Raw genomic sequence first — 72,089 nt, forward strand, 5'->3', positions numbered from 1 at the left:
CCAGAGTCTGAACCACTTGTAATATGCATTATGCCAAGTGAGTAATTTTTCTAACGCATCCTTTTGAAAAAATCTAGGTTCAGCTTTTGTACTATAGTGACTCCTAGTGACAATCAGACATGGCCGAAACAAGGCAGTTTTGAAAAATCCTCTGTAAGGAATATTTACTACAATGTGCTGGAATTGGTTTAGGAAAAAAAAAAAACATATCAGCTGTCTAATTTTAACATCTAGACATATCAGTTTCGCTGGCTTTAAATTAAAACATCAGTGCCATCCATTGCAATCCGTTACTTACCTACAGTAGTACTACAGTAGATAGTAGAGTAGAGTGTAGATTGCATTTTAACATGTCTTTGTCTTTGTAATTAAATATATGAGCAAAAAAGTATGTTTTTGTGTATTTGTGTAAACAAACGTCATCCATGCATCCATTTTCTGTAGTGTTTATCCTACACAGTGTCACAGGGAACATGGAGGCTATGCCAGGGGGCTCAGAGCACAAGACAAGGGACACCCTGGGCAGGGAACCAAGTGCACACACTTACACACTAAAGGCAATTTAGAGATGCCAGTCATCCTAAAATACATTTCTTTGGACTGGGGAAGAAACCAGAGTATCTGGAGCCACCATTTATACCAAAGGTATGTTCATAAGATGAAACTGATTATTAACATAATGCAAATTACAGCTTTAAGTATGATGCACATTTCTTTATCTAAATATGATGAGCTGAATTATTTCCAAAGATTTATTTTTGCTTGTCTGTTCTTTTTTTTAGCCAAGGGGTTTTATATGGGGTAAGAAATGGAGATGATTGCAGTACAGTTCATTGCTTATTGCTTTACTGTAACAGAGTGACTGCTGGTTTTATTCTTATGTTCCTTATCATAAGTGTGAAAGCATGATTAGAAATTTTACCAATCTATTACATTTTCCAATCAAACATTTACTAACACTGAGAAATCATTCCAACCAATGTCTTTTATAACGACACCACACGCAATTTGCACAATATTTTTTTTTATTAAAACATTTTATATAGTTTAAGACTGAATCATTTTTTTGTTAATATTTATTAGTATAGGAGCCCTTTTTTTTGGCTCCAACAACAAGACAATGCAATATTACAAATACTTGTTTGAGCAGTTTACCAATGCATTATTCTGCAGTCCCAAGCATAATAGATAGCTGAAATATGCAGTCAGCTTTTGTGATTTCTTAATTTCCAAATTCAATTTAATGATGCTGTATTTGACATATTAATATTGATAGCCAATTTATTGAGCTGTGGAGAATTTTAAATATCTTAAAACCACCACTCACACTAATGACTGAAAATATACTTCATGTATCCAAAATACAAAATTAGGTTTCAGACATTTTAATACCTCTTCAGGGATATGCCATGTAATGTAAAAGCATTCAGGGTGCAAATAAAATAAAAACACTTAAAAAATAATAATAATTAAAAAAAAAACAATAAATTGAAAAATAAATACCGGATTTATAATTGGCACAACAAAATCACAAAAGTACATCAATACAAGTTTAACAAAACAGATATTTATTGTATCCTTATTGGAAAATCCTTAATGAAGCTACAATAAAATTGACAGAATAAGTTCCAAGTTGAACTCCTTTCATAAGCAGTGAAATTTTAACCTCTATGAGTGCACAGGATGTTTTCCATTAAAATGTGTTGGGTGAATCACTGACATGTGTAATAATGCATTTAACCACCAGAAGAGGCTACAGAAGACCTAAGAAGCCATGCATTATTTTATTTTGTCTTTTCACATTGACACCTTTGTTACACAATTTTGCATTACAACATACAAATAGAAACAGAATATTGCCAACAGCGCATCTTAAAATCTTATAGAACATGAAAATTGAACCAGAAACCAAAATTTAGTGAACTTTGAGTGACAAATCATCTACTGTAAAAACATAATAAATAGCTTAGTTCTTAATATCAGCCTTGTTACTGTATGTACACTTTACCTTTTTACTCCTTTATTCTTTTGAAAAGTCCAGAGAACTGAAGACCTGAAGAGATGATGCAGACAAAACTTGAGAGAATTTGCCTCAGAAAAATAAACTCAGCGAACATATTGTCCGAGAAGTCCGTATCCTTAAATAAATAGCTTGAGGAAAAAAAAGAGTCTGCAAACCCATCCATAATCACCCAACGCTTCACTGGCACCCAGCTACCTGCACTGAGCACCTTCACCACAGCAAATGTCTGTGGAGAGCTCACAACACCATCAAGGACTCTTCACATCCCAGTCACAAACTGTTTAAACTCCTTCCATTGTGAAGGAGATACAGGAACATGTGCACCAGAACCAGCAGATTCGGGGACAGCTTTTTTCCATCCAAAACACTACACTACCGTTAGAACACTGTAAAAATACTGTATATAACTTCTGTACAATTATACATACAATGTACATATTACATATTGTATGTTTTTTATTACTCCTCATCCTCTACACATATTGTGCTTTACATGCACCATTTTATTTATGTGTATCTTAGAGCCTTTATATTTGTTTACTTTACATATGCCTATATCTATATCTATGTCTATCTATCTATCTATCTATCTATCTATCTATCTATCTATCTATCTATCTATCTATCTATCTATCTATCTATCTATCTATCTATCTATCTATCTATCTATCTATCAATCTATCTATCTATCTATCTATCTATAGACACATGTTTACACATATACCTATATATATGCCACATATTTATCTGCACTTATTTGCACAATTGCTTCTGTTTGCACTTCTGGTAGATGCCAAACTGCATTTGTTGCTGTGTATCTGTACTATGCAATGACAGTAAACTTCTCTCTCTCTCTCTCTCTCTCTCTCTCTCTCTCTCTCTCTCTCTCTCTCTCTCTCTTTTCCTCATAGGTTTGTGAAATAAATCTTATTTGGATAATTTTCTGATAAACTGTTACTAAGAAATACACCTTTATATAAAAAGTTTAAAAACAAACCAAACATAGAACTAGTCAGAACTACTCTCACGCGCTATTACGCACGACTTCCCTACGTGCGTGCGTGCACTCATACGCGCACTCGTTCGTGCACTCACTCATGCACGCACACTCACTCGTGCATGCACGCTCACTGGATGGCTACCGCACCCTCTTAAAGGGGCAGTACCAGTATAAAGAAACACTCAGAAAACCTAGTATTAAAACATATACACATTAAAAACTTAAAAAAATCCAGAAATTTTGCTTTTATGCGGCTTTGTGTGTCTAAAAAACTGATTTAGTATTACTGTTTTATGTCCACTATACATATTACATACAGGTATATTAGCTATTAATGCATCAAATTTCACCCAAGAACTTCACTGTGACAATAAAGGTGACTTGACTTGACTTGACAAATTCATTTATCCAAAACAAAGACACATTCTGTTGAATCTTTATCCACCTTTTCATGAATTTATTTATAAATCTTTGCTCTGAACATATTACCAAAAAAATCTAGATCCTTTTTATAGTGTTGTTCTATTTTGCACATATGCACAGATAAAAAAAATAAAAAATCTTATCATTTAACAGACCAGATTTAAGTAAGAATGTACTGTAATTCAATAAAACTATGAAAGTTAAAAACATGTCTATGGTCATCATATTGCTTCATTAATGCTTATACTGTATTATTTAACATTACTAGCTCTAGTTCTAGTTCAAGCTCTAGTTGTAGCCATCACCACATCAATATTTCTATGTTCAGATTTACTACAACAATATTGTTAAAAAACCGTGTGTAACCTTTCCATATAGTCCACAGCTGTCAAAGATTTAAATGTACTTAAGAATTCATATCTATCTATCTATCTATCTATCTATCTATCTATCTATCTATCTATCTATCTATCTATCTATCTATCTATCTATCTATCTATCTATCTGTTTGTTTAGCATTTTCTTATTTTCTTTATGTTAATCTTATCAGAGTTGCATAAAGTGCAACTCTGATAAGATTAACGACCTTATAATGACCTTAAATAAAAATGACCTTATTTAAGACAATACTAGTGCATTACTACTATTTTATAAGGCAGATTTTTCAGGATCTTAACTCTCATATAACAGTATGGACACAGGGGCGGTTCTAGACCTTTAGGGTGGCTTCAGCCCCCTGTCTGTGATCTCAGCCACCCTAAAACTATAAGTATAATTTTTACTTTCAAAAATAAACAATAAAAATGACGTTAAAATGCAGGACATGTCGTCGATGGGAAAATCATTTATCATTATTTATCAGTTTGATCCAAGAGCGATTTTTTTTACTTTCCTTTTACGCGCGTGCGTCGTAGTCTTTCAAAAGTGCTTGATCAGCTATCTGCCTTATTTGAACGGAGAAGCACAGGCACGCGCAGCGTGCACGCGCAGTCAGAGCTGGAGGCATTTATCTATAACGTTAATCCGCGGAAAGCCACAAAGACGGCAACCAAAAGCAGTGAAATTTCACTATTCTTATTACCAGAGTTGATAGCACAAACAAAATATTAATGCAAATAATCCATTCAATAAAAAAATAAAATAACATTAAATAAAAATAACATTTATTGATTTAAATTAAAGACCAATTGGTCTTTTTGTCTTGTGAATACTTTTTTTTATTAATGACTACATTCACTGGACACACTGTTTGTAGAGAATGCACACATACATGAACTGATTTGATTCAAGACTGGCATCATTACATCATGTATAAAATTTTGGTGTCCACTTTTGCCATTTTAATTATAACATAACATAACTACTGTGTAGTCATATAATAATATATAATATAAAACTCTTCTTGTTTTAAATTCTCACTGAGGGCTAAAACCCCCTAAAGATGAAATCCTAGAACCACCCTTGTATGGACACATTAAAGTCTTCTCAGTAAAAATGTGACTTTTCAAATTTTTTTGCTTTAGTCACTGTCGTGCTGCTGTTTCTGTAACAGCACTAAGTGGCATATTTTCAGCCCACAGAGATTTCTTCTGTTTTTTTGAAGCAGTTTTTATCTTTTTAAGTTTAATCCCCAGAATTAGGACGATCACAAACAGGAAGAAAAGCAGAACAATGAGGATGTACAGTGGTACTCCAGAAGACCATCCTGGATCATATATAGATGCTAGAAAACATTTAAGATATATGAGCATATTCAGTATATAAAAACAGATTATAAAAGATATTAGAATGTTTAAAGTTTACAAATTACCTTTAACAGGGACACTGACAGAAAGTTCTCCTGATTTGTCTTCAGCCACCTTCTTCCAGGTGTTAGCAGCTGTCTGTAGCCATTCTATAACCTGACACTGGTACTGGCCATTATCAGCGGGATCAACATTGGGTACAGTGAGTGTGTAGCGAGTGGTACTGGGCCGGTCATATACCAGAGTTCTGTCAAGGATCGTGCTGTGTAGAGTTCCATCTCGTCTTGCAGTGAAAATAATCAGAGACTGGTTGTCTCTCTGCCTCCTGGACCAGATCACTTCTAACACAGACTTCTCGCTAGAACGTGAGCTGATCTCACACTCCACCATGAAGCTGGTCTGAATATCAGTAACGTTGAGAAAGCGACTGGATTTGTGTACATGCAGCTTGCTCTCTGATGAATGAAAGTCAAATATTGCCCCTTATTTATCATATTTCCACTCACTTTCTACAGATATTATTACATATAAAAGCAGAAGGAAAGAACTTACCTATAGAATGTACAGTGACATTGGAAAACCCGGATTTGTCACTCACTTTCCTTTCCCATTTGCTTTTGCAATCATATTCATACTGATCTACTTCACAATAATAACTTCCACTGTCAGACAGGATAGAATTCAAGATGGAAAGATGAAAGACGCTAAAAGTGGGTCTGGAGAAATAAAGTCTATGTTGAAGATCTGGATCAGATACTTGGAACATAAGACGCCCATCATGGCTGTAGGTAAGTAGCTTAATTATGGAGGAACTCTGATCTTGTTGGAAGAACCAGCTCAGAGAGTAACGAAATGTGTGGTCAAGTACACCAGGCCCCAGTGAGCAGCTGAGTTTCACCTGTTCGCCTTCTGTGGCCTTCAGCTGAACATTAGATTTATCCATGCTAAAATCACTTTCTGAAGAATCAATGATAAAAGATTAACAGATGTCAATGCAAAGGATTTACAAAAAAGCCTACACAAATAATAAATAGCCACTCTGAACTGAACCAGGGAAGGTACCAGAGATCAATTAAACATCAATCCATCATCTATTTCTGCTGTTAATGCTAGGCAGTCCAGGACATCGTACACTTCACATACACACTGGTACTGGTACTGTTTTCTGTAAGAGTCATTTCATCAGATGTCCTTTAACATTGCTAAAAATGTGGCAGCTTGAAAAGATGCAGGTTTTGGCAACATATTTAACAGCAGAAGCCCATGCTGGCAATCACAAACTTGGCATAGCAAGTGGAAAATGACCATGACTATGAAAAGGATGTAAATTTAGGCAAGTTAAAAAAGAGAGAGAAGAGCTGTCAAAATGATAAATATTGAAATCAATATTTTAATTATACTATATTAAATTATATTCTAAATGAACAAGTTTAAATATGTCAATAAACAAGGTTTACAAAAAAGGAATCCTTAAGCAGTTAATGTATCTTATTCTTCTAATTACATAATCATTATCATAAATCAATTGTGTAATATGTGTACTCATTTTAATACAATTTCAGTATGAACATGTGAATTAACTTTATACCTTTGGCTAAAAATAGCACCAGGAATTTTTTTTTTTGCCAGCGACTGGACAAGCCATACATATTTTATGACATTTTATGGAAAACAAATCAACATTTAAAAAAGTCATGTAGCTCTCACTAGCTAAAAGTATTTTTGTCATGTAGTGATGCTGTAGGTAAATCCATTATACACTACATTTTAATTACAGCAATTATGTTTTTACATATTTAAAACACACTACATTGATGGTTTTTTTTTTATTTATAAAAACTTATTCAGCTACAACTGTGTTCTTGAAGGTTTACTTCTAACTTTTTATTTTTGACAAAAGTACACATATAAGTGGCAATAATATGCCTTTAGATCACAGGATTTGCACTGAAATGATGTTGTAATGCACCATAACACAAAAAATATGCACTTTTAGAAAATTCCTATAATTTTGTTAGGCGCTACAGGGACAGTTACAGGCCAACAGAAGGTGTTAGCAGGCATTTCTTCATAGCTGGCTTTCCATTTGTTATTCCCCATGAGTTGTATTTTGCACTTCCTATTTTCCTGCCTTCCCGCTATGTCACCTGTTCCTCAATTACCCTAATGTTTTTCCTTATATATACCTGTAACAGCCCTTTTGTATTTGTCTTTGTCAGTCATTGTTTTGTGTTTGCATGTTAGCGGATGATGGGTATTCAGGTTCCCTTGTTATGTTTTGTTATTAAAGTTGCATTTGTCCCCTGTTTGGTCTAAGTCTAATTGTGTTTTTTTATGTTCATTTAAGGCTGCACGTTGGTGATGATTCTCTGCATGTGGGTCATCGTGATTACCGCAAAGATCCGGGTACAATCCCTACTCCAGGTGGTGTCACGGAGAACATAACAAATTTATTATAGAGTTGAATAAATTCTACAGATTTACCATGACCATTGGTGAGATTTGCCAACTGACCAGCATATAAATGTATTTGGTTGAGTTTTCTATTGTATTGATCTGTGGTAGCATACGGCTTTGTAGTCTGTAGTGTAATCAAGTAAAAGTCCAGTAGGCAACATACCTTTTTCAAACACAACTAGTTCCACAGCGACAGATTTTGTGTCAAGACCATACCAGATGCCATCGGGATCTTGAATCCATTCCTGTACAGAACAGCGGTAGTGTCCGCTGTCTGTTGCCTTCACCTGTTGTATCCTCAGTTGGAAGGTCTTTCTATCAGTCCTTATTATGCTGATCCTTTCATCTGTTTCCAGAGTGACCACACCTTCTGGTTCCATTTTCAGCAATGTCTGGGTGCCACGTGTCCATGTTACCTCAAAACGAGAAGAATCAGAAGTTGCTGTGGACACCAAGCAATTAATCACTCCATCACTATTGGCTTGGATTTTCAGAGGAGACCCAAGGCTGGTGGAGACAGACAGCTTGCTATCTAAAATGCAAGCAAAAAAAGAACAGAATTTGATTTAGTTTATGTTATAAATCTTAAATTTTCTTGCAAACCAAAGTTTACAAGAGTAAACTCTGGTCCTTGAATTCCCCCTGCCCTGCATATGTTAGTGCTTTATGACAACTTTAATTCAGGAAGAGCTTTTAGCTGATTATATAAATCGAGTGTGTTAGAAAAAGAAAAGCACTAAAATTTGCAAAACAGGGGTCTCCAGGACTAGGGTTTGGAACCTGTGCTTTAGGACCCACTAGTGTCCTGAGTTGTGTGTACTCTTACCAGGTCTGTGTACAGTGATGGCCAGTAAATTAGACAGTTTCTTGGTCTTCTGAATATTTTTGTCATATGCATCAATCTGGCACCTGTACCGTCCCTCTTGTCGCTTACTTGCTCTCAACACCTTGAGAATAAAATCTGTGCCCGATTCTCGCACTTGCGTTTCTACCTGATAGTCCTGCTGCTGTCCTCCACAGGATATGCTTCCAGTATGATCCATACATATAACGTTTTTTTGAGCTGTTGAATTCTGTAGTTCAAACATCCAACTCACAGCTAAGGAAATTTTAGGTGCTTTTACCGAGCAAATCATTTTTATTGTAGAGTTCTCAGTTACAGATGTGTCACGACTTTTCAATACCACTTTTACAAGTGATTCTGTAAAAGGAAAGAAAAAGAAGTGAAAGATTAAAACAATGATCTATGTTTAAGTGACAAAGTTGGCAATATTGAATAAAGTGGTTTGTTATCCAACACACTAAATTAAAGATATTTATTAAACATTTTCTTAATCAAAGGAGAATCAAATATGTGAATTATATTGTCAGTGAATTTGCCCCAACAATTACAGAAAACTTTACATCCTTGTTTCTATATTGCACTAACTGCTCATATTATTATACAAACTGTCTATTTGCATTGCCAATGTAAACACTCGATAAGAGAAAGAGAAATGGCATTGATAATAAAGAACCTTGAACCTTGTTAACCCATTTTCTCCCTCCTATGCAAAACTAATTCATAAACAAGAATTTGACTTACCAATAGAATTAACTGAAATCTGGCTTAGCTGTGAATGGCTGTTCACTTTCTTCAGGTTGCCATTGCTCTCTATACTCCACTCAGACACAGTGCACATATATTCACCTCTGTCAGAAAGAAGAGCTCCACTTAACTCCAAAATGAAATCTGCAACATTAGGCCGAAATGTACGTACACCCCTGTGCTGATACTGAGCCCCTACATCTCCCATCACCCCCTCACGACTCAGGGTTATAACATCACTGAAAGAGCTGCCTGAGGATTTTTTGTGCTGCCATGACACAGACAGCAGGCCTTTGGTTCCAGAGACACTGCAGATGATTTGTAGTGTTTCCCCTTCAGTCACAGGAACCAGCTGCTTTGTCATGACCACAGCCAAACTACTCTCTAGAATCAAAATACAGGAGATTTACAGATTATTTGATGTACAATATATTTGCATAGGAACATATGGATTCTCTTATATAGGTATGTAGTATATAGAAAAATGTGATCCTTATGGTTTTTGCATTAGTTGTAAATAAATAGTTATCCAATTTGCATTGGTTCTTCATAAACTGATTTAATTCATCACTACTCAATATCGCTATTGAGTATTGATGAAAACCTAGGTCTTTAGAAAAGCTTTTGTATCCTTTTCCAGCATCTGTCTTCTAAAGCCCTGTGAAAGTTAATGGGATTGAGGCGTGGTTCATAGTAACCAGATTTTTTGTGTCTTTACTCGAAGGGCATATCTCCTGTACAATCCTCACTTCACACAACTATTGTGCTGCAATTAGCTTTTGACAAAGTTGGTGCTTCACTTACTTGTGAATGATTACTCAATATGCTCAAGAAAGACCTGAAAACTACTACAGTATGTGATTTAGATGACCAGGTGTACTTTATGCAAAACCCTGGTAATTCCAAAGTGTTCACAATATTTTTCTTACAATACTTTGTAATTCTTTCTGTGTACTTATTTAGGTTTGTTGTTTGTAATATTCATAAAAAATCAGTACATCCAGTTTTATGTTAGAATAATAATAAACAGTGTCTGACCTTTGGTTCTGATGTGTACAGTTTCATTATGTGATAGCTGGCTTTTTCTTTCGAACGGCCCAGTCCCTAGCTTCTCTACTTGTTCAGCTTTACACTGATAGATGCCTTGATCTTCTACCCTGACTGGTTGGATAGTAAGAATGAAGATTGTATTTTTCTTCTTCACAGTTCTCAGTTCACCATCTTTCTCTCTTTTCATGTAGGCATCATCTACAGTCTGCACACCATTGTGATCAATTTGAGCTACAATCATGTTGTTTCTCAGCCAAGTCATGGAGAACAAATATCCAGGTAGATTCTGAGCCTCTAATCTGCAGTGGATCTCCATCATGTCTCCTTCCTCAAGGGCCCCATTTAGAACCTGAATTTGAGTAACAAATGATCCCTCTTCATGAGCTGGAAAATATAGAAAGAATAGCCAAATAAAATCCCAATTTCTGATTTGCCATTTTACAGGATCATAGTTAGCATAATACAAGCACAGTAAAAGTACCACACAGTGTCAAGTTCACCCACACAGTGAAAATATCCAGTTCATATATTTTACCTAGAGTTTTGACCTCTATGTTTGAGCCTGTGGAATTCCTGTAGCAAATCCTCATCCAAGAGCGATCTGGGTCCTGGATCCACTCGTCAGCCTGGCAGTAGATCTCACCACTGTCAGACTGCTGTACCTGAGTTATCTTGAGTCTGTAAGTGGTGTCTTCTATCTTCTCCATAGTTATGAACCCAGAATTATATCTGTGCTCATACTCTGCTCCAGGCCTTACAGTTAAATCTCGATCCAAACTGATGATGGGTCGAGTGTCAGTGCTACCACGCAGATACCAGGTAACAGACAGATGAGTGTGTTGAAAGGTCTGACTGGAGACATGGCATTCAAGCTGAATGGATTCACCTACAAAGACGCTAAGAGATGCAGGTCCAGAGTATGATGCCACCAGAGTATCCTCAATCACTGTGGGACGTTAGAATTAATCGCACTTGGTTATACATATTATCTGACTAGTGTCGCACTAGGACAGAACACATGAGTCTTAACATGTTGTTTACACATGCAGAGAAAATATAAGACCATGAAACAATATCAGACACATTATCATTCATAACATTTACCCAAAAATGATCAAATTACAAATCACATGGAAGATTGAAAAGAGAACAATAAAGCTAGTTACCATTCACTGTTGTTTTTGCGTTGTAGGTTCCGAAATACACCCCATCTCTATTTGGAGTGTAACATTCATATTCTCCAGAATCGTCTGCTTCCAGAGACTTAATGTTGAAAATAACTGAAGTCTCTGACTGCCTTTCAATCATAATATTTTTCTCCCGCACTCTTTTAGAGTACATTGCATAAGCATAAGATTGGTCAAAAGTGCTAATAATTTGGATTTGAACCTCTGGCTTCTTTGACTGAAAGATTGAAAAAGCAAAATCTTGAGTTCTTGAATGTTTAAGGCCACTAACATGACAGGAGATAGACATTGGAAATCCTTTCACACGGAACAATGGACCCTCCTGCATCTCTACCAAATGCTGGCCGGCACAAACATCTGTATGAGAAAAACAAGCATTGTCTTATAAATTGTTCTGACTAAAACTATATTTAATTGTTTGAAATGAGTTATGTTTTTTTTTAAAGAATAGTTTTGTGTTCAGCTTTGGCCAGTTTGTATCCTCACCATCTGAACCTTGGCTGGAATTTGGAATTATTTCATATAGAAATTTTTGAATCCAAAATTATGTGGCTTTCTGAGAGCATGACTGTTCATGTCACCTGACCAGTTAATACATATTATGTTCTTTCACACTCGCTTACAGTGATTTCATGAATCACGGCTCAATCTTTTTAACTTAGTAACTAGCAGAATACTAACAATACCAACATATTGCTACAATTAACACTCATTAACTTAATTTTCTTTATACAAAGAGATGCAAATGTTTAGACCTGAGTGTCTAGGGAGATGTAAAACCTTATACAGAATACTTTCTTTTTTAATCACATACATTTTTATAAGTACAGGTTATCATTTTTATATAGAGACTCACTCAAATAACTGAATGTATAAAATTCCTGTGATTGAATGAGCCGGCATATGAGCTTTCATTTTGCATACACGTATAAAATCTTACTAACTGTTGTGTAAAGGTTAGCAATATAGACCAAAAACAGAGAAGCAGAAGAACTTTTTAGATAATGAGTAAGAGGTAGTGGTAGAGAAAAAGGAAGAGTTGAATAATTCTTAAATAGACAAACACATTTAAATTCAGTTCAGTTAACAATAGGTGACAATTGCATGCATATAATGCATATAAAATATTTTTAGATTTTAAATATCTTTGTAAAATATAAATGAAAGTTCTTTTGTTCATATATCTAATACAACGTTGTCCAATGTTTTTATTTTTTGTATTTTCAATTATAATAATTTATTAATTTATAATTGTTTATTGTAACTGCAACTATCATTCAATTACCTTTAATTTTGTGTGTACGCTGTTAAGAAATATATCTGTACAGCATGTGAATGCAGAGCAAAGTAGACCATGCATCTTAACTGAGTAAAAAACTCTGCAAGTTCACCTTTTCAGTCCATTATATTTGAACTAAACAGTTTTTTTTTTTTGCATTTTTCCCAAAATTTTCAAGTGTATTTGAACTATTCCTTGTTCTCTTTTTACATAAACATTGGTAACATTAGTTTGTTATAGATATGATCTCACCGGTCTGAAAGAGTCCTCCGAGGCTCATCATCAGGAGGAGGCGCCACAGCTGAGGCTGAAGAAAAACCATCTTAAACTGCACAAATTCAGGTTTTCAACCTAAGACTAATGTGTAGAATGTGCTCATAGTTTATCTAAACGAGTCCGACTGAAATCCTGAAATCTGTAGGCCAACAGGAAACGAGATAAGACGTGGGTTTTCTGTCATCTTATGAACAAATTATTAAAGATTAAAAATTATTAAAGAAAAAAAAAATTCAAATCCAGTGTGTAGTATCAAAACATTAAGTTTTATAGGAGACAGAACATTGAAAAATAAGCTACACCCATTTCATTGTGGTTGTATTCATCTGACTTGAGTTTAGAGTTTATTGTCATTCGGCCTTTCTACTTTATTTTTCTTTCCGTAATTCCACTTTAATCTTTTGCTTCACACCCTTAATGCAGAATATAAAAGCTCTTTTAAATTCACAGGTTTACAGATGGAGATGAATCTTTAAACAGTTATTAAGAAAATAAAAGCAGAAATTGGCAGCTACAACTTTAGCCATTGGTTGCAGCTCACAGAATAACTTGGAGCAACTTTTATACCAATTGATTTGTCAATATCACCATCTAGTGGTTCTTCACAGTGTGATAACAATGCATCAGGTCAGTGAGAACACTGAGATCAGGATCTGGAAACATAATTCACCACAAAGATCTCAGTCAGTTCAGATACGAGGCGTCTGCATGTCTGCAACTATTTAATCTAAGCAACAGGATCTCTTTTGGTAAAATAACACTGCCTAAAGCTGCACTACACATCTAAAAATACAGACGAATGTATTTTTACTCTACTGAATGCAAAGAACAGTATCTGCTTTTTTAAAACCATGCTAAAATTAGCCAAAATACATCTCGAGCATTCTCATTACTTTGCCAGTGCACAGAGAAGGATGATAGAAACAGAAATCTAAAACGTACTGATGCTCATTAGTGAGCCTTCCCACAAACAACATATGATTTTATATTCGTGGACTCAAGCTGTGTAAATTCTAAACCAAAAAAGATGCTGCATTACTATTGTATATACAGAGGTAAACAGAGACAGGGTGAAGAAAGAAGAGGACATTACAACAGTAACCTGCAGAACGCTTAGTTATAACCTTAGAGAACTAGTTATGAGCAATCAAATGTTCTCAATTTTTTAAAACTCTGAGTGAAACAGATAAATGAGAAGTGAGATGCCACACTGAGATTAACACTGTTGCACGCTGCTCACCCAAGTACAGATGGAGTGTTCAGGAACAAGCCACATGATTTACTCACATCAAACATTGTGGGGAATCACACCCTCTGTTTAGTAAGAGTGAAAGCTTTTCTCATGATTCAGGAAACAGATGTTTACTGTAAAAGAAATATTTGACAATATCACAGATAATCACCAAGTTGTTTACGAGTTGATTAGACTTTATATTCTAAATGTACATGACTTCTCATTTAAACTGAGTTTGAGTAAGAAGTATAAATAATGTTGAATCTGCCATTTAAATGAAACTAGGAAAAGCGAGTCTTAATAGTAATTAAAGTGTCTACATTTGTGTACGTTTCAAGATGTAACTGGTTTAGGTTGGTACAAATGTACAGGAACAAAAAGTTATATACCCGAGACTATAAAAGACACACCCCACCCTCTGGACACACACATGCACACAGACACATAAACACAATACAGTATAAGACTCACTATATGTTTCTTGCGAAGATAGTATCCATTCTAATCATCGGAGTGAAAATAAACATGACTTGCAAGGTACATGGCAAAAATCGAAAGGAAAAAAATGACCGCGATCTTAGCTCACATTTCAGGTTAGGTGAGTTTTTTTTATGATTCACCTCTCGTGCTAAATCATGCATGTGTGAGTTCATATATATGATCTTCGTAACATATTCGGCTATGAAACGACACAACATCTATATAATTTGTCTAAAAGCAAAAGAATACCAGACCAAATTTACATCTTTATAGGAACCCAAGGGAAAACAAGAGAACATTAAACAAATATAGGAGATACTCCTATATTAGGGTACAGAGAGTCTGAATGGACATTGTACAATTGTATAGGCTGAATGTAGCAGCAGCAAGAGGGCTGTTTATATCTGTCATGGTGGTAACCCTGGGACACATTAGTACATACCGGTTGTGAGAGAAGTTGTCAATCTGAAGAAAGAGACCTTTCAACAAATGCTAACAGAAGACTCTCCTGATTCAGTTGAGCGGTCTAGGAGAGCCAGAAGTTCTTCAGTAGTAGAGGGAAAACGTGGGCATGTAAGGACAAGATTATGGTTAAAAACAATCAAGTTTTTACCTGCTTTGTGACTCAGGATGAAGAGACATTCAGCAAGTGCAGGATGTGTTGAAATCTACCAGTATAACTGAATGGTGAAAGGAAAAATGTGATTCAGTGGACATATGCAATCCTTTCAGAGGAAGTGCTTGGAACGTCTGGTGCTTTGAATGGATCTCTGAGGATACTAGATGAAATTCTGTGGGAGATCATGAACCCAGTTGACAATGTGCGCACTTAAAGTTTGGACTGGACTGTCAAATGGTAGTAATTTTTTCTTTTTTTTGGGTTAAGGTCTCTATTTATTGGAATACAGTAAATATATATATATATGCTAGCAATAAATTCCCACAGTTCCCACAGCAAATGTGTTTAAATGTGAATTTGTAATGCAAGTAAACTTTTTTATGGACTCATTTTAATGTTAAGTTTATGAGTTTGTTTATATTATGGTTTGTAAAGCATACATGTTTCCTATAACAACTCTACATAGAAAAAGAGATTAAACAAAATGGACAAAGGCGGCTATATACAGACAACAGCAATACCTGCTAATTTATGCAATCAGGTCATGTTGCAGCAGCATAATATCAAGTAGTACATGATAAGTGTTTCAGTTAATGTTCAAATCAAAAACAAGATAGGGTTTAAAAAAAAAACCTCTGTGGCTTTAACCATAGCATAAACGTCGGTGACAAACATGCTGGTTTGATGCCATTTGATGCAACCCTGCCATTTTCAGAAACTGTTGATCTCCTCTAAATGATGTAAAAAAAAAAAATAAATAAAAAAAAAAATACTGCAATCTGAAACCCCTTGTTCATGATGGAGATCAGATAGGAATGACCTGGCTGGTCTGATCTGACAGGAAGGATACTTTCTTGAGTATCTAGGATAGTTTGGTTACTCTAATTACATCCAATCCAAAGCCCTAGATCATGCAATCCTGCCATTTTATCCAAGAAAGCACAGGATCCTGCTGCTTGACCACCATAGAACAGTTGGTATATATGAAGTAGAATGTAGTAAAATGGAAGAAGTTTCCTAAACCAAAAATGTCTCACATAAATGAAATGTTTTTAAAATATAAAACAACAAAACATTTATTAAAATCAAACAAATGTAGGTGCTGAGGAGAGAGAGAAAAAGTAAAAAAAAAAAAAACACCACACACACACACACACATCAATCCACCTTGTGGTTATCAAAAACCTTTATTATGTTATAAATTTGAGGAGTTATTTCCTTTTCCATGTACTAATCAGTGTTCAAAAAACCATTTAAACAAAAAGACAGGAAAGCACAAAACTGCACTCAGTCAAGCATCAATTTGAAATTTAAAAAACTCCCCCGAATACTACTTCAAACAGCAATAAAACAACACTCCTAAAAGTGATTTAAAAAGTCCCACCATGCAGCAATATAGTGCAGATTATTTGCGTTTTCTGGGTCAGCTTCATCCTAGGGTGCTCTTTAGCAACAAATACATAATCTTACTTTAAATTGATACACCAAAGCTCATATTGTACATGGTTTCTGAGTCACATAATGGATGACTGCAAGCCAACAGCTGCTGTTTTCAAGAGCCCGAGCTTGTAATGGGACAAGAGATCAGTGGAGAGCAGTTTGAGGGCAATGACAGTGCAGCTGTTCTATTTTTTTTTTTTGAAGAAGAAGAAAAAAAAAATTATGCATTTGAAAATTAGTACGTGATTGCATCAATGTGTGTGTGCATTATGTGAAGGAAGGGAGCATTTGCAAGCATGAAGTGGAAGATCATTTAGCTGGGCTTTTGCAAGGCCAGTGTGCTATACACCAGCATGGCACACTTTCTCCTGCAAAGTCCCCAGCTCTAGTAACTGATAGTCATTAGGACAATGGACTCTAGCTTGTAGCCAAGCATGCCCTAATAGATTGCAGTGAGTGCACGACGCAGGGGTGCATTGGGGGAGCAGATCAGGAAGCCATGCCCCCGGCCATTAGTGACGGTCAGCTGGAATACTAAACAACACTATACTGAACAGCAGGACTCTGCACTGACTGACAGGCAGGCTGCTTAGATGCAGGATATGCATGGCTGATGTCGTCAAGTGACAGGGGCTGAATCTGGAGTGAGACTAGGGGAATGAATGCAGACTAAAATTTGCTTCACTGGTCGTTCAACACGTCTTGTGCTTCCGCAGCTCTTTCACAAGAGTTCTTCATCCAGGAATAAAAATCTACACATCATTATGTAGCTCTGAGAGATGCACTGCAATGCAGTTCTTTGCCTGTAGGGGGTGCAAAATTTAATTCCTGATGAAGTGCTTCCAAAAACGCTGAAACCCTGGACAGGTTCTGAGAACAGTTATTAATGTGGATGGGGCCACCTTCGGAAGGTTAATCCTGAGATACAGCAAGCGTGTCTCACTGGAGTGAACACATTGTCCTGAGAACACGCGAGTAGTAGATTCTCCTTTTCTCCCTTTAAACAGTGCACTCACACATATATGAATACTTGTGGCTCAATACAATTTCTATTACATTAGCAGCCATGCTATCTTGAAGTGGGTTAAAGTAAATTGAGGTCACATTAGCAGGAGGAAGATTTTCATCTCAATGTTTGGGTCACATGGCTCAGTCCATTTCCAGATCCATGAGCTTGCTACGGGGTGTGTGCATCGGGTTTCTGGAGAAGCAGCAGCGTGAAGTGATGAGACCAAGAACAATGGACAGTAGGCCAACAAGCAGTGCTGCTGCAAGACCATACAACACTGGGTTTTTCATGGAGTCCCACACTAAAAAGACACAAAAACAAAGTTTTTAAAACAAAACATGAATGCAAAAGATGTCACACGTCTGCAAAAATCATACCATATCATTCGCAGTATCTTTTGAAATTATATATGGAAAATCCTTACATGGCAAGTTGATGGAGAGATAGACTGGGCCAGAGGTGATTTTCTGCCCCTCTCTCCAAAGTCGAGTGTCTGGGGAGAAATGCCAGAGCTTGACTGTGCAATAGTACTCTCCGATGTCCCTGTCCTGAACATGGTAAAGATGGAGCACAAACGTGTCCCTGTCGGTGCGTTGTATACTACACTGTTCGCTCTCATTTCCTCTGCTCTTCTTTACTACTCCCCAGTGGTCCATGCTGATCAGGGGCACAGCACCGTTCTCCAAAGCATGTGCTGGACTCTGGAACCAATCGACGTCATATGCCACCTCACCTGAGGGATAGGGGAGAACAGAATTGGACAGCTGTACACAAAGGGGAGACTTTAAAAGTTTTTATGAACCACAGTGTTTGACGTGCTGCATGAGGAGGAGCAAAACTTAAAAGTAAAACCTCTTTTCAATGCATTAAACTTTTCTTTTTTTAAACAGAAGAGTGCTAAATTCCTATAGTATCCAAAAACTGAGACTCAGCGAGGCAAGCCCCTGCATGTATGCCCTCTGCTATGTGAGGAATCTCCACAAAGGACATGAGGTAATAATAAGCATTGAGCTGCCACACCCCAGTGTGCTTCTTTCAGAGCTAAGACATTTTATCCCTACATAGAAATACTAAATAAATGCATTTACATCAAGATTTGCAACAAAGATGAGCCACAAAAGTTTTATACAAATATGACCCATCTACCAAAGTGATGGAAAAGCCCTTGTGTGGTGGAAGAAAGAATCTGCTTGTCATCCAAAACATACTACCTCCATCATACTTAACCCATGGGCTTGTGTCACGGCTATGTCATGGCGGCTTTTGAAACAGACTCTGTAAACTTTACTAATGTAACCCATGATGATAGCAGCAGAATTAATTCAGAAGTCTACAGAAACATTGTCTGCCAGTTTACAGAGAAATGTATGCAGTCTAATTGAAACTTGATCATGGAGCAGGACAATGACCCAAAAACACAGCCAGCACAACATATGACTCCCTTCAGACTAAAGGCAGAAACCTCTGAAAGCAAACAACTTCTAGAATCTGTGGTACAAACCTGGGAAATCATTACAAAAGGAGAAACCAACAATTTGGTAATGATGTGTCGGAGGCATGATGCAACAAAATACATGTCATTTACTTTAAGGTACCAAAGGTACCATTTTTTAAAGTTGTCTAACACATCTAGATGTAAATACTAAAATGAAAGCTGGCATTCAGATCTTTCCAGCGTTTGATCTTTGTACCAAACCCACATCCTACAGTGTATAACAAAGCCGTGTTGTTCTGATACTTTTGGAGGGGTTCTGTGGGTAAGTTCATATATGTGTAGTTAAGATCATGGGTGCTGATCAAGTAATCATGATGCTGTTGGTGAAGATAAGGACACACTTCTCCCATCTGTATTTAAAACAAAGCCAAAACAGACATCCTTCATCGTTACCTCAAATTACACTAAAAGACTTTCAAACCAATAGATATGGATCACATCTTATCCAAACCACTTGCTGCTTATCTGTTCTCTAGGAATGTTGTTAGCAAAACAGTAAGTAACATTTTGCTTTGGTTTCTATACAGAAGGGCTTCCTTTCCTTTTCTTGACTGACCAAGCCAAAAAAAAAAAAGTGTCTGTCTAATTTAATACAAAATTTAGTCATAAATTATTGACCAACCATAAAGCACAGAATACGATTTTCCATCACGGGTGGCTTAAAGCATTTCACATTACTGTGCAATTTGCTCTTTATGAAGTGGTGAGCTCACATGATTCCATTACAATGTACAATCCTAGTAGCAGAGTGGGAGTGAGAGCAGAGACGACAACAGGAGCAGGGCACTCAGACAGGAATAGCAGGTGCTTTCTATGAACCAAAGATAATTTCAGGGCCTTAGGGGAGAACAATGGCCCTTATTCTCAATCTATGAATAACAACTAGGCCAATATTAGCCTTGAAGTAAGTGTGCCATTCTCTATAGTGTACATGAAACAAGATATTATATATATATGAAACTTGCCATTACATACTGGCATTTCTTTTTTAAACATGTACTGTAACATGTACATAGTCCAACTACTACTTGGACTATGTACTAGATATGAGAAATATGAATTTTGCAGGCTTTTCAATTGACAATGACAATTCAGATCTGAATTAATGCATTATACCCGAGAGCAGGCATCTACAGTTTTACAAGTAAATAACTAAACAATGCAAATTTAATATGCTTTGAAATCATGTGTTAGAGCCACATAGTGCTGGGAGGTTTCTATTGCCTGAGTGCCAATGTCATCATTTTCTTCCAGAAAAACTGCACCATGTACAAAAAAGCAGTTATAGTTAGAGGTCAATACCGCAGGCACAAAACCGCACCATTATGTAAATGCAACTTGATTAACTTTTAGCCAAAGTATATTGACAGAATATTCAAACATAGCATTAAAAATCCAAAAACATATACAACCAACCAATGAAAAAAAAGAAGTAACGTTAATAATTAAATGGTAGCGCTATAATAAAGGCAATCTTTCGATAATTTAAAAGTCTGAATAACTTGTACAGTATGGCACAATAATGATAGAGAAAATAGATTAATGGAATTGTTTCAAGCAGAAATTATTTCATAAATGAAAACAAATTTATACAAACACCATTCATTTCTGTCCAAAGAAATAAAAAAGATAGGAAGTCTTGGAAGTGAGTTTACACAACCGCCATCATAAAGACTGAAACCAGGATGGAACATTGCATTGTAATTACTTGGCAACGTAATACCCTACAACAATGAACCCTCGTGCAAACACATTTTAACAGCAGGCAACTCAAACAGAGCCTGGAACCGCAGTCTTCCATATTACTCCATGCTTCTGAGCTTTAGAACTGCTTCATTTTATACTACAAATGTAAGGTTATACAAATTACACTGGGAGAACCAAGCCTAGTGAGAGTGTTCATGCCAAGAGCTCTTTCATGCAAAAGATTGATAACTGTATTTATTACATTTTTTTGCTATTCTTTACATATTGCAGGTTTGGTGTAGGGTCTCAGAATCACACTTCTTTATTCAGAGTGAACATTTAACAGCCTGTACCTGTTTTCTGAACAATGCAATATATGCAGAAACAACCCTTTCTGCATGTTCTTTGAAACATGTTATTTGTTTCCACATGGGCTGTGGCCATGTTTACTACAATACAAATGACTGAATACTTGCCTGTGTTGGATGTAGCTCCATATACAGACATAATGCACTCCATTTTGACTGTGTCCCCAGGCGTAATCTGACTGCTTTCTGAGAAAATGGACACATTGAATACAGGACCTATGGGGGAAAGAGAGAGACATAGGATTTAAGGCCATATGCTTTCTAATGGACTCCCCCTAATGAAATGAGACAGTAAAACCAGTGCTACAGTAAAGAAAACTCTAAGCTTGGTATGTCTAAGCCTTTCGATGTGTAAGGACATCTTCTGATAAGGTATGTGTGTCATTCTGTTCCTTACACCACATTAATTAGAAGGTAAACACATACTGCTAGGCTGGAAACCTTAGTGGCTTTCAGTTTTGCCAATAAGAGACTCAAACGCCAACACACACACACACTGGGAGATAGAGAGACACACACAGAGAGAAATGAATGAAGGGATCAATGAATAGCAGCAGATATTTACCCTGTGGGAGTTCCTATCTAGAGCTAATCGGGGCAATGCAACAGACAATGAACTGTACTGCATGTATAAATAAAAATAACACTCAGGCAGCCTCTTAACTGGGCTAAATATAAATCAGATTTTCAGGGTATTACCTGTGTCAGTAAAGTTGAGCTGTATTTTGTTTGATTTTGCACTGACTCCACTCTTCCATGTGTTGCTCTGATCACGTGTCCAAGCAGTTACATCACAGAAGTAGAAGCCTCGGTCAGACACTTGAGCGCTGTTCAGACGGAAGCGGTACTCTAGTGGGCCGGTCTTCTCTAGAGCCACACCATCAGCACGGCTGGGAACCACTCCTTCCTCCAGCTGCAGTACGGAGTCTGCACTCAGTGACAGAACTTTACGCGTCTTTCCACCTGCCATCTCTTCATAGCGGATGAGCACTGAATAGCTGGGATTTTGTATGTTCTGGGAAGACATCTGGCAGCTCATCTCAAATGGGGAGCCGCTTGTCGAGGCCTCTCTTACTTTCTCAGCTGCCACACTGAGCAAAGGTGCTGAAAGCAAAGATTAAAATCATTTCTTTTTTTCTACATTGAAATACAGTTGAAAATCAAACCTACTTAACACCATGCCATCAAGCCAGCAGTAGAGCAAATTAAACCCCTACTACAAATTATTAACACTGTGTTACTCCATGTCAGTGGAATTTCAGGGTTAGTGGAATGAAAAGTGGAAATTGTCCACAATCTAACAAAGATCTGTGTGTCTCCAAACTGCTGTAAGGGACATCAAATTAGTTCCACAATTAAGCCACTTATTCTCATTCATAATGAAACAGAAGTCACATGCATGGCACATTCAAGCAGCATCTACTGTAATGTCCATTACTGTGTGACGTAGGGAATTTAAAAGAATTCGCTGCAATAAGTACCCATAATTGAAAATGATTAAGACAAAGACCTTTACGATGATTCAATGAGAACTGTACAGATGAGAGAAAACTTGTGCTTACTCTTAGATGACCACTGTACTTTGACAGAATTGGACTTAATCTCTTTGGCCTTGTTCCATTCTCCTTGGCGGCCACGGGTCCAGGCAGCCACACTGCAGTAGTACAAACCCATGTCCTTGTCCTGAGTTTGCAGCAGTTGTAGCTTAAATGTGGTCAGTCCACTGCGAGTCACTGCTATATTTCCATTACCCAGCTGCTGCTGATACGTCACTCCTGGTACCAGTACCCCAAGTTGATCTATGGAAGCGATGGTGGTTATGTCCTTTGATGCATCTTCTGGCATGTTGGCGTAGGACCAAGTCACTCCCAGACTACCATCTGGCATGTTCACTAGATCGGTCACCACACAGAGCAGCTCAGTGGGGTCATCTGTGAATTCGGGGATCTTAGGGGCTGAGAGACCCACCTTAAAATCTGGTTCTGTGATACAGAGAAGTGAGAATAAAACATTCACTGAATGTCATTAAAATCCTTAATCTGCAACTTTGTCTATATAGGAAAGGTAGGTAGTGCAGTAGAGTCATTTGATCAAACAGACTTCTGTTGAAGGAATATAAAGGATTTACATTCTTTTTCATACATGCATGCAAACATTTCTTTCATACTCGCATCACGCAAGCAAACAAACACCACTGAAAATGGCGGGGTGGAGATTTACACACCTAAGCCATTTATTATATCTAACTGTTTAATGATTATTATTATTATTATTATTAATAATATAATTTAATTGTTAATAAACAAAAACAAACAAACAAACAAACAATCAAATAAATAAATAAATAAAATTTTGGATGCAGCACAGTGCAAATATATATTATATGGTGTTCACATGAAACATAAGAATGGGGAAAGTTTGAACTCTGACATAAACAGTGGTATAGGCGTTGGTTCTAGATGAGCTGGTTTGAGTATTTCAAAAACTGCTGATTGAGAATTCTCACACACACACACGCACACACACACACACAAACACACACAAACACACACAAACACACACAAACACACACAAACAATTCTCTGGGTGGAAAAACCTTGTTGAGAGAATACCAGATGATAATAGCAAGATTTCTTTGAGCTGCCATGAAGCCTATAGAAATATCCTATATATATAGATACAAATCTCTTTACATTCATGATGAGCAGAAAAGCATTTTAACATGAACAAAACAGTTAAACTTCAGGTGGAATGAATACAACAACAAAAGAACACAGTGGGTTCTACTTCTGGCTGTCAAAAACAAAAACATGGCACATGGTTTAAGAACAGCACCAAGCAGGACACGTGAAGGTTGGAGGAATCACCTGGTCTTTTCCCAGTCTTTAGCTGTCCTGTTTTTGCAAGTTTGTGACCCTGATAGCTTCAGATTCCTGCTCTTGGCACATGCTTTCTGAGATGCTTATTTGTGTTACTATATATTTATAGGCAGTTCAGACCAGCCTTGTCACTCTCCACTCATCTTTCTCACCAATAACATGTTTTATTCTGCAAGCCCTCTGCACACAATGATTTTTCACCTTTCTGCATAAACTCTAGAGGAGACGGTTGTCTGTAAAAATACCAGGAAATCAGCAGTTTATTCAAACCTGCTCATCTGGTACCAGTGACTAAAATCACACTTTTTCTGCATTATGATATATGATGTGAACATTACTGAAGTTCTTGACCGACAACTGCATAATTTATGCATTGTGCTGCTGCTAAATGATTAGCTGATTAGATAACTCCTTAAATAAGCAGGTATACAGGTGTTATCATTAAATTAGATTAAAGATTTCAGCACAAAAGATATATTCACAGAGCATTTAGCGATTAGGATTGATAGGGAACCTACAAAATAAAGCTTGTAACAGCAGAGAACTTCCTTCTGTACACGGAAAGAGGAACTAATCCAATAATACAGTAGTACCGTTTCTCCTTCTAAACTTCACCGCAGGCATGTGTACAAGAGAAAAAAAGGGAATCGCAGTTACAGTAAACAAAGTCCCATTAGGACTGGGATCAGGTGCAGAAACAGTGGCTCGGTGTACAACAAGAACTTGCAATAAAACGTGGAAAAGATGATGTGATTGTGATATGATATTTAAACAGTGCTATCACATTACTTTGTTTTCTGGCTACCTTCAGAGCCAGGGATAGAGATAGCACTATATCAAAACCAAACAGCACAAATAAACAAACAAAAAAAGGTATGTTTAAAGGCCTACCAAAATTACTAGAAGTATTTACATATTTGTGTTTTGAGGAAATGAACATTTCTATTTACGAAAGAAATTTGTATGAAACCGATAATTTATATCCATATCCCATAGTATTTCAGAATATATCTTCAATAGCTAGACTAAAGATTACAACGTATTGAATTTAAACTTGAATTCTTTCAAGAGCACAGATGCAAGGAGTCTGCTAACCATTTCACAAAAAGAATATATAACAATGAATGCTTCATTAGGCAATCACTACAACAGTTGATCAGAAGAAAATGAAAGAAACATCTTGGTAAAACTTTGGGCTTTCTGCAGCCTGGTGATGTAAGGGGTGAAAACAGCATAGCTAGTGTTTTAAGATGTTTAAACAGACAACAAGGTATGCATGATATTCTCTCCATACTACAGGGGATCCAAAAAATATACAGTAACAACGGATATTAAATTTTTTACACAAATGATCGTTTTGACCAAAACAATTGGTTGGACACTTTCTACCAACTTCACACAATGCTGGTGTTTGTGGATGAATGCAACAGTCAAACCAACACTGCTTAAGAAAGAGTAAGAATTCTACTTACCAAGTTGCGTTACCAGAACTTGGATAGGATCAGAGGTTTTCTCAGCAGCCTGATACCATCCTCCACTGCCCTGCGGTAACCAGCCCTTTATCTGGCAAGAGTACAGGCCGGAGTCTGAGGGCTGCACTTTGGGGATTAGAAGCCTGTAGAAGCCTGGCTGAACCCTGCTCATGGCCACAAGCTCAGAGCCACTCAGAACTTGACCGTCACGGCCAACATGGAGCAGCACCCGCTGGCTGTCAGAGCTGCTAATTCCCTTGACCAGCCATATCACCTCCATGCCCAAAGAAAGCAGGCCATTAGCAGCTACTGAGCAGGTCAGATTCAGAGTGTCCTCTACACTAAGTGTAACATTCTTCTCCAGAGAAACCACCAGAGAACGGGCTAAAAAAAAAAACCAGAGAACAACAACTGCAGAGTAAAATTTTGTTTCGATGAGCGATAATGCCAGAATTTAATTTATTAAATCAAGGCAATATCTGAGAATACTGAATATTTTCTCAACAATGGTGGCACTGTACTTTATGGAATGCCTATGAATGCAGGTATATTTTAATAAAAATGTATGAAAAGATCATGTAGCAGTTCACTGTTTATAGTGCTTCATAATAAAATAGAAGATTTACAAAAGAGCTCTTGGCTGAAATTAAGACGTCATACTAGATTTTTTTTTTTTATTATAAGAAGTTGGGTACCAATACTTTAACACAGCTGCTAAACAAATGAAATGAAATTTGCAATAACCAGAATGTGTAATGTTTCTTTTACTAAAACTGTTTTTTTTTTCCTTCAACTAATGACTCAGCTTCAGCAGTTAAACACATCATTTCAATGTGACCTGTTCTCTTTTGTCACTCCATACAGTGAAACAACTGTGTTACTCACCTAAGGGTGTGACTTGAACATTCCCCATTTCCTCACTCCTTTCTAGAATATTCTGCCAGCCCTTCCCGCCTCCAGGCTGCCTCGTCCACTCTCTGCCTGTGCATACATACACACCCTGATCCTTTGGTTTCACTCCCTTCAGGATCAAGCCGTAACTGCCACCACCAGAGAGCCGCACAATAAGTTCTCCATCTGCATAACGCTGGGCAAAGGCTTGTCCCACCTTCATCACATCTTCTGGTCCAAATGTCAAGAGCTCTTCCAATGTGGCAGAGCCTTTTCTAATAGCCCAAGTGACAGACAGGGAAGTGTGTGCTGTGTAGGCCCGACTGATGTTGCACTGTAGGTTCAGTGACTCGCCTTCTGACACCGTTTTCTGAGAAATGGCTGAAGTCACGTTTAGAGAGTCACCGATAACTGTACAAAAAGAATTAGATTTCAGTTATAGCTTCGAATTGATTCATTGTTCATTACAATTGACAAAATTCAGACATTTTTCCAAAAACATTACCAATTACTTTAGAGAAGTAACAATACATTTGCTGTTTAAATAACTTTTTTTTTTAAATATTTTTTCTGACACCTGACCAGCCATGTTTACATAGAAAAAACTAAATATTAAACCATTGTAAGTCCAGCAGTTTAAGCACGACAGATTTCTTTCTAGTGCTTACTCAAAAGTTCCACATTGGAAACTACTATCACACTTTTGTTTGTTTCAATGTATATTACAATTTAAAAATGAACCAGGATACTAAAAGTAAAATAAAACACTCAACATCTCTCCAGGATGTGAATGACACATTAAGCCCTTCTATAGAATATAACGGAGTATGACGAATGAATACAAATAATAATGGAATGTGTAATCATGTCTCAATTGACCCCTGTCATGCAACTGGAATGAAAAAACTGCATGTCATTTCCTGTTACAGTGAGAGGTCAGAGCCACAGTCCCATAACTTAATCCATAAATCTACTTTTCTGGATTTCTAAATTTATCTTTTATATAAACATTGCATAGTTAATTTGAACTTGTTTCGATTTATTATTTTAAGTCAGAATGACATTATGGGCCACATTTGATTTTGTTCAAACAGTAAAAACAGGAATGCGAAGAGTACAACAACCAACCTTTAAGCTCCACATCTGCAAAGTAGTTCCCTTTGACGGAAGAATCAGTGCTGGGTGTGCTGCATCGGTAAACGGTGCTGTCCGAGGCCCTGACCTTGTTAATAGTCAGCTCTACTGCATCATCCGCCAATTTCTTAATGCTAATATCACCGCTTCTGACCCTGTCCTTCATCGATGAGTCTGTGTAGGTCTGATCGAAAGTGGAGATGAGTGGAATACTGGAATCACTACTCAGTATAAGGCTCCATTCAAAATCCTGCTCAGGTGGTCCCTCATAGTCTGAGACATCACAGCGAATCGACACAGACTGGCCCTCGACACGCACCAGTGGACCAGCAGGCACTTTCACCAACCTGCTCTCACACAGCACAGCTGAAATAGAATTATAGAAAATGACATAAGTAATGTAAATAATTTCTATCATGCTCCTACCATCTTTGAGCTGTGTTTACCTACACATATTAGTACCGATGGTAGACAGAAAATTTAAATTTTACTACGCTTTAGACAAACACTTCTCATATAAGAAGAATTCTGAGGAATTTGACAGAACAGTTGTTGAGCAAATGATCTAAGAGAAAAGTAAATTTCCCTCCTGTGGTCCCATCTTCCACCTCTGCACATACTATATCCAGAAACATATCCATATTAATAATGAAATACCACCACCACATCAGCTTAAAGGTGAAAAACGTCACAAAGCTATGGTTAAAAATTAGGGTAGTAGTGACAGGTACTGGGCAACATTATTGTAGATTGTCAGGCAAAGGATTTAGTCTCTCTGACCCAGGCTTCTCCCACCACCACTGACCCAAGACAAGCCCAAACTCCCTTTTACAACACAGAGGAGACGATGACATGTATGAAATTAAATTGACATTTTATGAAAATGCCAAAGAGTTGCCACCCAATTTCCGAAACCCTTATAATTTTGTCCCAAAATAAAGAAAAGGGACCAAAAAATTGCAATAAACTACCAATGAAAAAAATAAAGAAAAGAAAGAAGAATAGTAGGTTAAGTACCCTTTCCCAACTATTAAACAAACACACCATATAACAAGGCCTATGGCTGCCACTTTACAAGCAGGTACCATAAAAGACAGAAATCATTTCCATGCCAAATGCCGAGCACACACCATTTATGGAATTGTTAATTGTTAGCAGCCTTGTTTGGTCTTCATCTTGCTCTAATGACTGAAACAAGAAACACAAGCTACTCTAATAAATATTTAGATTTTGCTGGTTGTAAAGTCATAAACAAGTTCAGGCTGGCAGGGAATCCAGAGTGGAAATAAATGAAATAAATCAAGGACTGAGCATGAACAATGACACAATAATGTGGAAGAAGGAAAGGACATTAAAAAAAAAAAAAAAAAAAATCAGAAAACTGAAACAGAAGCAAGAGACACAGACACGTAAAGACTTGCCTCCACATGTACTAGCAGCAGTTTCAAACCAAAGACTGCATATAAAAATGAATTATGAAAGCAACAAGGTTTCAGCCAAATAAAGTCAGGGTAATGTTTACTGAAATAGTGCATCCAAATATGCTGGAATTAACTGTCGAAATATAGTTTCATCCAGTTTATTTTACCAACCAAGACCACCCCTCTCTCTCTCCCTCTCTCTCTCACACACACACACACACACACACACACACTTTAACTTATAGAAACAATAGTATGAAAATATCCTGCTGAAAGTTTCTGTATAAAAGTGAAAGCTTGACGAACAATGATTTGATAAGAGTTATTTATGGTTTGTTTGTTCTACAGTAACTGAAGTAAAGAGTTAAGCTTAAGGAAGAAGCAGACACAATAATAAACACACAGTGACATCAGTAACACTAACGCTCTTTTGAAGTTTCACCGAAACAAACTTTTGTATTTTACGATACAAAAGTATCGTAAAAATGTAATCGGAAACAACACAAACACAATGTAAAGTCCTGCTTAGATTCAGGTAGACATTTCTGCTCCTTTAAAACACTTTGGCTTTTCGACACATAAAACTAAGCCCTTATATGTTTTAACGAACCAGGAGGTCATTTCACAGAACTGTTAATTAACCCATACAGGCTTTATGTTTCTTGCTGGTGGTATATATTACATGTTTTGTTGATTAACCTAGCAAACAGTACCATGTTATTTTCTCCCGGTAGTTTTATGTAAACACAGAGATGAGATGAGGCCAACAACCGAGACCGGGTTTTTTTTTTTATTAAAAAAACTTTTAAACACAAATCCAGCAGAGTAAAAAAAAAAAACAGCCCCAAAAAAACAAAGATTCTGTTCAGTGAAAACGAGGCGACTCACCGAGTGCTGTGAACAAAGTGAGAAAACCAAAGGCTTCTTTTTCTTTACGCATCTTGACAAGGCGATTAAAACGTTCCCACGGGTCGCCTTTGTGAAGCCAAAGATCCTGAGAGTGTCTTACAGTCCTGAGACTCACTGAATCTTCTGTACCACAACTTCCTTACAACTTCTCCAGGAACCGTAGAGCGAATAATAATAATAATAATAAGAACAAAACAAACGCACAATCCCGGTCGGAAAGATTCGCTTAGATCACCTAGACTAGTCTACGTGTGTGACCGGAAGTTAGGTTTCTGTGCTGGTCTGTAATTGGACGAGATCCGGGCTGAGAAAGCGCGCTATCCGCCGCAGGTGAATCACCGCACCCCAGGCACTAACCCTTCCCGAACAAAGGCATGTGCGCATGCGCAGCACACCTGCTAATTAGTTCTCCTAGAATAACTCCCAACGTCTGGAGACACTGCGCACGTTTTCAGGTCGCTTGTCTTCTGCTTTTGTTTCTCCACCGAACACCATGCGATAGGTTTAGGGATTTATCCGTGAATGTTTATTTTCATGTTAATAGTCAGACCAAGTTTACTTTCTTACTCGAGTCGGTCATTATAACTGTAAGTATGAAATGCCAGGCTTAAACGTCTGATTTATCATTAGTCATTATTTATCATTAGTTCATTAGTTATCATGTTTTCTTAGAAGATTTCACATTATGAGTCATGGTGGTATTCATAGTTTCTGTACTGATTACAATATGGACTGCCACTCCTTGTATTATTCATTCATTCAGTCATTCATCCATTCGTCCGTCCGTTCGTTCATTCATTCATTCATTCATTCATTCATTCATCCATCCATCCATCCATCCATCCATTCTTTCATTCATTCATCCATCCGTCCATTCATTCATCTATTCATCAATCCATTCATTTATCCATCCATCCATCCATCCATCCATCCATTCATTCACCATGAGTAATAGGTTTATACTAGCCCAGGTCTGTATGATCCTGAGCCTATCCAAAGAAGGGCTTGGTGCAGGGACACACCCTGACATGCACCCACAGCTGGGCAATTTTAAGTTTCCTAAAATAGTCCAATAAAAGGAGAATAAAAACAAAACAACTTAACGATACCTAAACATTACATTCTCAACAATTTAGTTAAAGCAGCTAGACACACATAACTGCTTTATGAAATAACATATCACAATAAAAGGGGAAAAAAAGATAATCTGATGTAAACATTCTCAGTTCAGGGTATCTGTTTAGCTTTTGTTTAGTAAAGTCTGTGTTGTAAACTATTTAGCTGTAAAGCTGATACTATTCTTGAACACAGTTTATATATAGCAGAATCAATATAAGAGTAATTTAAGCTATCCTAAAGAGAAGGAGCAGCCCAGTCATTGGGTCAGTGACATTTATCAATGTGCCCTAGAAAGATTATCAAGCATTATATTGCTAACTACATAAATGTAGTGTTTAGAATGCATATTATATGATAGATATTTGAGGATATGTATTTATAATGTATATTATGGAGATGTTCAGGCATTCATAACTCTACCATCCTTAAACAGGAAAGTGAATACTCGTTTCAGACAATGATTTTCTTGCTTATTCTAGCTGTATCAATAGCAAATATACGATTAATATATTTATAGAACAGACTTATAGGCACTAGTGTGTGCTTTTACGAAATAGAATAGGCTTATAGCGCTATCTAGCGTCAAGGACTTGTACAAATGCCTGTAACGTTTATCTAGCCAATTTGCTTCCTATTAGATACCGTGCCTACTGGAGATCTACATCTAACCCAGTTGATCTAATCAAACAACATCATGATAAATAATTGTAAGTCAAATAAAAAATTAGAAATTTCTGAGGAGACTGAAATATGCAAGACCAATCATTATGGAAATTAAAATCTTATTAGCACATATACAATCATGCACAGTCAGACATGCAGTGAAATGTTTTTTTTTCCAACTGTCTGTGTTATATAAAAAATAGAAAAAAAAAGAAAATTATATATAAAATAGAAAAAACATGAATACTGACACCAACTGAGGTGAACAGGATTATGTAAATACAGTATGAATATTAATGAATAAATTTCATATAGCAATTTTATTGCAAAATATGCATTATGTGCGACGCAACAATCAAGCTTCAGAAAAGTCCAAACTCTAAGTGTTGTCCTGGTTGAGGGCCCGTGGGAAGAAGCTCCCCTCATTCACTCTGTGGGCTTCAAGTAGCGGAAGTGCTTCCCAGACAAGAGAGAATAGGGAATTGTTGGGAAGGCTGAGGTCTTTCACTCTCTATCTGGCCTTGGACCAGCACTGCTTGTCATAGTTAGACTACAGGTCAAGGAGCTCAGTGCGGATGGTGCACTCAGTTCATCATACCATCTTCCGGACAGCTTGCTAGTCCTGCTTATCATTTATCAACCATATATTCTTTCTTATACAGATTGTTTTATTCAAAACAAACCAGAGGTCATCCAATACTTTAGGTACATATGTTGTCTGTAATAAAATTAATAAATTAGGTGTAGTGAATATCATTGATTAATTCATTACAGTGCACAGGACATGCAATGGAATATATGTGACCATATGTGACTCAAAGTTAAAGTGTTGGAAGCAGGAAAAACAGGCAAGAGTAAGGATCTGAAAAACTTTGACAGAATGCAAATTCTGATCCTTATCCAAAACCTAAAGTGCCTACACTGGAACTGGCCTATATAATAGAACAATGGAAGGTGGCCTGGACTGACAAATCACTGTTTCTTTTACATCATATGGATGGCCAGGTGTGTGTGTGTTGAAGAGATGACACTGAGATGCACTAAGGGAAGTAGACCAGCCAGGGAAACCTTGGGTTCTGGCATTTTACTTTGAAACAATCCTTCATGACAATGGTATTCCCCAATGGCAGTGGCCTCATTCAGCAGGACTGTCACACTGCCTAAATTGTTCAGGAATGGTTTGAGGAACAGGACTTGGTTCAAGGTGTTGACTTGACCTTGAAATTTGCCAGATCTCAATCCGATAGCACATCTGTGGGATGTACTGGACAAACAAGTCCAATCCACGGAGGCCCACATCACAACATACAGGATTTAAAGGATCTGCTGCTAACATCATGTTATACAACCCAGTCTAGAGCTGCACAGAGTTATAGCTTGGGATTTCAGTGATTAAATACCTTTGGAAATTGGCAAAAAACAAAACAAAAAAGACACTAAAATAGAAATTCTAGGTAAGGGTATATTTTCAGAGATAAATAATATATACAAACAACGGTACAATGGTGTCACTACAGGGTGGGCCCAAGCCAAAATAATAAACAAAAAGTCTAATAAACTATAGGTAACTATTCTTCCCCGAAAGGAAAGGAAAGAAAATACAGTGGGACTTCACTGATTCGAAAAAAATTTACATTTTTAATAAATAAAAAAAATGATCAAATTGACAGTCCTAATTTGATCAAACCATCTCAGATTTCTGATTTATTATGGCTGACTCTGTGCTCACAATAAAGATTGAACCAACATTTTACTATTACCCCTGTCTTGATTATACGGCTATTGTTATTTATACCGTGAATTGTTTTTATTCTGTATTTATTTTATACTATCTCTCTGTAATATTTCCTGTAGCTGTGGTGCAGGAGCTCAGCGCTATTACCGCTAAGTATCTAAAAGGCGCGCCTATACAATATAGCGGCTGAATTAACCACACTTGCGTACACGAGTGGACTTGGGCACATCTGTATTGTCGATATTCTTCAGTGTTCAAACAAGTGACGACAGAGCAAGATTTTTTGATGCGCCAATCATGAGTCCATTACTTTAACTGTTCTAAAGATTTTTTCTTTTATTTATTTATTTTAATTAGAACATATATTTTTATATAATTAAAATAGACCACGTTCAATATTTAAACAAAACGCCAAAACAAAAGACAATCATGTTCTATTCAATAATTCCAAACCTTTTCCATAAGATCAACTTCTCTGTTTATCAGGGGCGATTCTAGGGTCAGAGCTTTAGGGGTGCTGAAGCTAAGGATATGATCAAAAGGCACACAGAGGCGTGTCATTTTAAATGCCTTTATTATTATTATTATTATTATTATTATTATTATTATTATTATTATTATTATTATCATTATCATTATTGGGCTTTTAACTTTTTATGAAATGACAAATCCCTTTCAGTAGCACGTTCGCCTCACACCTCCAGGGTCGGGGTTCGATTCCCGCCTCCGCCTTGTGTGTGCGGAGTTTGCATGTTCTCCCCGTGCCTCGGGGGTTTCCTCCGGGTACTCCGGTTTCCTCCCCCAGTCCAAAGACATGCATGGTAGGTTAATTGGCATCTCTGGAAAATTGTCGGTAGTGTGTGAATGCGTGAGTGAATGAGAGTGTGTGTGTGCCCTGTGATGGGTTGGCACTCTGTCCAGGGTGTATCCTGCCTTGATGCCCGATGACGCCTGAGATAGGCACAGGCTCCCCGTGACTCGAGAAGTTCGGATAAAGCGGTAGAAAATGAATGAATGAAAAATCCCTTTCACAAGATCATTATGGACTGTCTCTAGTCTCTCAGCTGAATCTGTCTTTTTTTCTTTTGTAGAACTGTTGTATGTCCATCCAATAACAATTCATTTAAAATGCCACAGTGAGTCTTTTCAGTGGCGTTTATTTTCACTCTGGTCCAAACGCCAGGGCTTCATGTTTCCATGACGACTGACCAGAAAAGACGCACGTGACGTCATGTTTACGTGACTCCCGATTGTTGAAATGAGTATCAAATTAACGATAAACTTTAACAACAGAGAGACACGTACGCAGTTTATTTGTCGCTGTAATAACTTGACAGACAGATCTGGTCAAAAGCAAAATTTACTCAGAAATAACCAGCAGCAAACCATACACACACACATTAAACAGAATCACAGATGGTCTTCTTCACATCGTCTTCTTTGCTGTTTTTTAACCTAGGTCAAAAGGCAATAGATTGCCCCCTACAGGTCAATCAACCATAGCTCAGAACATAACACCCCCCCCCCCCCCCCAGTTTACAATATTTCTTCATAAATCACATAACAATAAACTTCATGCAACAATCATGTTACAATACAATTTTTTTTTTACTTCAGTTCATAATCTTTTAAATGACCAGGCAATTTCCTGGTTCTCTGTGACCGTCTCACAACAGGGCTAAAGGACTTTGTCAGTAATTCAGTGGTTATCTCAAGGATTATTATTATTATGATTATTATTATTATGATTATTATTATCTCCCCAATTACTTCAAGAGGATTAGTCTCACTAGAAATGTCCTCATTCTCTGTTCCATCTGTCTCTTTAGTCACTACAGGAGCTGAGTTATCAGAGAAGTCCAAATCAGGATATTTACAGTCCATAACCTCCTCTGAAAGGTGCACAAGCAATTTCTGTCGGGCAAGAATTTGATCCACGTGTCTTCTGACCACTCTCCCATCACCCAGCATCACTTTATAAGACAGTGGTCCAGTCACAGTCTCGATATGCCCCGGAATCCATTTTGGTCCATAAGTAAAATTCCGAACAAATACAGGATCAACACCGAAGCTACGTTCATGGGCCTTTTTGTCATGATGAACGTTTTGCTTTTGTTGTTGTTCCTGAATCTTCCCGTTAAATCAGGATGTATAAAATCCAAAGAACATCGCAATTTCCGTCCATGCAACAGTTCAGCTGGAGAAAGTCCTGTGGTGGTCTGAGGAGTAATCCTGTAACTGAATAACACTCGAGCCAATTTAGTTGCCATTGTTCCTTCAACACATTTTTTTAACATGTTTTTAACAATTTGCACGGCCCGTTCTTCTAACCCATTACTGGAAGCATGATAGGGTGCAGAAGTAACATGCCGTATTTAATTTTTTTTCAGGAACTCTGAATTCCACACTCACAAAACAAGTGGCATTATACCATCAGTTCAGGTAGTCCATGGTTACTGAAGCTATTACGCAAACATTCAATAGTTACAGCAGATGTAGCGGAGTCCACCGGGTTGACATCCATCCATTTTGAATGTGCATCAATCAAGACCAAGAACATTTTTCCCATGAAGGGTCCTGCATAATCTACATGCAATCTTTGCCATGGTTTTTCAGGCCAATTCCAGGGATGCAGTGGAGCTACAGCAGGAATGTTTCTATGTTCTTGACAGATACGACAGGTTTTAACTAACCTTTCCACATCCTGGTCCAATTTAGTCCACCATACATTACTTCGAGCTAACCCTTTCATCCTAGCCACTCCAGGGTGACACTGATGCAGCTGTTTCAAGACTTCTGATCTACCCCAGTGCCATTTTGAATCCTTTCGCAGCATCTTGTGCACTGGGGCTAAAACAGTAGACAAGATGGGCAAAAATTTGTTATAGTAGTTTAACAGTCCCAAATAGGCCTTCAACTCATTCACAGTCTTTGGTGAGAAAGCATTTTGAATAGCAGTCACTTTTCCAGGTACTGGATGTAGGCCAGTCCCATCTACTTTATGATCCAAGAACATTACCTCTTTGTCCATGAAAGTACATTTACTCCGTTTCAAACGCAGTCCTGCTTCCTGCAACCTTCGCAATACCCTGGCCAGCATTTGGAGATGCTCCCCATCATTGCGACTAGTCACCAAGATGTCATCCAGGAAAACTGCCACATAAGGAATACCTTGCAGTACTCTCTCCATGGTCCTTTGGAAGATAGCAGGACTAGAAGAAACTCCAAAGGGTAAAACACGGTAAGTAAACAACCCCTTTTGGGTATTCACTGTAACATATTTCTTGGACTCTGCATCTAATGCAATCTGATGGTAAGCGTGACTCGTATCTAGTTTGGTGAACTTCTGCCCTCCTGACAATGTTGTAAACAGATCATCTAATCGAGGGATGGGGTACTGTTCCAACTTCGAAAAGCGATTTACTGTTAGCTTGTAATCACCACACAGTCGTACTGTGTTATCAGGCTTTAAAACGGGCACTAAAGGTGCAGCCAATTCGGAATGTTTAACAGGTTCTGTGATGTTTTCTCGTAACAGGCGTTCTATTTCAACTTATACCTTTGCTTTCATTGCATAAGGAACTGATCTGGCTTTGAAAAATCTGGGGATGGCTTCTTTATCCACATAAATCTTTGCTGGTGGACCGTTCCATTCACCCAACTCCTCTTTGAATAATTCTGTATGTTTACTAAGTATGTCAGGCAAGGTTAAATTTTCATCCCCTTGAATCTTGTGTATAGCCTGCCATTTCATGCCCAGCTCCTTGAGCCAACCTCTGCCCAATACATTAGGTCCTGTTCCATGCACTACCACTACTGGCAATTCCTTCACTGTTCTCTTGTGTCTGACAACCACTTGCACAGAACTCAACACTGGTAGTATACGTTTTTAACTTCAAAGAACAGGTCTTTAATTCTGGATTTTTATGTTCTTCCCATAATTTTGAAAAATTTGACCCATTCATTAGTCACGCCACAGCCTGTATCCACTTCAAAATGTATGTTTGAATCATTTACAGCCAATGTGATAGCCAATGTAACATGTCCTTGCTTCCCCCATTTGTGACATTTCTCTGAAGTAAATCCACACTCATTGGACAAATGTTGCAAATTCCCACATCGGTAACATGCTCTACCTTGACCATCTTGTTTTACTGACATTTTATGCAGTCTCATTGAAATGGAAGTTTCTGAACGTTGAGTTTGCAAATCCTTTACATCTTTATTGGCTGTTTCCAATGCTTGAGCTATTTTCATCACCTTCTCAAACGTTAACTCTGATTCTGCCAGCAGTCTACGTTGAATACGGTCATCATTTATTCCACAGACCAGTTTGTCCCGCAGCATCTCAGTTCATTTTTCTCCATAATTACAATCATGAGCCAATTTCCTCAATACTGCCACATACTCAAGAACACTTTCCCCTTCCTCTCTTGATCTTGAATTGAATTTAAACTTTGTTCCTGGTTTAACTGGACTCAATAAATTCCTCAGTAGACTGTATGTTTGATTTCCCACAGTGCTCAACAGTATAGCTCTTTGCTTGGCTGCATCTGTAATCTCATTTGCCTCGAAGAAATGTTGCAAGATTTCACAATATTCTTCCCAAGATTGCAATTGACTATCAAATGGTGTGACTGTTCCTATGTTGGCCGTCTTTTCCAAAGCTCCCACTAGTACAGATCCAGCTTTTTTTTCACATTTTCAAAACTTTATTCTCCTTGCATCCCATCCTCGTCGCCAAAATGTAATAACTTGACAGAGACAGATCTGGTCAAAAGGAAAAATTTACTCAGAGATAACCAGCAGCAAACCATACACACACATTGCACAGAATCACAGGTGGATTACATCTGCAATTAACATCGTCTTCTTTGCTGTGTTTTAACCCAGGTCAAAAGGCAATAAATTGCCCCCTACAGGTCAATCAACCATATCAACCATAGCTCAGAACATAACAGTCGCGCTGCTGTTTTTGTTTCACGCTAGCACTTAATAAACAGAGCTGCATGCGTCTTGCGGAAGAACATTGTAACTTCTCTCCGTTTATGACTATGGACGAGTCACTCAGGTCCTGTGCTACTCCACGACCCGCTGGACTAAAATAATAAAAAAAAAATTATTATATGCTGAAGCACCCCTAAAAAGGGGCTAGCCTCGCCCATACTGTTTATTTTCTCTTGACATTTGTATTGGTATATTCTTTATTACTCATTGCATAGTATTCATCAAATAACAGTGAACACACTGCCATCTAGTGGCTTTGAGTAGTAGTATATCAATAATATATGTAAGGCACAAAAGCTCCTCATCAGCCAACAACACAACAATAATAAAAACAATGCTAGATTGCAAAAAGAAAAGAAAAGAAAAATGTGTAGCAGTCAAGCAGTGTACACACAACACAAAAGATTAAAATAGCTGAAGGTGAATAATAACTGCATATTGTAATTTTAATAAATAGAACCACCGGTACTTTTAACACAAAAATATAAATATTGAAAGATCTGCTGTGGGAAACAGGAGGTGTCAAGGATGCACTTTGAATTTCACCGGGTTATATTCAATCTCTCAGAATAGCTACCATATGGTTAAGTAATCTGGTTATGATACCAAGTGGAGACAAATAAATGCTTCCTACCTGAAAATACAGGCAATGTAGCCTACTGTTGTAAAATGGTTTGGTTGGGCTGGTAAGGGCAAAGTTCATCTGGCACAGATAGTCACATTATCTGCTCTCTCTTTAGATTCTGGAGATGGAAGCAGAGAAGAAGCAGAACCATGTAGCCATTTTCTTATATACATTTTCTATGTCTGCTCTTAAAACATCTACCTTATGATTTGCTCAGTTTACGCACTTATTTTAATGTCATAGGTCAAGCACCACACCAATGAACACACCTATCCAAATTTGATTACCTATAGATTTTTTTTTTCCTGATTTTTTTTTCCTGCTATTTTTTAAAAAAATACAGAAGAAATGTTCCACATTTGATATGATAACAATAAAATATTTAATAAAAAGCTTTTACTGGGCTTAGATTGGTATTGTGAGGGTTTGGTGGCTGAGGGAGGGGTACAAAATAACTCATGTTCCACAAATGCCTCCCATGACTGCTGCTGAAAGTGAGTTTGAATGATCAAGTTGTGTGCTTGTTTGGCCAGAATAACACATTGTGTAATAAATTTAATATAGCATGACATTATACTGTACAAAGCCTCACCCACTGTGTGTTTCATACTGCCGGTGATGCTTTGTATGATGTCATGCCTGTACGATGTAATCTCAGAAAGGTCAAAAAAGAATGATTAATTCCAATAACATTGAATAAATGTTACTATCATTAAGCAAAGATACTACAATAAAATGCATCAGGATCCCATGCACTCATCCCCAAGGCCTGGGTGCAATTAATGGGCACGGAGCTAACTCAGCCATTGAAGAGCTAACTCTCAGTCCCGGTCCCAAGCCCGGATTGGAGGGTTGTGTCAGGAAGGGCATCCCGTGTAAAACCGGTGAAAAATCAAATATGCAGACGAGATCCACTGTGGTGCCCCAGAACAGTTGAAAGAACAACAGCAACTACAGTAAATTAACTGCTATGAAAATAATGTTATATAATCATATTTGTTTATCATACTGTTTTGTATTTGCACTACTGTATGTCATCTTGTGTACTGTTGTGTTGCACCATGGTCCTGAAAAACATTTAGTTCATATAGTGAATTATATTCACTATATGAACTAATAGTGATTGTTAATTGTATTAATTTTTGTAATTTGTAATATTCTTAATCCATGTGGGGCTGTTTGACATTAAACTTGATCATTTGTTTAATTCACTTACATTAGATATCTCAAAGTCAAATTTTGTTTAATAGGTGTTGTGGAAGTTTGGAGAAAATAACACACTGGTAGGCATGGGCAAGAGTAAAATGTTTACAATTCATTTGCTCTGCTGGACCCAACCCTATGTGTGAAACATGTAAGAGAAAATACAGTCACCTCTTCTTCACTTCTTCAGCATATTCTGAATTTCCATCAGCTCTCAGAAACAATCTCTTTATATGCTGAACTTGTCTGCATTCCCACACCCAAACTGAAACTTCTGTGTTAACGGAAAATAACTCAATTTCTGTTGATACCGTCAACGGCTGACTTTTCTTTGGTTTTTGAGTGTCTATCAGAAAAAATAATCATTTTCAGTCACATATACATTGTTGGTTACACTAGACAGTCCTTATGAGGTTACAGGATTAAAATTGTCCATTAAATAGAGTACTGTAGATATAAATTAATATAGAAATAAAATGATTGTTGTTATTAACAGTAATAGGAATGAAGTTATAATCATGTACTAATGGAACAACAATATGAAATAGAATGACTATTTCCAGGCCAAATTTACTAAGGTATAGCACAAAGAGTGTTCCTGTATGTTTTATGTATTATCCTCATTTTCTCTTGGGTTGATAAAGTTTTTCTTTTCTGTTTCTTAGATTTGCTAATGGTTATCTGGTATCGTATGTTGTGTTTGTGGCATCCAGTCATGGATGGACACAAACCTAGATTGGCCATTATCTTTATTCTGGTGGTGCTAGCAGGATTTATACGGCACATTAGCAATGTCACAATTTCATAAAGTTCATTTAATGCCAAGGTTTTACATTCAAGCAGCTGATTTGTTTTGTCCAAATGTATTCATTTGCAACTGAGTTTTTATGGATGTATCCTCAACCCATTACATAATAATTTCTCATAATGAAAACTTAGCACATTTGTATGCTCGTAAACTATGAGGCTATATTGAGAACAGTCCGAATTTAATAGGGAAATTAGATACAGACTTAAGAAATAACTGTAGATCTAAAAATAATTCAGAATTTATATAGATGTTATGTTTTCTTCTTCTACTTTAGGCTTTTACTGTTGGGGTCACCACAGCAAATCATCTGTATCCACCTAACTCTATCCTCAGCATCCTCTACTCTTGCACCAATTAACTTTGTGCCCTCTTTTAACACAATCTCCTCTTTGTCCTTCCTCTTGACCTCTTATCTGGCTGCTCTATCTCCAACATCCTTTCACCAATATAACCATCTCCCTCCACTGTAAATGTTCAAACCATCTCAATTTAACCTCTCTGACCTTGTCCCCAAAACAGCCAACCCGAGCTGTCCCACTGATGTGCTCATTCCTAATCCTGTCCATCTTCATCACATTTAAAGAGAACTTCAACATCTTTTCCTCACTGCTACAGTCTCTAACCCATCTCACTACTGTCTTGTACTGTGTTGAAAGGTTTCTTTGATTCTTGCTGACACCCTTCGGTCACACAAGACTTTGTCTGTTCTGTCACTTTTCTCCACCCACTCCAACCCACCTGGCATCGGCTCTTCACCTCTTTTCCACACTCCCAGTCAAACTGAACGCTTGACTCCAAATTGACCTCAGCCCCCTGTAACCTCACTGTTCTACTTCCCTATCTCTCGTTCATACACATGTATTATTCTGTCTTACTAAGACTAACTTTCTTTCCTCTTTTTTCCAGTTGTTCCTTCACCTGCTCCCTACTGATCACAATGTTATCCGCACCCATCATTGTCTATGGAGATTCCTGTCTGACTTCATCTGTCATCCTGTCCATCACCATAGCAAACAAGAAAGGACTCAAAACCGATCCTTGATGTAGCCTCACCTCAAAATTGACCCACTCTGCCTGAGCTCACTGATGTCATACTTCTCTCATACTGTACATATCCTGAACTACTCTGATGTACTTCTCTGCCACTCCCGACATCCTCAATATGTACTATAGCTTCTCTCTGGACACCCGGTCGTATACTCCTTTGGACTATCTCTGTTACTTCTCCATTAACATTCTCAGAACAAAAAAAATGCATAATTAATGTTCTTTCTGAGCATGAAGAAATACTACTGCTCACAAATATCCACTTCCTCTTTTAGCCTAGCTTCCACTACTTGTTCTCGTGGCCCAAAAATTATAATTTCATGCCCTTTATTTATTTTTTTATAGTTTCATTAAATTATCTACACAATTAACTGTGCACAGTATGAAAAGTAATACAAAATAAAAGCTTGTGCTAGATCAGGTTCAATTTTTTGAGATCTAGTTAATGAAGGTGAAACAGATAATGTTAATACAACTAGGACAATTCATGCAGCAATATGTTGGCAATGTACTAGACTCCTACCATGTTTGTATTTTTTTATATTGCATTGTAGATTTGTCAGCAGATATTTTATTTTCTAGATTTTCTGGGCTTATAAGCAAGTTCTTGTTTAAAAAAAAACAAAAACAAAAAACTGGCAACCACAGAGGAGTGAACTACACACAGTTCATTTGGGTTTTCTGAATTAAGTTTCTAAATTAAGTTTTAAGTAACTCAGTTTGGCAACAGCACATCACCACCTTCAACGGCTCCTTAAACATGACAGACTGAGGAGGCTATTCAGATTTGACCTGGTCTTTCACACCCATTGAGCTTCTCAGGGTCTGATGAACACAGCACTATAGCCTTGTTTGGATCGGAGGCAATAGAGCGAGCTTCTGGATCCACCACAGGGATTTCTGAGTCAGGGGAGAGGATTAGAGAAAGAGGATCTCTTGTTCTGCTTTCACTGAATCAACCAACCTCATGACCAAAGCCACTACACTGCCAAGTGGAGCAGTGGGTTTGGCTTGAGAAAAAGCCGAGCAGGAGCAGAGTAATTTGTTACCCTCTCCCAATGCTTGCATGCTTTGTTCAGAAATAAACAATGTCGTGAAATGCCCTTCAGTGTCGGTGGCCAATTTGAAAGAGGACTTCCAGGTCGGAGGCCATTTTGGATGAGCAATTCCAGGTTGGCAGCCATTTTGTATGGCTGCACTATATAAGGAAGTTTCCAGCATTTGCTCCTTGCCAGATGGTGTCTACAGTTCACCACTCTTAACCAACCCAAAATTCATCCTGTCTTGTGTCCAACCAAGCTGAAAGTTATCCCGCTTTGTTTACTGTATCTGCTCTACATGGTTTTTGATCCTGGGAGTTTTTTATTTCTGATTAGTTTGCTCTGTGATAATGTTTGCTTGGTATTTATCTTTGGGTTTATTAAAACTGTTCTGACTTGTATTTCTGCATGCCATTTTTGGATAATGCTGCAAGTTGACTTATTACCAGTTTAATGCTCACCACCACAAAAACAGTGTGTGTTTGTCATCCTCACTCCTCTGTCAATTGTTAGAACAACTTTTTTACACATTGTTAAAGTTCCTATACCTGCATCTGCAATGGACAAAGTAACTGTATTGCCTGCAAAAAACAGTATATTTTATATTAAATTTGCAGTTCGTTCAGCACTGATTTCAGAAAAGCCTCATGCTGTACATTTTTACATGTATTTGTTTATACATTAAAATACTGAATACAGCATTGTAAATGGTTATCAAATGTGTTAGTGTTTATTCATAGATCTTGCAACATTTTCTGGTTCTGTGAACAATAATTGGTTGAGCAATAATTCAGTGTAAAAAATTTAAAAAGTGTGCTTCTAGGGTCACATGGCTCAGGTACAAACACCTGAGCACTGGGATAAATATATCTTGGTCATAAAAAAAAAATAGAGGAAGCATACTGCTGAATTGGCAGTCAATGAAGACATTTTAAAATAACTTCAATATTTAGAAAATAATATAATAACAATAATATAATAACAACAATAATAATTTATTAATATTGATATTAAGAATAATAATAATAATAATAATAATAATAATAATAATAATAATAATAATAATAATAATAATAATAATAATATGTTTATGAAAATCATATTTGTAAGGAAAATAATACACTGATCAGTTGCCATTTTTGTGCTGAACCCATTTAGCCTCAGATTCTTGGTCTTAGATGACATGAGAAAAACCCAGTGCGGACGTCTGCTACCGCTCATCCAAAGTAAGGTTTGATGTATTCTGAGATAACTTACTCCTCACCACAATTGTTAAGAATGCTATGCCATGGATAAAGTCAGAGATAACACTTTTCCCCATTCAGCTGTATCTGCATTCATATCTGCATGATTTTATGCATTGTGATGCTGTCATGATTAGCTTATTGGATAAATGTATAAATGACTAACAAACTTCAAATTTACATTAGAATTAAATTACAATTAAACACTTAAAAGTGTTTTGGTGTCCAGTATTAGGGAGTAATCCTAATACCAAGTACAAATCTTAGCAAACCCTGGTGTTGTATTAGATACCAGCTCAAATAACATTTATATTGTTATGATTAAGAATTACATTTACAGCATTTAGCAGACGCCCTTATCCAGAGCGACTTACATTTTTTTTTATACAACTGAGCAATTGAGGGTTAAGGGCCTTGCTCAGGGGCCCAGCAGTGACAGCTTGGTGGACATAAGAATCGAACTCACAACCTTCCGATTGGTAGCCCAACACCTTAACCACTAGGCTACCACATCCCCTAGAATAAGGCGGGCATGGTGGCTTAGTGGTTAGCATGTTCACCTCACACCTCCAGGGTTGGGGGTTCGATTCCCGCCTCCGCCTTGTGTGTGTGGAGTTTGCATGTTCTCCCCGCGCCTCGGGGGTTTCCTCCGGGTACTCCGGTTTCCTCCCCCGTCCAAAGACATGCATGGTAGGTTGATTGGCATCTCTGTAAAATTGCTTGAGTGAATGAGTGAATGTGTGTGCCCTGTGATGGGTTGGCACTCCGTCCAGGGTGTATCCTGCCTTGATGCCCGATGATGCCTGAGATCTCAGACAGTTACAGTAAATCTTTACACTCCTATGAAAGTAGGACCATTTATGGCTGTCAACAGCACAAACAGCATTCTGGTAAGCTATTGCTCCCATGGGCCGCCCATCCGCTTCACCCCAGTGCTCTCCTCTGAGCTGCACTATGTATCAAATGAGATAGACAGGATACAGGGTGGGCCGAACATGATCGTTCTTGTGAGTGTGTGGGCTCACTTTAGCTCCTTTCCTATGGAAATGGAAATACAGCACCTATGACACATCCGTAAGGCTGTGGTGCGGCTGCTGAACCGTGATCCAGCTACGTTAGTGGTGATTCGCACTGGCAAGCTGCGAAAGCTTGACCCAGAGAACAGTATGTTCAACAGTGACTGGTTCTGTCTGCAGATTGATGCTGTGCTGTGTGCCATGTTCAAAGGATTCAATATGAGGATGCTGGATACCTGGGAAATGACACTAGACTCACAACCTACCCCATGACCTACACCCACCACAAGCCATTATCAAAAGCATGGATGCTGTGATCCTCTCCTTTATCTGTCCATAATATTAAAAAATAAAATCTGTTATGTAATGTATATAGTCTGCATTTCACTAATATAACAAACAACAATGTAAGGGCAGCCTAAAGAACATTTAATTGTATGTAGGCATGGGCGTAAATTTCATCTAACAGTAGGGGGGACAATAAATATATAAATAATAAATAAATAATAAATAAATAAATAATTGTACTTATAAAGACATGTCCCCACAGTGAAAAAATGTGCTTTTATCATTATTATTGTAGCATGGAGACTGCATCATTATGGTTATTTTCTTCAAAGAAAGTAAAACTATCATAAAAATAATCACAACAATAAAAACAAGGAATTTAAAAAAGGTTTAAAATTGTATTCAAAATTAATTAAGACACTTAATAACAATAGAAATTGATTATACAAAAAAATATAGTGAGGTCAGTTCGGACAGCTTGCTCATTTAGTAAATGCACAGCTAAACAATATGCTAATTGTGGCTGTTAATGTTAAGTTAACATCATGCCAAGTCGTCCCAAATAAAACAAACGGCTTTGGCGTGTAGTTACAGTGAACCAAGCTATTGTAAGCTACGTTAACTAGAGAAGTAATATTTTAATCGCTAATATAGCAGATTCATGGAAGATTACATTGGTAATCAGCATTTTTGCCGCAACTAATTTATGAATGAGTCTGCATCAACTACATTAAAGAGAATCGCTTTATTTAAAGTGAATAAAATCCTCTACATTAATTGAGCCGCAGCCACACACCTGACTTGTGTGCAGTGCAGAGTAGGTGAGATGAACTGGGAATGCAGGCAGTGGGCCAAACCACTGTGAGGAAGGGGAGAGGGAACTTAACTGTTTCTAAATGCATTTTTTGCGTTTTTTTTTTCTACTTACACAATTATTTAGATATACATACATATATTTTTAACAATAGAGAGTGCAATATTTTTTAAATAATTTTTTTGGGGGACAATCCTCGGATGGTGGGACAAACCTCGGATGGGGGGGGGGTCTCCTCCGTGCTCACGGGATTTACGAACATGTATGTACTGTAGGTAAATAGTAAACAAAAAGTAAACGAGGCTGAGGCTAAAATAAAGTCTTAAATTAGCTCATTCAAGAAAAGACAACTAGTACGTCTGCGATTGGGTCCAGTGAGCCCAAGGTTCATTGATTGTGAGGAGTGAAGGCTTGCCCATCTGGTAGCTACTGTAGCACAAATTGCTGAAACATTTAGTGCTGGCTATAATAAAAATGTGTTAGAGCACACAGTGCATCACAGCTTGCTACATGTGGTGCAGACCAGTCAGAGTGGCCACAGAAGAAGGTGGCCTGTTCTAATAAAGCACTATAGGTAGAAACACAACCTCCAACACCCCAACCAGTCTGGCTTTAAAGCAGCTCACTCTACAGAGACAGCCCTTTTGGATGTCTCTGAGAAACTACATGCTACTAGATCAGCCAAACTGTCATCCATCCTTATCCTCCTTGCAGCGTTTGATACGGTCAACCACAAGACTCTCTTATCCACCCTCAAGAGTCTTGGGATTTGTGGATCAGCTTGGGAATGGTTTGCTTCCTACCTGGAAGGACGCTCATATCAGGTAACATGGAGGGGAGAGACATCTGCTCCACGCAGACTCTCCACTGGTGTCCCACAGGGCTCAGTACTTGGTCATCTTCTTTTCTCTCTGTATACTCACTCTCTTGGTGAAGTTATTTCATCACATGGGTTCTCTTACCACTGAGCAGAGGATCGGGGTTCAAGCCCCAGCACAGCCAAGCTGTCACTGCTGGGCCCTTGAACAAGGCCCTTAACCCTCCATGCTCCAGGGGCGCTGTATCATAGCTGCCCCTGCACTTTGACCCCAACCTACTCAGTTGGGGTATGTGAAGAAAAGAATTCCACTGTGCTGTAAGGTATATGTGGCAATAATAAAGGCTTCTAGGCTTCTATGCTGATGATACACAACTTATCTTCTCTTTCCCACCCTCAGATGCCACAGCTTCTGACCGGATCTCAGCATGTCTGGCAGAAATTTCATCATGGATGACTGCTCATCAGTTAAAGCTCAATCCTAGCAAAACTGAACTGCTGTTCATCCCAGGTGATTCATCCCCAGGTCATGATCTTGCTATATCCTTGCACAACGATCTGATCTCCCCTTCAGCCACAGCTCACAATCATGGACAATCAACTGTCCTTTTCCTCTCATGTTGCTAATGTGACTCGCTCATGTCAGTTTCTTCTCTACAACATTAGAAGGATTCGGCTTGTTTTCAACCTGCCAAAGTTCTTGCATACCACCCCCTGCTGCGATCCCTCCACTGGCTTCTGGTAGCTGCACGCATCCGATTCAAAACACTGATGCTGGCCTACAAAGCCAAAAATGGACCAGCTCCCTCTTACCTCAAAGCCCTCATCATTCCTCGCACTGCACCCCGCAACCTCCGATCTACCAGCACTGCTTGACTGGTTCCACCATCTCTCAGGGTAAGAGGCAAGTATACTACTAGACTCTTCTCTGTTCTGGCATCAAGGTGGTGGAATGAACTTCCCCTAGAGGTCCGGACAGCTGAGTCACTGGCTATTTTCAAGCGGCGATTGAAGACCTACTTATTCAGGAAACACTTCAACTAGCACTTCCTTCCTTATCTTTTGCATTAAAAAAAACCTTTGACACTTTTTCATTGTAACTTTGAACAAATGTTTTAAACTCATGGTATCTTAAGTATGTAACCTAGTGAACCAGCATTAATGTATTCAATGTTAGAGATTTAAGCACTTATGTACATCGCTCTGGATAAGGGCGTCTGCCAAATGCTGTAAATGTAAATGTAAATGTAGAAGCAAACAGACAGGCGGTCTAATGTTTTGGGCAATGTTCAATTTGGAAACATTGTGTCCTGGCTTTAATGTGGGTTGTTACTTTGTCACATAACATCTACTGTACATATAGATTGTCACAGACAAAGTACACCTCTTTAAAGCAATGTTAATAGCATTTTTTTAGTAGAATAATGTTCCCTGCAACACTGCATAAATTGTTCCAAAGGTTTTGAGGAAGTTCAGGGTGTTGAGTTGGCCTCAAAATTCCCTGGATCTCAATGTGTCTGAGGGTTGAAAATACTTTCATCCTTGGGATATTTTGGGATTTGTATCAGTTATCTCATACTTGCTGCGTCTTTCCGATATGTGGCCAGTGGGCATGTTTGCAATACACTATTATTTTCACATTAACTTTGATGTGATAAGTTTTGTTTCATAATAACATTTACTTTATAATATTAGAATATTTTATTTAGTCTTTTTGTGTAACTGCCATTTTTCAAAGTGACACTATTCAGGATTTTACTATAGCATACTTTGAAGATTAATAATATTAGCCCTTACATCTGACCTCGTCCGAAGGCAGGATATAGTATGCAGATTGTAAAAATATGATTTTATTTTAATGAATTAGGCAGAGCAATTTTTCAGGTCTGACATCACAAACCATGGTCATTTAATCATTAGCATAAAGCCAAAAAATGATGAAGGCAACAGCAGAAAAGTCTTAGATCAATATGTTTAAAACAAGATCAGATTCCACTTTAGTAGAATATGTTAGATAAAAACGTTTATAAGTAATAATAACAGGTTTGTTATTCTCATTACATAGAAATATTTGCTTTTATTTTGTTGTTGTAATCTGGGCATTATATCTAAATGTAAAAGCCACATCAGGCCACAGTTACTTTTTCAAGTGTACATGTAAAGACCATATAGTGCAGCATTATTTCATCATGATGGTACTAAAGCTTGAAAAGGCACTGAGAACTACTGTGCTACTGTACATGTTTTAATGCAACATCAAAAAAGAAACCAACTGATCCTGCATTAGTCACAATGATTATACTCTTATTCTCTTATATCACAATCTTTCTTGAAAGAACTCTTTTTTATTTTATACATATATGCAGTGTTTTGAGGTGGAGGAATGAGTTTTCCCTAGATGTTCGAACAGCTCAGTCACTGTCTTTAAGTGACTGCTAAAGAGCTACCTCTTTCTGGAACACTTAAACTAGCACTTTATTTCCCACTTTGTTTTATGTGTATATGTATGTGTATATTTGTATATTAAAATAAAACCTAAACAGAGTTTTAGGTTGATGGTAACCTAAGTCTGAAACCTGACTGAGCATGCACTGTGGCATGCATGTGTGCGTGGAGTGTTGTGGACGTTTTTGAGAAAATAAAGTATCACACTGGTAGGTGTTACGGTTCAGCCCGGACTTTTGGCTATGTGCTTTTGGCCATGTTCCATGTCATGTGTCTGCCCCGCTTTTGTTTTCTCCTCCCCGTCTCTACACACCTGTTCCCTATGCGTTTATTGTCATGTCTATTTAACATCGTCAGTGTTCCCTTTGTCATTTGCCCTGTTTTGTTTTTGTCTTTGTACCTGTTCTTTGTAATTTAAGTTATTAAACCTATTTATTTGAAGCTATCCTGTATCTGGGTCTGTCTTCCTCCTCCCAGTGTGACAGTGGGCATGGGCAAGAGTAAAAAGGTTCATGATTTATTTGTACTGCTGACTCCTCATATAGCATGAGCGAGGCCAGGGTCCAATAATTTATTACACTGAGTTTTTATAATCATAATTCAAACACAGAAGCTGAAGAAAAGAAAACATCATCTAACATAGATAGAAAACGCCTGATCATCTCCCAATCAGGATAATCGTACCATTACCAAGGTCTGCCTAGAGATGTTTATGAGACAACTCGTCTCCAGCCCATTGTGACCCTCTAATAATTTATACAAACAATCTCTAGTAATAACAATCTATAGTCACAACCAACTTCTAGTCCTGCACACAGAAGGTCAGAACTTCACAAACAGCTTCATAGTAAAAACTTCCATTACAGGAGTGGAGTGCAGTTCTGCAAGAGGGAGTGGAGTTCTGCCAGGAGTAGACAGGGTTCATGCGATGATTGCTGGAAATCGTATTACCTAAGAGTTTACATAAGTATTAATACACATTATACTAACCTACAGAATTTTACTTAGTAGAGAAAACTTTAAGGCTCTTCTTGGATACACTCTTGAGTCATATGCAGTGCTCATAAACTACATTTACACAGTTGTTCAGGTAAGTCTTTTACTTTTATTTCATAACCACAAAAAGTACACATACTGTTCTGAGCGTGTCATATAATAACCTTTTTTTTATTGACTTACCCCAAATTAATTCAATATTTTGCATAATAATCAAGAAATCCAGGGCCGACATAAAACTAAATTAACCAAATGGCTTAGGCTACCTTTAAAAGAATTTCTGGTGACAAATGATGTCCTTCCACTCAGTCCTATTGAGCTTTTGGATTGTTTGCATGACTTCACCCTGGGTTTATCAACATTATCGATTCTACTGACTAATCATTACACATTAACATTCATTCCAAAGGTAGTTCAGTAGTATTGAGATTAGTTCTTTGTACAAGCCACTCAAGTTCTTTCATGTAATCCTTGGCAAAACATTCAGGTATTTTACTGCTATAGGTCTTATACTGTCTATATATTGTATGTTTTTGCCGTACTTAATCAGCTATGAAGCTCTCTGCTTCAGGTTTGTCTGTATCACACCACCCCTGTGTGGCAAGTACACCAAACAGGGTGAATAATCAAAACTCTGCACAGAGAGTAACACAAACGAGAAGCTAAACTGGGGACACAAGCTGTGAGACTACATGGCTACCCACTGTGTTAGCCATGTTCATAGATTTGTTTGTTTATTTGTTTGTCTTTTCACATTTCACCTGTAAATGTGTACATACAATCTCTTCTATACTGCATATGACATCCTGTTACACTGTGGAGATTATGTCACTAAAACAAATTCCTCGCATGTGTAAACATGCCAGGCAATAAAGCTGATTCTGATTCTGATTCTGATTCTGATTTATTGGTTGATTTCTTTAACTTTTATATGCAAAGCACTTTTTTTTTTATATATTATTAATGTAATAATTAATGTAATTATGTCATATAATAATAATAACAGAAATAACAACAGCAACAACAACAACAATAATAATAATAATAATAATAATAATAATAATAATAATAATAATAATAATTTGTTAAAATTTCCTTTTTATGTTGATATGCTGATGGATAACTGTCACCATGTGTTGTGACTGTAGCACCCAGTCATGGTTGTACGCACACCCAGATTGTCACTTATCTTTGCTGTATTGGCAGTAATAGGATTTTTACTGTTCATTCGCATCATCACATCTCTAAAGGTGAGTATAACTCATTTAGGGCCAATGATGTCCATAAAGTACCAAATGATGTCCATTTGGTACTTTATACTAAATGTATTTAATAGCACTATAATTTAATTTATTTAACATTTTGCACTGCTGTGCTGAAGTCATTTAAAGCAAGGGCTGCTATACTTCCTACTAATTTTTGACAGCTGTAACTCTCAAAAATTTTAGTTGTACCCAATTATGCAATCAAAAGTAAAATGGCTTTTTTAAGTAAGTGCATCACCAAAATATATTGAGGATTAATGACAAAGTCTAATTCTAGTTATTACTGCGGTTAGTCGTTCAAGACTTTCCCTGATTTGTGCCCACTGCTTTGATTGTGTAATGTATTCCAATTTGATCTTTTTACTGTTTACAGGATTTTAAAAATGATCGACTAAGTTTACCATTCTACAAAATTAAGAGCAGAATTCACTCAACATTTAAGCCTCCTACAACCGTGTCCCCGGTGGTGGTAAACCAGACATACTGTGGACAATTTGTCCAGAAGCTCACAGAAGAAGAGGCCATAGAACAGAGACATTTGCTCAATTCCCTTGCATGGCCAGGTCCACTCGTGAAAGGCCTCCCTCTGAAGTTCAGCAGTAATCCTTCCAAGAGCTACTTTGTGATTCAGGGTCCACCAGAGCAACACATAGGTGATCAGCTTGTGGTTAATGTCCATGTGCACAACTTCTTGGGCCAACCTAAGGAGCATGGAGGAGATTTCCTGATAGCCAGGCTGCATTCACCTGAGCTGCATGCTGGGGTGGCAGGGAAGGTTCATGACCACAATGATGGGAACTATACAGTACTGTTCCCACTGCTGTGGGCTGGTGTAGTGAAAGTGAAAATCACCATGTTGCATCCCAGTGAGGCAATGGTGTTTCTTAAGAGACTACGAGAGGAAGCATCTGACACAGTGGTTTTTAAAAGCCTATTCCGCTCTGGTGCCCTCTCAGAGACAACTGACTGCGACATGTGTCTTCCAATCAACCAGAAACCACTCTGCAATTACACTGATCTTGAAACTGGAGAGCCCTGGTACTGCTACAAACCCAAAAAGCTAGGCTGTGACACACGAATAAATCATTATAACGGGGGTTATAGGAAGGCCTTCTTTAACAAGTATGAAGCAGATTTTTTCAGGAGGTGAGATAGTAGCTGGAGTCTATTTGTAAATATCTTTTTAGATAGCTTTTTAAGTTTGAATTAATTCCTTGTAATTTGAGAAAACTGGGAAAATCATGCTTTAAAAAGATTTTAAGAAAACTGGGAAAATCGTGTTTTAAGGTTTGATTTAATTAATCTTGCTCTGAATGGCTATTTAAAACTATTAAGACAATTAATTTTGTTTCAGTGGTGTAAATGTCAATGTGCCCATACCCGCAGCAGAGGTGGACCATGTGACTGTGTTACCTGCAGAAAATAGTACGTTTTATTTTACATTGCAGTTTTTTCAACAGTGATTTAATAATACAACATTTTTTAGAAAGAAATATATTTTGACTACATTATAATTTAAGCTACAGCTTAGTGAATAGTACATCAGAAGAAAGACTGCCTAACATCTGTCAGCAGGCCACATTTGGCCATGGGGCCAAACTTTAGACACCCATTCAAGCATACGGGAAGATCTTATAGTTTTCATTAAACTTACAGACTTAAAGCTAAAACTCTAAAGATCTGCTAAAATGTAAAGAAAAATACACTCAACACACCTTACTGTATTGTGATGATTCAATAAGACTATCTGGTAACACCCAGCAGAGGATGGGTTTCCTTTTCTGTCTGGATTCACATATCCAAATATCCAAAACCTGACTGTTGAGAGTGTTAGTGTTAATGTTTGAAGGGTCATTTATTACGTTCTGATGACAATTACTAATAACAGTTCTTGACCTGAGTAGTTAGCACTAAAATGTCTACCAGGTTAATTAAGTTTTAATACTCTACAACTTTTCAGACATTTGAACATGCTTTAATTACTATTTTATTATTTTTTTTGTTAAAAAAATATTTATTATTGCAGTTGTGATTTGCATTTCACTGCACATACAAAATACACACACACCCTCAATTAACACTCTGATTTGTGTATATAGTATGCTGTTATTAACATTAATATTTTTTCCCCTTTTAAAGATCAAACCAAAGTAAAAAGTACTTACAATGCTGCTGGCTACTACTATCAAGATAACTGGAGGTCTTTGAGTGGTGCAGCCATCCAGCAGTTTAATAACGCATCAGCCATAACAAATTGTCTAAGAGGGAAGATTGTGTACATGCATGGAGATTCAACAATACGGCAGTGGTTTGAGTACCTCGCTGCTTTTGTTCCGAGTAAGAACGCATTTTTTCTTTGTCTTTTATCAATTTCTTGCATAAACACTAGTTTTTTCATTCAGATCCAATTTCTCCAACATGACATTTACTTTCTCCTCTCTATAGATCTGAAACCAGTTAATCTTTACAGCCCTAAGAAGGTGGGACCATTCATGCTTGTGGACAACAGTAATAATATTTTAGTGAAGTTTCGCTGCCATGGGCCGCCCCTCCGCTCCACCCCAGTGTACTCATCTGAACTGCGCTACATTTCAAATGAGTTAGATAGGATACAGGGTGGGCCAAACACAGTGTTTATAATAACTGTGTGGACTCACTTTGCCACTTACCCTATTGAAACATATATACGCCGTCTACGGCACATTCGTAAGGCCGTGGTGCGGCTGCTGAACCGTGAGCCAGATACGTTGGTGGTGATCCGCACTGCCAACCTGCAGACCTTTAATCCAGCATACAGCCTGTTCTATAGCAACTGGTTAAGTCTGCAGATTGACACTGTGCTGCGTGCCATGTTCAAAGGTCTCAATGTGAAGATGCTGGATGCCTGGGAAATGACGTTGGCCCACCACCTACCCCATGACCTACACCCACCCCAAGCCATTATCAAAAACATGATTGATGTGATCCTCTCCTTTACCTGTCCAGTTGGGAAAACATAAAAGTTTGTACAAAACCTTCGTATTTATTAAAATGTTTAATTATTAAAATAAGATAAACTGTGTGATAATGGTCACAATAGTTCTCCAAATTACTTTCAAAAGTTGATAAAACATCTTAATTTAAAATCAAATGTTTGAAGGCTCATCCTATATAAATAAATAATTTCTAAGATCATTTTCATAAATTTTGTTTATTTATTTTGTGCTTGCTCACACACTTTATTGTTTGATCCAGGTTTTCTCCCATGATGGGAAAATTTCCACCATCTGCAAATCTGAAAATGTTAAACACAGCTATAATTAATGATAAAACCACTTAAGAGTTGAGTATCATTTTAACAATTTACAGGTTATTTTTCACATAATGCAAGCAGGATATGAATTTAAACATCTTTAATGTTGTAAAAATACAATCTCAATAACAGGGGGTTTATTTGTTTTGTTTTGGTTTTTTTTCTGTATTTTTTTTTCTGTATATATAATCTCGCTATCCAGTTTCACCCAAAAGTGAATTCACCCTCTCAAGATTTCTGTCACATTTAGTAGCACCTTGGCACCTTGAGCACTTTTTCATGTTGCTCAAACCATTGCTGAACAATTTTTGCAACGTAGAAGGGAGCATTATCCTGCTACAAGGTCAGTGGCATTAGGGATTACTGTTGCCTTGAAGGGGTGTATTTAGAATTCAGCAGTGCTTGCAGCAATGTAGGTGGTACATGTCAAAGTAACATGCACATGAATACCAGGATTCAGGGTTTCCATGTAGAACATTGCCCAGAGCATCACACTGCATCTGCTGGCTTGCCTTCTTCCCATAGTGCATCCTGTTCCCAACACATGCTCCCAGCCATCCACGAAATGTAAAAGCAAACACAAATCATCAGACCAGTTCTGTGACCATGCAGCCCCATACACGGTGAGGCACTGTATGTTCTGACACATTTCCTTTATAGCCAGCATTAACATTAACAATTCGTGCTACAGTGGCTCTTTTGTGGAATCAGCCAGATGGGCTAGCCTTCTGTCCCTATGCTCATCGTATAATTCACTGTTTGTCCTTCCTTAGATGATTGTTAGTAGGTGCTAAACATTGCATGCTGGTATAATCTGCTCTGACTCAGTCATCTATACTGTACATAACAATCTGTCCTTGTCCTTGTCAAAATCGCTCAGATCCTTATGCTTGCCCATATTTCTGCTTCCAACTCATCGACTTCAAGGCATGCCTGTACACATGCTGCCGAATACTGTATATCCTACCTCTTGACAAGGACCTCTGAAATGAGATAATCAATGTTCTAATAAGCAGATGCAAATAGTAAAAAAATTGTTCTGTTCTTTCTGACCACAAGAAGGAAAATAGAATAATGAAAATGTGAATAGGTCTGAGCCAAGAAAAGGTAGAAGTATGTTAATATTGATAATAAGTGTGGCTGTCTTACAGTTTTGGAAATGCTTGAATAGCTGTTTGATTTTAAGACATGGTAATGTTATTGGAACTCTTTCAAAAAGACTCTTTGCCTTCTTAAATGCTAAACATTGTAACTGCCAAACTAATGCAAAAAGGCAAATTTGGTATTTACATCAAGGACTATGATTTAGCAAAGTTTTGGAATTTAATTGCATTCCTGTAGATACACTTTATGGCATATGTTGGGGATTTGTATTCATTCAGACAAAAGAGCATTAGTGAGATCAGCTACTGATGTCATGTAAGAAGGCCTGAAGTACAGTTAGCATTAAAGTTCATCCCAAAGGTGTTCAGTAGGATTGAGATTGGGGTTCTGTATAGGCCACCCTAGTTCTTCCCACTGAAAAAGAACCCTAAGAATTGAAATGAAGAAAAAAATTGTTTGCTCTTCTTCATGTTATTCCAACCTTTTCAAAGCCCTAGTATAGGTAACCCTACCAACATGTTTGTGGAAGGTGGGAGAAATACAGGAGGAAACTGAAATGCCCAGAGGAATAATCATAATTCACAGACTTTAAACAATGAAAGGTGAAACTGTGGACCTGAGCTGTGAGACTGCAATGCTATTCACTGTGTCAACCATTTTAATAGATTTATTATTATTTGTTATAATCCTTTATTTATTTATGTGCTTTATCATATATATTTTGGTTCATTTGTTGAACTTTTATTTGCAAAGCACTTAATGTATTACTTATTATTATATGATAGATATAATAATAATAATAACAATAAATAATAACAACAATAATAATAATAATAATTATTATTATTATTATTAACGGCAAACAGAATGCATGGCCTTCATGCAAGCCACCAGGTTCCCAGAGTTTTAGGCACCAGGACATTAAGGTTTTCTGGTGGGAACAAACATTTTTGCTGTGGTTTTTGCTATAACATAATCTGTGTTGTCTTTTATGGTCCCATTTACTGAATTCTGTAATATCTTCCAGTCTGTGGTTTTGAAGCAGTCCCGAAGTCTGTTGACAGCACTCAGTTGAGTGAGTCTCTGTGTACAAGCAGGAAAATATATTTGCCTCACCAAATGCCCTTCACCCTCTGGGAGAAGAAAAAAAAATGCCCTAAAAATGCCTGGCTCACCAGCAGGGAGAGGCAAGAGATCGAATTCTGGGTTGAAGTAACAGTCCTTTTGTGTTTATTTGCCTCCAGGAATAAGCTGCCTGAAGAGAGTGATGCGCTTCTGATCTGCTACAGTCCTGTGGCCTGCCTCCATACAGCTCCTACACCATCTACTGTCAGGATCCAGCCTAACCATGTGTTTTTTTATGTTTAAACTCTGAAAGAAATACATTTTTACATTTAGACTTACATTTATATTTATCATTTATAAATCGGAACATTTTTTGTATGGTTTAATTGGCTGATTGTGAGTCAGTCTCATAGTGTGGAACTTTCCCTGGATGTGTAGCGTACCTGAGACCTTTTGGTTGTGGACTGTTCATCCTAACAGTATATAAAACAGCAAGAACACACACACACTGATTTAATCTTTTCCCAGCTAGCTGTGGGACCTTAGGTGGTTCAAAGTTCATATTAATATTTTATATTAAAATGTGTATTTTTACTCAGTAATAAATGTACACTTACCACTGTACACATATTGGTTACTCTGATCATTTACATTCACAGCATTTGGCAGACGCCCTTATCCAGAGCGACGTACATAAGTGCTTAAATCTCCAACATTGAATACACTAATGCTGGTTCACTGGGTTACATACTTAAGATACCATGAGTTTAAAACATCTGTTCAAAGTTACAATGAAAATGTGTCAAAGTTTTTTTTTTCTCTTTTTAAATGCAAAAGATAAGGAAAGAAGTGCTAGTTGAAGTGTTTCCTGAATAAGTAGGTCTTCAACCGCCGCTTGAAAATAGCCAGTGACTCAGTGATCACTGTTACCCCATCTTCTGAGTCAAGCTGGTGTTTAGTGTGTTATTTATTACTGTATATTTTGACTCCGAGTAAACTGCTACTGTAAAGTCCCTTACATTAGAAAATCTACATTGCACTCTCTGCTTATAATTATTTTGCTGCAAACATTCAAAAGAGCACAACAATAATAAAGCACAAATAATAAATAATTTCTAATTGCTTATTTCACAATAGTACCAATTTTGTCAATGCGACCAAATAACTTTCTGTGAAAGAAAAGGCGATAATGGGGATAAGGACCGCGCTACACAGTGGCATGGATGTGTGCGTAAATCCGAGAGGGAGTGGAGTTCTGCCAGGAGTAGACAGGGTTCACACGCATGGGTGTGTGCGTAAATGCGAGTGTGTGTAAATCCGAGAGGGTGTGGAGTAGACAGGGGTTCACACGTCGACTGGTTAAACACTGTTGTTGGAAATGAATAACTGGAGAGTTTACATACTTGTGTACCACCGGGACTCTCCTTCAATTAGTAGAAAGAGAAGCACTTCAAGTCACTCAAGGTACAAAGATTTATTTAGAAAAAAGGGCATCAAAGGATATACACAAAACACACAAAATAATTTATGTAAATAACTCAAAAACTGGTCCCAGCTCTCCAAGATGTTAACAGCCAACTCACAGTAACTATATTAGCTAGTTTCTAGCATGTGGAGGCCCTTAAAGCACAAGGCGGCATTTCCCTGATAATTCACACTGAAAAGCAAAAAACACAAATTTAAATAAAACTAACAAATCAAAACCTTCACCTCATAACCACCTCAAGAAAAACATAGCAAACATAGACCCCACACAAGAAGAGGCCCACACACATGCAGAAAGCAAGCACTAATAAATCAAGCTGGCGACATAAGGCTGGGAAGGTGTTAAAAAAAAAACCCAAAAACCCCAGTCAACCGGACTCGTAAACAAACAATCCACACAATACACGTGCTGCCACCATGCAGCACACACCTCTGAGACCGGCCAGCTAGGGAACCAAACAAAAAAATACAGGAGAAACAGCAACTGACTTAAATCTGGAACAAAAGAAAACAAAATTAACAATACATCCTAAACTTTATTAAAACATTAAATATTTAAAACCCCGGGTACCAACTGCACAATCTCAATTTAATTAACATTTACATTAACACATTTACCTTCTTTGGCAGATAGCAGATATAACCATCAGTCAATGTTTGAGCATTTATTCAAATCAGCAGCTGTCAACATGCAGTCAGCATTACTTAAATCATCTTCATCTCATCTCATCTCATCTCATCTCATCTCATCTGGGGCAAATTCAGAAAGGGCCAAACAAAGCCACATTAAATCCCATGTGCTTTTTAAAACAAGGCCCAAACTTTGAAGCCTCTTCCCAGTGCCTGCTTAAAAAGTCTTTGGAATAATTGGCCTGCCACCCCCCCCCCCTACTGGTAGGCACTTGCCTGGTTAAATTGTATAAAGTATTTATACATACTATACCAAAGTACAGAATTTTAATTAGTAAAGAACATTTTGAGGATCTTCCTGGAGACACTCTTGACTCACATGCTGTGCTCATAAACTAGATTTATGCAGTTGTTTACACAGTCCGGTAAGTCTTTTTCCTACATGTTTTATGTTTTTACTTAATTGTACACCATATAACACAATAAATTCAGTCTTACCGCAAATTAATTCAGTATTTTGCATAATAATCAAGAAAGCCAGGGCTGGCATCAAAGTAAATTAACCACATGGCTTAGGCTATAGTACCTTTAAAAGAGTTTCAGGTGACTGGTACTGTATCTCCAGAAAACGCTTTCATTGTGGAGCTCATTGTGGCGCTAATCTTACTTTGAGATCAGCAACACAACAGATCTGAACCACGTAAACAGTCAGATAAGGGGGATGCCACATTCTTCCTTTCATTTTTTAATGGCAGACCAACAGTGTGATAAGATTTGTATTCATGTAGATACACTATATGAGCAAATGTTTGTCATCAAAGCCATATGTGCTTATTTTATTTCCCATTTCATATCTAGTTCTAAATTTCACTATTCTTGAAGCCTTTCCATTAGATGTTGGGGTGCAGCTTTGGGGATTTCAGCCAAAAGAGCTAAAGTGAAATCATGCACTGGTGTCAGATGGGGAGGCCTGAAGTACAGTTGGCATTAACATTTATTTCAAAGTTATTGAGATTAGTGCACTGTACAGGCCACTCAAGTTCTTCCATGTCAACCTTAGTAACACAATCAGGTATTATAGTGTTATTGGCCCTATAATGTATATATTGTATATTTTGGCCCTACAGAATCAAGTATAAAGCCCTCTGAATCAAGCCGGTCTGTATCACACCAGCCCTGTGTAGCACCATACAGGGTGAATAATAAAAAAAATATGTCAAACTGGGGACACTGGTGCTGTGAAACTGCAAGGCTACCCATGGTTTCAGCCATGTTCATAGATGTATTTGTTGTTTGCTTGTTTGTGTTTATTGGTTTATCTGTTTAACTTTTATATGCAAATCACTTAGAGATTGGACTCAAAATTATTTAAATATTGTTATATAATAACAGTAGCAACAAAAACAACAACAACAACAACAACAACAGCAATGCTACTACTACTACTACTACTACTACTACTAATAATAATAATAATAATAATAATAATAATAATAATAATAATAATAATAATAATAATAATAATAGGTTGTTCAAATTTTTTTTATTTTTTGCTGATATACTGATGGAAAACTGTCACCATGTGTTGTGACTTTGGCACCCAGTCATGGTTGGACACATACACAGATTGTCTCTAATCGTTGCTGTATTGGCAGTAATAGGATTTATATAGCTCATGAAGAGGAAAGACCCCAGCTGGGCCCCGAAGTGAGAGGATCAGGAGGTATGCGGTCAAGAATGTTTGATTCAGGGAGGAGGACGCCCCTGCCATGCATAGTCCCAGAGGATGTTGGCTATCAACAACAAGGCAACTCCTATGACTAACTGGGTATGGGACGCAAGCGTAGGTTGATCACCCTGTCGCTGGCCACCTCTGGGGAGGGTGTATAGTGTGAAAGGCCGAAACACCCTAGGAACCAAAGGTACACTACTGATGATGCGTTCCTAAATTTCTTCAGGTTCTCTTTTCATGAATTCTTGGAAATGCTTGCACAAAGGATAGTAACATCTTATCCTGTGTTCCTTGAATCATTAGCATCATCACATCTCTAGTGGTGGGTATAAATCATTCAGAGCTATTATCTATTAGTTAGATAAATAACGTGTGTGTATATTTATGCAAAAATATAATAACTTTTTAAACTAAATGCATCAGCAAAATAGATTTAGGATTAATGACAAAGTCTACTGAAATTTATTACTGCTGTTGTGTTCAAGACTTTCTATGATTTGTGCCCACTGCTTTGATTGTGTATTGAATTCATATTTGCTATTTTCACTGTGTACAGGATTTAAATGGTCAACTAACTATCACCTTCTACAAAATTAAGAGCAGCATTCACTCAGCCTTTAAGCCTCCTGAACTTGTGTGGCGGGTGGTGGTAAACCAGACATACTGTGGACAATTTGTTCAGAAGCCCACGGCAGAAGAGGCCATAGAACAGAGACATTTGCTCAATTCCCTTGCATGGCCAGGTCCACTCATGAAAGGCCTCCCTGTGAAGTTCAGCAGTAATCCTGCCAAGAGCTACTTTGTGATTCAGGGTCCACCAGAGCAACACATAGGTGATCAGCTTGTGGTTTATGTTCATGTGCACATGTGGGCCAACCTACTGTAAGAAGCATGGAGGAGATTTCCTGATAGCCAGGCTGCATTCACCTGAGCTGCGTGCTGGAGTTGCAGGGAAGGTGCATGACCACAATGACGGGAAGTATACAGTACTGTTCCCACTGCTGTGGGTTGGTGAAGTGCAAGTAGAAATTACCATGGTGCATCCAAGTGAGGCAGTTGCGGTGCTCAAGAGGCTGCAGGAAGAGCAACCAGACAGAGTATTTTACACAAGCCTGTTCCACTCTGGCTCCCTGTCAGAGACGACCATCTGCAACTTGTGCCTACCTTTCAATCAGAAACCACTTTGTAATTTCACTGACCCTGTAACTGGAGAGCCATGGTACTGCTACAAACCAGAAAAGATGTGAATGAAAAGATGTATTATTGGATATATATATATATATATATATATATATATATATATATATATATATTAAAATAAAGAGTGTCTGGGTGACAGGGCATATATATAATGATACCTCGAGATACGAGTGCATTGACATACAAATTTTTGAGATACGAGCATCCGAACCGACGCCGCTGAAACAAAGATCCCCAGGGAGGAAACAAACCTCCTTGGACAGGTTTTTTATTAAAACGACCGGCAGATGTTAGTGAGGAAAGAGTTATCAAAAAAGGCAAAAACAAGTGAAGAGAAAAGCGATGAAAAAAAATAAGCAAAATTAATGTAAAGAAAACAAAAATTGTAAGTTCAATTAAGAGTAGCATTAAGAGTGTACAGTAGCGAGTAAGTGAACGAAATTGAAAGTGTACGTACGAGACAAAATTCCTCCACCTGTTTACTCCTCCCTCAACCTCCGTGCGCATCTTCCGTTAGCACAAGTCGTCTGATTTCCAAGATAAATAATACACTTTATAGTAAAACCAGTTTATTTTTTCAACATGCTCTTTTATTACTGTATGTTTTTATACAACATTTGTCATTTATAAATATAGGTAATATACATTTTTCATATTCAAAACACAAATAAAACATCTGGAGTGGAATTTTGCGAGCTGGAACGGATTATTCAATTCAATTCAAGTTTATTTGTATAGCGCTTTTTACAATGGGCTTCGTCTCAAAGCAGCTTTACAGAACATAAACATAGAACAGAAGTTAAACATAAGGAGAAAAAAGAATTAATATAGTAAAAATTAAGATATATATAGTTCACAGTGTGTATGTATGTATGTAAGTATGTATGTATGTATTTATCCCCATTATTAATGGGATTAATGGGATTTCAATTAATTTAAATGGGGAAAATTGCTTTGAGATACAAGATACATGATATATATATATAATGTGTGTGTGTGTGTGTGTGTGTGTGTGTGTGTGTGTGTGTGTGTGTGTGTGTGTGTGTACATATATATGACTTAGCTAGCCATGCTGTAGAGGCGAGTGGCTGACGTTGGGTCGTGTGGTGGAGTTATTCATTCTTAAGCCTATGCACAGCAAGCAGACCAGAATGACCACCAGGCCTCTGGGAAATGTCCTGGTGCTCCAGATGGCCAGTCCACCCCTGCAACCAAAAGCCATCAGATACTGAATGAATTACATCTTTTCACCACATCTGAATAGATCCTGAAAGTACAGACAGAGCCTTGTTGTACTGGGGATTTTTCTGCTTAGATACAAGTATGATCTATGTGAGACAGCTTGCTATTTTCAGAACTCAGTTCCCCTCTCCAAGTGGACACATCACATGGTGTCTTCAGTTGTCTGCCAAACACTCACTGATTCTAACTAGTACTTTGAAAAATTAAACTCCATTACTCATATTGACCATTTATGATTTTAATAATAAAAAAACTATAATCATAATCATAATCATCATGATCATAATAATCATAATAATAAAAGAATAGAAATGATATTACCAGAATTAATACATAAAGACCAGACTGGCTTTGTCAGACAAAGACAGACACAAGATAACATCAGGAAGACACTGCACGTTATGAGATGAATCCCACAACAAAAACTGGAGACACTGATATTAAGTTTAGAAGCAGAGAAAGCATTCGACTCTGTGAGTTGGTCATTTTTATATGAAGTACTTTCAAAATTTGGCTTCCATATGACTATAATTGATACATTTGCAGCTTTATACAAGAAACCAACAGCTAGAATCAAAATCAATGGAGATCTAACCAATTCATTTATTCTGGAGAGAGGAATGAGCCAAGGGTGTTGTGCGTCGCCGCTCCTCTTTGCCCTGTTTATAGAACCCATGAGTCAACTGATTAGGCAGAGATCAGATATAAAGGGGGTAACAATGGAATCTGGGGAGCAAAAACTGGCCTTATTTGCTGATGATTTGTTGATAAGCATCACACAACCCACTCAGACACTTCCAAAATTGATGAAATTACTAGAAGAATTTGGTTTCATTTCGGGTTATGAAATTAATATCAACAAAACCCAACTATTAAAATTTAACTATGAACCACCAGCTTCGATCAAGGCCATGTACAATTGGAATTGGAATGCTGAATCTATAAAATATTTGGGTGTTTTTTTTACCTAGGGACTTCTCAAGACTGTATGACATTAATTACGGCCCATTAAATTTAAAGATAAAATCAGATATTCATAGATGGAATGTTATTCCCTTTCTGAGTTTAAGTTCCCGCATAAAATCAATAAGGATGAATATTCTTCCATGGATGCTATACCTTTTTCAATGTCTACCAACCAAAATACCTTCTAACCAATTCTTAGAATGGGACAGATTAATAGCAAGGTATTAGTGGCAAGGGAAAAGAGCCAGAATTAAATTTAAGACACTGCAATTAAGAAAAGAGAAGGGTGGAATTGGCCTTCCTTGCCTAGAAGAATATTACCATGCAGCCCAACTAAGGCCCTTAGTCTGCTATGTTCACCAACATATACTGCAACATGGAAAGACATAGAAGGTACGAAGTTAAACGGAACACCAATAACAGCTCTACTAAGTGATATCAAATTACTAGAAGAATTACAGGCCATCCCAGATGATTCTATAACAAATTACAGGCCATCCCAGATGATTCTATAACAGGCAGCTTTCTGAAGTCCTGGCAGGCAATAGTCAAAATGTGCAGATTAGGAGAAGCATCTAAAATTATGAGATGGTGTGCCTATGATTCAGACTTTGCTCCAAACAGAATTGATGGGAGATTTAAGACATGGATCTCAAAAGGTTTAACTACTTATCATTCATTTATTTACAAAGGGGCATTCCAGAGTTTTGAAACCCTACAGAAAGATTATGGACTGGGAAAAGATGATTTTTTTAGGTACCTGCAAGTAAGGCAATACTTTAACAAAAATATCAAAGGGGTGTTAGGAACTAGTGAGTCCAGGTTCATGGAAGTATTTTTATCACTAACTAAACCCAGATCATGCAACAAGGTTATCTCCAAAATATATATAATGCTATACAATTATCTAAACAAGAAAATACAGAATATATAAAGACGAAATGGGAAAGGGAAGTAAATGTGAAGATCACACAGGAAAGCTGGGGGAAAATATGCCAGTTACAATGGTTATCAACCGGGTCAAATACATGGCGTGAGTTTTGCTGGAAGAATATTGCACAATTTTTTTATTACACCCATTCAGAAAAGATACCAAGGCACGGGGAGATGCCTGTTGGAGACATTGTGGATCTAACGGAGCCAATCACTTCCATATTTTTTGGGACTTCCAGACAATAAGACCTTACTGGAAAGAGATCGATGAACACATAAACAATGTATTTAATGTAAACATTCCATTTAAATGTGAAACTGTATATTTGGGTAATCTAGGGTTGGAATCATGGAACGTTAACGATAAAAACTGCTTATGATACTATTGGTGGCCAGTAAGAAATCTGTTACGAGGAAATGGTTAAAAGTAGATCCACCCACTATTGATGAATGGATTGAAATTATCTATGACATTTATGTTATGGAAAAGATATTCTTTTCCCTCAAAGTTGAAAAAGAAAAATTCTATAAGATTTGGACTAAATGGACTGATTATGTAAAACCAATTAGACCTGATTTCATTTAACTGTATTTGTGCTCAATGTAGACCTGCACTCTTTTTATATGGTGTTTTACTTAATTGAGATGGTGCGCACGCCGGTTCTGTTCTGCTTTGTTTTGGTTCTTAACTGGAATAAGTTGTGGTCCATAAAAGAAAAGGTCAGGAAGGCAATATGATCAATCTCATCTAAAATATCTATACCCATCTCCATCTATGTACTTGTACAACTAGAATTGTAACTAATGTACATGATGTGAATCTGCCTTTCTGAATAAAAATATAATAAAAAATAAAATAAAATAAATAATCATAATAATAATATCAACAACATTTTAGGCTTTTGTTTTAATAAACCACCTATCCTTTAATCTATGACTGAAGCAAACATATTTCTAATCATTTAAGCATAAATATTATTTCTGATTGCCACTGCAAAAGATTGCAAGCTATTAAAAATGAAGCTGTTCTTCTTCAGATAATTCTCATCACTATGTAAAGTCATCCAACAAATGATGTGTAGGTTTATGATTATGTATGCAAATAGCAGCCAAGCCATGGTCTTTGGTCAACATTAACAGTAACATTAGCCTGCTGTAGCTAATTCGCTGGTAAATGTAATACTTCTAAATGCACTACAAGTGCCTTGGATAAATAAATAGAATCCATACAATGCAAGGGTTTTGAGAATGTCTCTATAATTCATTCCCACCTGGTACCAATGTCCATGCCACGTTCAAAGTCACAGAGATTACACATTTTCTTCATTCTGATGATTTATATATTACTTGAAGATCTTGGATGTGCAGGTGTTATAATTAAGTGAATTGAGAGGTATGTGCAGAGAGAAATTAAATCCCTGAAAACGGAAGGAAAACAAACTAGAAAACAAACGCCCCATTTAAGTTGTCCTATGTTTGCCTGCCATTTCCCCTTTTGCTATGTAAACCTTTAAAGGTGTTATATCCACTCAATCACTTATTGTTAAATGATTGTAGTTTAAATCTAATAATATACATAATCTAGTATTCATTAATCAGCCATACAATTAAAACCATTCAGAGATGGCATGAATAAGTTAAATTGGCAAGGCTCAATGACTATGTTCATAGCATCTCTAAAACAGCAGGTCTTGTGCTTTATTGATGATTGTGAGGAGTGAAGGCTAGCCCATCTGGTCTGATCCCTGGTCTGAATTGCTGAACAGGTGTAGCGAATTTGGCTCGCGAAGCAAGGTAAATATTTATAAGTAACTATAACGTGTTATAGTGACTTCTAAATATTTTAACCTAAGTTGAAATTAACGGTACTGGAATTAAGGTTACGCTTATTTGGTCTGTTCGTCCGGCGAACAGGCCGTGTACCTTTATTAATTCTATGGAGGCGGTATCTTCCCGGCCAAGAAAGATTCGCTTTCCTTTTACTGTATACCGTAATTTAAATTAAATTAACTCAATAGAGCATGTAGTTCAGACCAGATATTGCAGGTACCTTAAGTTGTGAGCGATACTCAGAGACAATCACTTATTTGGCACAAAAATATGGCATTTAATGAATGAGACAAACACAACATAAACTAACTACACAAACAAACAAAAGAAATAGGGAAAACGAAGATTAAAATAAAATAAAACAAAAGAAATTAAAATTGGGGAAAGGGAGGAAGAGACTGGAAAGAATAAATTAGAGAAAGGAAGGAAAGGAATGGCAAGCTTAAACTCAAAAATTAATTACACCCTAACTGGGAAATCGTCACAGAAACTTAAATTCACCTTATGATTCAATGAAAGATTCCTACTTAAAATTACGCATCTACATTGATTGGTAGAGGAAATGGTTACTTGCATTGGCTTACTGCACAAGAGTCCAGATGCAACAGAGAAATCTCTGAAAAGTCAGTTAGGGTGGGGTCAGACGTTCTTCCAAGTTCTCCTGAGGATCAGAGCAGTTGTCGTTCTTGGAAGTGAAGCTTGCTGGAACTTCTTTGAAGGAAGATGGAGTCGTCTTCAAGCTGTTCCGAAAGTCTGACCACGGATTAGTGGTGTTTGTGACAATTTAAAGGTCGCGAACTCCACCCATCTTTGGGGAGATGGCCAATGCTATGGCCTTAGATTTTGGAGGGAAAAACTCCCTTTGTTTCAGGTGTCTGTGGGCGTGGTTTAGCTATCAAACTTTTAGATGACTTTAAAGTTTGATCCAGGGTGTATTAAGATGGTATGGCGCCTTTCGTGCTCAAATAAAATACACCAGTGTTTGAAAAATGAGTAACCGATAATTTTTTGGTCATTTGGATACTAAACATGAAGGGTAATGACGGTATAACGGCAGCGGTACATTATATACACAGGTCAGTAATCGAAGGGTAACTGATGTTAATACAATATTGTGTTCTTATAAAGGCAAAGAAACAAAAAATGAAACAAAAACAAGATGCACTTTCATTAGGGAAGTAAAAAGAAAACGATAGCTTCGTATACATTCTGACATCAGACCTTAGAGGGGGCATACAGCATTAGAACAGGTATACATTAACATGCCATGGCCAGTAATTAGAGTGTAACTGATTTTAAAATACAATGTTGTTTCTGACACATGAATAAAGTACACCCCTGTCAGGAAATTAAGGAGCAAATAATTTTAAGTCAGGCAAGCCTTAAAAGAAGAACACATTACAAAAGGGTTATAAGTATGAGAACCTTAGAGTACCTTATCTTCGGGTTTTATTAGTCTCATTGTGTTGTGTGTGTGTGTGTGTGTGTGTGTGTGTGTGTGTGTGTGTGTGTGTGTGTGTGTGTGTGTGTGTGTGTGTGTGTGTGTGTGTGTGTGTGTGTGTGTGTGTGTGTGTGCTGAGGGCCCCTAATCAGGTGTGTGTGTAAAACTGGGTTGCTCATCGGTTAATTGAGGAGTAGATGTTGACATTTAGGGTGCCTGGGACATGAAATCTAAAATGACCTGTACCAGACGCTACATATCCCCCCTTTTGGGTGCCGAAGTTTCTGATGAAGGGGAACTTCGTCATCCAACAGTTATGAAGGTCGGCTGGTCGGTAGATTATGGTCAAAGGCAGGTGAATCGTGGTGGTTGGGATTGGCAGCATGGACAATGCTTGGAGGGCCGTGTCAACTGGGGTGAGGTCGATTATTTGCCTCCCCCCTTTGCTTGGCATAGGCTTTTCGGCCAAGTCTCGAAGCTTCTGGTAATCCTTTTTGATCTTGTCTGGTTGCCGATCCAGGACGCCCCGCACCTTGCGGCAGGAGGTGGTCCTGAGGAGGTAGAGTTGGTCTCGTGTAGTAACGTTAGCTACAGTCTGTAAATGAAAGTCGATGTTTTGCAGGTAGGCATGTATGTCATAGCCTCCTGCAGGGTCTGGCGTGGAAGTAGGGATGTTTCTAGCCAGTTTGTCCGATTCCTCAGGGGCCACACTCTGACTGGAAAGCGGGGTTTCTTGAAAAGTCTCCCACCCTGGGGAGTTCTTGAGTCGGGATTTCTCACCCCCCTTTTGAAATGTTAATTCTTGTTTTGGGGGTATGAGTCCACTGGTTAAGGGAACTTCCACATTGGGTATTTCCTTTTCAGGGTCACTTTGTAGATGCCTTTCATATGCCTTAGCTTTGGCAACTCTATCCTTAAGTTCAGTCTCTGCTCTTATCAAAAGGGCCTTGGCTTGTCGGAGTTCCTCCTGAGTGTCCTTTTCTTGTTGTTGTCTGCATGCTGGGTCCGCATGGAGATCGGTCAGGGCCTGTTGTAGTCCTTTTTCTTTCTCCTGCAGTTCTGTGTCCTCTTCATCTGCCGTTTCTCGTTGACTCTGAGTCTCTGACTGGACTTGGTCTAGCTGGTCATGAGCCTGTGCCAGGTTCCTCTGAGCCTCCTCAAATTGGATCTGTAATGACAACGATTCCTGTTGCAGAAGAGAATTTTTTTTCTTCATCCACTTTACCCGGGCGATGAGGTTGTAGGTCAGTAATCCGAGGATCTTGGCCAGCTTCTCGTGGCTACAGTATAGTCCTGTGTAGGATTATGGGACATCATCGCACTCATGTTGTCATCAAGCTGTTCCCGGCTCAGGTGTTGCAGATCAGCAGCAGTTTCGGGTAGAAGGGTACCCGTCATGGCGTTCAACCAGGTCTCTAGCTGATCCTGGTGTGTCTCATGGCTGGAAGGTCTGGACATGCTGGCTCACTGGCGAAGAGAGACTGAGACAAGGGCCAATGCAAGTTCTTACAATATTGGTGGCCTACGCTAATAGGCGAGAACGTGCTGTCCACTCAATTTGCCTAATGGGTAATCTAAAAATTTGGCTACTTTAATTTGCTGTTTTTCTGTGATGATTTCCCAGTTAGGTCTTTACCTTACACCTCAACTAAATAGAATGAACATAGATGGATCAACTCACAACACAAAGGTGATAGAGCAGGACGAGGCCTGGATGGGGAAGAGTTATAAAGTTGAAACTAAATAGCTGAAATTGAATTTTAAATTTAGCTTCACCCTCTGTTTAAAGTTTAATTTAAAATAAGTGAGGGGAAGTGGGAAGAAAATAAATGAGAAGGGAGAAAAGAGAGAGATGCAAATAATGATAATGATAAAAAAAAAAACAATAGAAGCAGATAACAAAAAGTCAAAATAGAAATTCAGTAAAAAAATTACTACTAATAGTAATAAAACAAAACATGACCAAACAAAAGCAACCAAAATTGATAATAATAAAAAGGGAGACAATGAAACAAATTAAAAATAAGAATAACAAAACAATAATAAACGAAGCTACAAAAATAAAAATGAAATAAAAGTGAAGGGGCAAACCACAAAAACCTGGTGGCAGAGAGAGAGAGAGAGAGAGAGAGAGAGAGAGAGAGAGAGGGAGAGGGAGAGAGAGAGATTTAGTTCACACACACACTGAATATAGGGGTTAGAAGTGGGGGCGTTTGTAAAGGTACTAGTTACTTAACAACCTACTGAAGTGTGGTGCCCCAAATCATTTCACTAGTGGGTGTGATTGATAACGTTTGGGGTAAGATTAGTCTCGACGCTACGTGTCATGCGACCTTAATTCGACCGGTTCAAATTAAGGAAGCAGGCTTTATTCGCTACCTCTATAAAATTGTAAGATTGAGAGGACGAAACTTAATAATAAAGGTAAAATAGAAGTATATAGTCAACAGGGTTCCTTCGCTGTTGATATGTAAGATTAGGTCTTAAGAATTAGCTGATAAGAGTTACACTACTCAAATCACAGTTTAACAACTGAGGAAAGGTTGGCAGTATCTTTATGATTGGATCTGATTTAGGCACGCATCAGTTAGCTACTCTGATGGTTAAACCTAAAGGAGTGTTAACGTCTAGTTGAACGAAATTGGAACACGCAATGACTTCAACAGCGATACAAATACAAGGCCTTAAAAGATGATAAGAGGAACACGTTCAAATCAATCTTTAATCGAACTATGGGGAGATTTCTTCGTCCCCACAGCTGATCTTGATAATAGTAAAATGTGCAGTAAAGAGATTTCTTCGTCTTTACGAGGGATTCTTAATATTATGACTGCAGTTAAATTCTTCTCTTTTCTTTTCTTTTTTTTCGATTAATTGTGACTCATAAATAAAAATAATTAAAAAAAGGGAATAAATAAATAAAATAAACTCAAATAGTGATCACTCTAGCTGAGTCTACGTTGCGACCT

The 72,089-nt window shown here is 37.6% G+C and overlaps 3 protein-coding genes across 5 annotated transcripts; 1 reads left to right on the plus strand and 2 right to left on the minus strand.

The window, feature by feature from the left end:
- Window positions 1-4,789: 4,789 nt before the first annotated feature.
- On the minus strand, window positions 4,790-14,837 carry LOC113648021 (immunoglobulin superfamily member 3-like). The gene is made up of 12 exons (XM_047814718.1): window positions 14,734-14,837; window positions 14,316-14,393; window positions 13,005-13,167; window positions 11,453-11,830; window positions 10,822-11,232; window positions 10,275-10,670; window positions 9,234-9,620; window positions 8,475-8,849; window positions 7,812-8,180; window positions 5,744-6,148; window positions 5,257-5,646; window positions 4,790-5,169 (listed from the first exon to the last, which is right to left on the minus strand). The coding sequence occupies exons 3-12, from the start codon at window positions 13,072-13,074 to the stop codon at window positions 4,970-4,972; spliced, it is 3,381 nt and encodes a 1,126-aa protein (XP_047670674.1). The 5' UTR covers window positions 13,075-13,167; window positions 14,316-14,393; window positions 14,734-14,837; the 3' UTR covers window positions 4,790-4,969.
- Window positions 14,838-17,007: 2,170 nt separating this feature from the next.
- LOC113648028 (prostaglandin F2 receptor negative regulator-like) lies at window positions 17,008-30,425 on the minus strand. The gene is made up of 9 exons (XM_027155062.2): window positions 30,045-30,425; window positions 27,730-28,101; window positions 26,596-27,012; window positions 25,711-26,094; window positions 22,922-23,341; window positions 22,059-22,463; window positions 21,468-21,575; window positions 18,235-18,543; window positions 17,008-18,111 (listed from the first exon to the last, which is right to left on the minus strand). Exons 1-9 carry the CDS (start codon window positions 30,094-30,096, stop codon window positions 17,951-17,953), a joined length of 2,628 nt encoding a protein of 875 aa, XP_027010863.1. The 5' UTR covers window positions 30,097-30,425; the 3' UTR covers window positions 17,008-17,950.
- Window positions 30,426-50,879: 20,454 nt separating this feature from the next.
- On the plus strand, window positions 50,880-58,287 carry LOC113648024 (NXPE family member 3-like). Of its 3 annotated transcripts, XR_007140712.1 has the most exons (8): window positions 50,880-51,029; window positions 52,084-52,185; window positions 52,574-53,346; window positions 53,555-53,625; window positions 54,340-54,537; window positions 54,646-55,201; window positions 55,435-55,521; window positions 57,841-58,287. XR_007140712.1 is itself a non-coding variant. In XM_047814425.1 (7 exons), the coding sequence occupies exons 2-6, from the start codon at window positions 52,093-52,095 to the stop codon at window positions 55,197-55,199; spliced, it is 1,689 nt and encodes a 562-aa protein (XP_047670381.1). In that variant the 5' UTR covers window positions 50,880-51,029; window positions 52,084-52,092; the 3' UTR covers window positions 55,200-55,201; window positions 57,841-58,287. The 3 variants fall into 3 exon arrangements, 2 of the variants coding, with proteins under 2 accessions (XP_047670381.1, XP_027021791.2); XM_047814425.1 differs by lacking the exon at window positions 55,435-55,521; XM_027165990.2 differs by lacking the exons at window positions 55,435-55,521; window positions 57,841-58,287 and having other exon boundaries at window positions 54,646-55,384.
- Window positions 58,288-72,089: the final 13,802 nt, after the last annotated feature.

The sequence above is a fragment of the Tachysurus fulvidraco genome, chromosome 6 (genome assembly GCF_022655615.1).
Source record: "Tachysurus fulvidraco isolate hzauxx_2018 chromosome 6, HZAU_PFXX_2.0, whole genome shotgun sequence".
Lineage (NCBI taxonomy): Eukaryota > Metazoa > Chordata > Actinopteri > Siluriformes > Bagridae > Tachysurus > Tachysurus fulvidraco.

What these genes read in the sequence shown, in the direction of transcription:
- LOC113648028 (XM_027155062.2), bottom strand. Translation starts at nt 30,096, where the DNA reads ATGCGTAAAGAAAAAGAAGCCTTTGGTTTTCTCACTTTGTTCACAGCA. An exon ending in CACTTTGTTCACAGCACTCG is followed by an intron (nt 28,102 to 30,044) that starts GTGAGTCGCCTC and finishes ATTCTATTTCAG; the next exon opens with CTGTGCTGTGTGAGAGCAGG. An exon ending in GCTCAACTTTACTGACACAG is followed by an intron (nt 21,576 to 22,058) that starts GTAATACCCTGA and finishes TTTCCCCCATAG; the next exon opens with GTCCTGTATTCAATGTGTCC.
- LOC113648024 (XM_047814425.1), top strand. Translation starts at nt 52,093, where the DNA reads ATGGTTGTACGCACACCCAGATTGTCACTTATCTTTGCTGTATTGGCA. An exon ending in TGTGTTACCTGCAGAAAATA is followed by an intron (nt 53,626 to 54,339) that starts GTACGTTTTATT and finishes CCCCTTTTAAAG; the next exon opens with ATCAAACCAAAGTAAAAAGT. An exon ending in CCTCGCTGCTTTTGTTCCGA is followed by an intron (nt 54,538 to 54,645) that starts GTAAGAACGCAT and finishes TCCTCTCTATAG; the next exon opens with ATCTGAAACCAGTTAATCTT.
- LOC113648021 (XM_047814718.1), bottom strand. Translation starts at nt 13,074, where the DNA reads ATGGTTTTTCTTCAGCCTCAGCTGTGGCGCCTCCTCCTGATGATGAGC. An exon ending in GATTTCAGTTAATTCTATTG is followed by an intron (nt 8,850 to 9,233) that starts GTAAGTCAAATT and finishes TTCCTTTTACAG; the next exon opens with AATCACTTGTAAAAGTGGTA. An exon ending in TGTCACTGTACATTCTATAG is followed by an intron (nt 5,647 to 5,743) that starts GTAAGTTCTTTC and finishes TTCATTCATCAG; the next exon opens with AGAGCAAGCTGCATGTACAC.